Source organism: Amborella trichopoda, chromosome 12, assembly GCF_054954075.1.
Source record: "Amborella trichopoda isolate Santa Cruz 75 chromosome 12, AtrichopodaSantaCruz75HAP2 v2.0, whole genome shotgun sequence".
In the NCBI taxonomy this organism is placed as follows: Eukaryota; Viridiplantae; Streptophyta; class Magnoliopsida; order Amborellales; family Amborellaceae; genus Amborella; species Amborella trichopoda.
This window is the reverse complement of record NC_142347.1, coordinates 9,621,703-9,693,791: the sequence shown is the minus strand read 5'-3', so window position 1 is coordinate 9,693,791 and position 72,089 is coordinate 9,621,703. Positions and strand designations below refer to the sequence as shown.

The 72,089-nt window shown below is 39.6% G+C and overlaps 1 protein-coding gene across 2 annotated transcripts; it reads right to left on the bottom strand.

Annotated features, from left to right (window-relative positions):
* Window positions 1-47,041: 47,041 nt before the first annotated feature.
* On the bottom strand, window positions 47,042-71,254 carry LOC18445562 (fluoride export protein 1). 2 transcript variants are annotated; one of them, XM_011629246.3, is made up of 6 exons: window positions 70,968-71,254; window positions 67,441-67,781; window positions 57,502-57,579; window positions 48,919-49,213; window positions 48,209-48,606; window positions 47,042-47,659 (listed from the first exon to the last, which is right to left on the bottom strand). In XM_011629246.3, exons 2-6 carry the CDS (start codon window positions 67,726-67,728, stop codon window positions 47,426-47,428), a joined length of 1,293 nt encoding a protein of 430 aa, XP_011627548.1. In that variant the 5' UTR covers window positions 67,729-67,781; window positions 70,968-71,254; the 3' UTR covers window positions 47,042-47,425. The 2 variants fall into 2 exon arrangements, with proteins under 2 accessions (XP_011627548.1, XP_020530011.1); XM_020674352.2 differs by lacking the exon at window positions 57,502-57,579.
* Between the last annotated feature and the right edge of the window lie 835 nt (window positions 71,255-72,089).

The window sequence follows — 72,089 nt, the reverse complement described above, 5'->3', positions numbered from 1 at the left end:
TGATTAGGCATAATATGACATAGATTGAGGACCACATGAAATATATCTTGAAACTAAATGCCTTTTTTTTGCTTGAAACTCTTCACAATAAGCTTTGCATTATATATTAGTTGCGAGCTCTTCTTTTCAGTCTTCAACTCAAACATTCACCTGTTTTTCGGTTCTCTCTTACCTTTAGGCAACTTTACGGGTAAAAAATATGGTTATTATTGTAGACACCCAATTTGAAATTGATTTTTTCCCTGAATTTTTAGATCCTGAGTCATAGCAAATGACCCGTAAACCATATGAGATAGCCTTAAAATAACCCATTTCATCACTAGGGACCACAACAACTTAGCACACCATAATCCATAGTGATCCATAGTCATTTTAGGTTATAATCTAGCCAAATATTCCTAACTACTCCCTAAATCTAACAAATCCTAAGTTGGGAAAATTATAAAAAATCCCCCCACTATACATTATCTATGCAACATACCCCCCAATATACACTATCTATACAACATACCCCCATCCAACCTTTTTCTCTCACTTTTTTTCCCCACAAAGGAATAAGAAAAAGGACTAAACGCCTTGTTAATTACATTCACTAAACGCCTTTCTCTCTCATGTTTCTCATTTTTTAATTTACCCAATGCGCTCGAGCAGTACAAAGACGCACTCCGGCAGTACAGTTTCTGGAATCAACGCGCTCCGGTAGTTCCAAAGAATGCTCCGACAATATATGCTCTGGAGCCACAACGCTCTGGCAATGTAATAGGGCACTCCGGCATTGTGTTCAACTCTCCGGCAGTATATGAACGCGTTCCGGTGGTACACCTTCTGGAGACATTTCGCTCCAACAGTCTATAAAGGCACTCGGGGCAATAGAGGCTCTAAAGCCACAGCGCTCCAGCAATGTAATAGCACGCTTCGACAGTGTATTCAACACTCAGACAGTATATGAACGTGCTCCGACAGTGCGTACGGCGAGCCAGCAATCCTTACAAAGCGCTCTGACGCTCGATACATACATGCTCCAGCAATATGTTCTAGACAATTCGCTCCAACAGTTGTATACTGTGCTTCGATAATATGCTATATGGGACTGATAGTCAGTGCCAATTGAGTTTTTTCGTACGGGAAGGGCATTTCCATCCAAAAAATAACAACTTTTTACCTTGGGGGGTTTTTGTGAAGAAAGGTTGTTGTGCAAAAAAAAGTGAGAGAAAAGGTTTGGATGGGGGTAAATTGCATAGATAGGGTATATTGCGGGGTGCTTTATAATTTTCCCTCCATAGTTTAGGAAACCCAATTACTCAGAAAAGGCACGTTTTATAATGAATTGGATGCAAAATATTGTGAAAACTGTCAAACTGCGTGATTTTGATAAAAATAGCAATTAAATATCATTAGAATAAAAAATCCTAAGAAAATCCATGTTAAAACAATGTAACTAGTTGATTGTGCTACAAAGTGCTACACATGAATGAGAAATCCAATGCTGCAAGGTGTAGCGCAGCCAGGTGTCCGCTCAGGATTAGCTTAGACTAGCAACATTCTAATTTTTTAGTACATTTTTCCTATAAATCGATGTCATTTTGACCCTTTTAGGGCCGATGGCGATTAAGAACAATTGCTTATTTGCTTATAAATCGACTTCATATATGTGAACAAAGCTTTCTTTTATTTCAAGGAATCGAATAATTCCAAGGTATTCCTAAACGCCTTGTTAATTACATTCACTAAATCATACAATAGAGATGTCAAACACCCAGTATATATATATTAAAAGCCCTGTTGTTTCCATGATATAAAATATAAGGGCGAATTTGGGCCCGTTTCTATTAGTCCTCTTGTTATTTCTCTCATTTGAAGCATTTTCCCACTAGCACCTTTCGGAGCAACCAAACCTCTAGCGACTCCACTAGAGAGGAGTTCACCCTTCATCTCAAGTAGAGTCTAGGAAAAACATTTTCTCTCTCTTACGATAGTCACTCTCTTGTTCGATCTCTCTCTTTATCTTTCTCTTTACTTTGACAATCAGTCACATGTTTTTACATAGGTCGTCAAAAGGAGCTATCGTAAGGCAGCCGTTGCGCCATCCTTCTTGATTGGCACCATCATGATGCCACGACCATCTCACAATCCAGATACCTCAGTGGAGAAACTGCCTGGGCTAATGCATCAGTCATGGAAACACGAGGGTATATTGATTCGAAGAATCTAGATGGAAGTCTACGTTGCAATGTGCAGCAGTCGCTTTCAAGTCACTCTGACTTACCATGAGAAGCAGTGACAAATTGATGCTCCCATGAGTGTGAGGGATAGGCCCCTGTGTGGCCGCAAATCCTTGAGCTCGTCGGCTAATGATGGAAGCCCTGGGCTGAGTGCGTTAGTGGACAATAATAAGCAACAATTCGAAGTGGTCGTGCGCCAAGTGAATCACGCGAAAACAGGCGCAAGCCTAATCCTGCATTAAGCCTCATGCTGGGGACAACAACTTCCTCATTGGAGATCCCAAGGTTCTAGCCTTTGACTATTCAAATACCTTGTTCGTCATGGAGGACTCAAAGGCCAGCGGTCAAGCCTCTTTCCGAGCCTAACTTGCCTAGACCCATGTCTCACGCTCAAAGGCTGGTGGTCAAGACTCCTACTGAGCCTAACTTGCTTTGACCCATATATCACAAGCAAAGGCCGACAATAAGGACTCCTTCTGAGCTTAACTTGTATGGACCCATATGTCACGGGTAAAGGCCTGGCGGTTAGGACTCTTTTTGTGCCTAACATGCTTAAACCCATTTCCCGTGTTCATAGGTTGGCGGTTAGGACTTCTTTTGTGCCTAACCCTCCTGAACCCATATCTCATGCTCAAAGGCCAACGGTCAGGTCTCTTTCCAAGTGTAACCTTCCTAGACCCATATCTCATGAGCATACATCAGCAGTCATGACTCTTTTTTAGCCTAACCTGTTTGGACCCATATCTCGGGTGCATAGGCCAGCGGTCGGGTCTCTTTTCAAGCCTAACTTGCCTGGACCTATATCATGAGCATAAGCCGACGATCAAGACTCTTTTTTAGCCTAACCTTCTTGAACCCATATCTCGTGTTGAAAGGCTGGTTTTTAAGTCTCATTTTGAGCCTAACCTGTCTAGATCCGTACCTCATACCAATGGGTCAACAGTCAGATCTCATTTTGAGCTAAACCTGCTTGGACCCATATCTTATGTTTAAGGCCGGCGGTCAGGCCTCTTTTTTAGCCTATCCTGCCTGGGCCCATGACTGTCACATGCTCGCAAAGGTCACATATGAGAACTGCCCTCAAGAAAGCACAAAGAACCCCCTCAACGAATATGCCATTTCTAAAGCATGAGAAGTTGTTCAATGCAAAAATGTGGACCGAATTTAGAAATTCATAACCCATAATGGCTCCCAAGGAAGTCAGACACCACATGGGAGATGGTCTCTTTGAAATATACCCATGTAATATGATAGTATCCCGTAGTAAGCACAGTGATAAGAAAGACAAGAAGCCTCAAGAAGACAAAGTCAGGTTGAAATTTGATGACATCTCGTCTCTCTCATCCAATGACGGACCATCGCCTGTCAAGCCTTAAAGAAGAAGGGGGCAACAAATAGTGTCAAGCTAGTACCAACCCTCAATACATCACTTAGAGTGTGACTAAAGCACTGAGGACCTGGTTTGTGCCCATAGATGCTCAAATTGTATCATTGGAATCATTAGAGCTAGTGTCATAAGCTTCAGATAACGAATCATCAAAACCCCCACTGGAGGAACCTGTAGCAAATGTAATGATGTCTGGTGGGGCAAATGATCCCCCAACGTAATTAGAAGTAATGGTGTGCTTAAGGGTCATGCTTGCTCGAAGCGAAACAGAGTTCTAAGTTAAAAACTCTGAACTTGAGGTCTTAAGGATAGTGTGTGTGTCAACTACTTCGGGTAACACCTCAAAGAAACAATCTTCCATCCCAAGTGCGGGAAATCAACAAGTAAATGAACCAGCCCTGTGCTTGCCTCCACAACATATGGGTACCACCTTGATAGCTAAAACAGTCCATGACCTTGTACTAAAAATTTTATGATCATTGCATCTCCTTGGTGTAGGATTGATAGACACCTATCAAAAACCATATCTGGCTTATGTCGACGAGATACCCTTCCTCACAGGAAATCAACGACCAAAGTTCCCAAAGTTTGACTAGCATGGCTCACCTCATCAACTCTTGGAACACTTCATATCATTTCAGTGACTTTGTCTCTAATGACGTAAATCATGAGAGTCCTATGGAAGGATTCGGGCTTGGCCCTAAATTGGTGACTATCAGAAGAGATGCAAAGAAGGGGAAATTCAAAAGTAATCAAACAAAGACCCCCATAGCTACCACAGTGGTTGCTCAAGGCAGGAGAGGAAGGAACTACCTACATCCAAAATATTATGGCAGCCCACACGCCTCAGGCCGAGGACAAGGTGGACCGAGAAGAAGGCAAGAAACATTCCAAGAACGCCTCAAAAGGAAGTATTCTGTTGATAGGGAAGACGCTCTTGAGATATTGAAAAATTTACTGGTGTTTGGAACAATCAAGTTACCTCCACCAAGATACCTAAATCAAATTGGGCAATCATATCGGCCTGACTATTGTATCTACCATTAGATGGTAAACCATTATCTCCTTGTTTTCTGCAAAGCACTAAGATGGTTAATTGTAAGACAAGTGGGCAGAGGGACCCACCCTTGTCTTGGGGTGAACATGTATAGATGTGCACATTCAGATGGCAGAGAAGATGAGAAGTTAGGGTGATGAAGAAGAGGATTTGAATAAGGGGAGAAAATAGAAGAGGACTTGACAAGGGAACGAGACTAGCATGATAGCTGGAAGAGTACAGTGACCAAATCGGAGTGGTAGCAAGACGGGCACAGTAACTCATACATGCGTGAATGCAATACTACTAAAACCCAAGGCCGACATGACTGTCCTAATCTAGTGTGGCAGTAAGACGGGCATGGTACTTTGGACCAGCACGATGGCAATACTGCTCGACAGCCAAACTGCTATGACAGTGCTAGATAGAGTCTGTCCTTTAGTCAAGTGAGAGGAGAAGAAAAGAGAAGAGAACAGAGATAAAACAAGAGACGGAGTAGGAAGGTCCCGACGGCATTAGGCATCACTGCCCACGGTCGGGAAGTAACAATGTTATGGCCCCTAAACGGCGCTAGACACTGTTGCTTACGATGGAAGGGTGAGCAGTGAACTGCAGACGGCGCTGGCCATAGCTGTTGGTGATATGGGAAGGCAGCAATGACCCTTCATGGGCGGCGATAGGTATTGCCATCTGCGATAGGCACGGTGTGCAAAAGCGAGGCTTGCGGATGGCGGTGAGAATCGCCACGACCCTTCACGGGTGGCAATAGGCATCGCCGTCTGAGATGGATGTGAAGCACGTGTGAAACCCCAGTGGGCAGCGATAAGCATCGCTGTTTACGATAGATGTGAAGCACGGGTGAAACCCCCATGGGCGGCGATGCTTATCGCCGTCTACGATAGACGCAAAGCACTGGTGAAACCCCCACGAACAGCGATAAGCATCGCCGTCTGCGATAGGTGTGAGACACAGAAGACATGTCCATGGGTGGCAATAACTATCACCGTTTGCACTTGCGCTGGACTCCAAAGAAACGCTTACAAACGACGGTGAGCAGCGCCGTCTGCGATCGGTGAGACAAAAGAAATATAGTTCACATCGGCAATGCATCGTCGCGCATGACACCAATCCTAGAACTGAAACAGGGGCCCGACCTGCTGCTTGAGTATGGCCCGGCTCACTATGTGCTCCTTCAGACGACGTTACGCACAACAAGGACTAATGTCGTGCGTGAACTTTGTTGAGGAAAGAGACGAAGAAGAGAGAAAGAAAGAGAAAGAAGTTCGCACATGGTGCTTCCCTCACCACGCACGACCTACGAAACCACAAGAGGGTGAAGAAAGAAAGAGGCATGCACGGCACCGCCACTGCCGTGCATGACCTCTGAGAAAGACTCAGCATAGAAGAAGAAGACAAATGAAGAAGAAGAGAAGAAGAGAGAGAAAATACCTCTAAGATAGGAGGGGTACCTCTCTTGGGGCACACTAGAGGCCATCCCCTACTTTGATAGCATTGTGAACGAGTTGGAGGGATGGAGGGTGAAGGCTCTACAGGAGGAAGAGACTGCAACACAACTAGGGGGCTCCCAGCTAGAGTCCTTGGAAGCCTCACTAGCACACAACCACGAACTAGCGGAGGCCTAGCTACAAAAGAGGGAGGCTATTGTCTCTCATAAGTCTGCACTTGCTAAGGAGGCCATAAGACGCCACAACAGGGTAAGGACCCTGAAGATGAAAATAGCCAAGTGGACGTGGAAACTTGGAAAATTGGAGAAGGAGACGGTAGCTTGGTAGGCTGGGGATAAGGAGCTGGGCCAGAAGCAGCTTGACCTGGAGTACTCCTTGGGAGAAAAGTTGGCCTTGGTGGAGCTTGAGGCCGGGCTGGTGGTCGAACTGAGAGGAGACATCCAGCGGGCGAAGGCATCGGCCAAAGAGTGCAGGGGAAAGGTCAATGAGATCAATGACCATTTTTTATAGTGCCTTTTTTCTCTCTTTTTTTTCATTTCTTCTATTGTAAAAAAAAGAACGCTTGTAAGGCGCCCTTGATTTATGAATGAAATAGCCCTTTTCTCTTTCTGTGTGATGCATGTCTTTTATTCTTCCTTCTCTTTCTGCTTAATTGTTTCCACCCTTTCACCGTCTGAGACGAAATATAATATCCCACTCCTTGCTTTGTCTTATGACAGCTTGGGCTTCAATAAGCTCGAATGAGGGAGCAATTGCTTCCTCACCCCTTAGCGTTTGATTGGACAGGGGCTCATAATTCATGGTTCTCATGATTTAGTGAGCATGTTCGCTGTAAATACTCCAACCTGGGGGAGCCTTAGCTTCGTTTTGGGGGCATTACTCTTGAGCTTATCATAGGTCTTAGTCTCAGGGATGAACTCCTTTAAGAACTTTGAAGCGACACGCATAACCTCCAACTGATTCTGAAAGCTACGAACCTCACTTCTAAGCTTTGCCATGGGGTCTCGTTCTTGAGAGCCAGAGGGATGACCCTTGTCTGCCTGTCCTTCTCGAAGAGCATATGAGAAGTGTAAGACCTTATTTTGGTTGCTAGTGATCTCCTTGTTCAAGGAGGATGGGATTTGGAGTACCTTCTTTGGTAGCTGGTACGCCAGTTCTGCTTCTAGGCGAGCAATGGGTTCATGCAAGACTTTTTATTGGTCCGGAGTGTAGGTGACCCTTGGTGCTAGAAGATTTACCTCCAGGGCTTTCTCAGCCTCAGGAGTTGCTTTTAACTCGTTATTTTTTTTCTAGTGAATTAAATGTCGAGCTAGAGGGGGAAGCTTCATCTTCGAGGGATGACACCATGACCTCAGAGATGTGGCAAGGTATACTTGGGTAAATAGGACTCAAGGGGAGGATCTTGCCTTGTCTTTCCTCTTCTTTGAACGTATCCGTAATCATTCGCCTAAGGTCTTCGACATCATCATGAGACGAGGGTTCTGTCTCTCTCATAGGCTTCCAATCATCATCCTTTGACTTTTTTGATGCTGAAAGATCCGTGAAAAAGTACTTAGCATCAGCATAGTGAGTCTTGGCTATAAGAAACAGTCTCTTATCAGCATAGACCGTGTGTTGTCTCCCATCGCGACTGTACTTGAAGAATTGGTGGAGCGTGACGGGAACCACCCCCTGATCGTGAAGCCAAGGGCTGTCGAGCAGGACATTGTAAGATGTATCGGTGTCGATTACATGAAACTGAGCGTAATCATTTAGGTCATCGATCTTGAGGCAAAGACGAACTGCCCCAGCCGATTTTTCTCTTGATTGGTTGAACCCTTACACATTGATGTGGGTAGAAGTGAGGTTGCCATGTCCTAATCTCAATCGAGTGAGGATCCTTTTGGGATCAGGTTGACCCTCCATCCAGCATAATCTAGTTGATAGGGCAGGCATATAATTCACCAGTCACGAAGAGGGGGCGATTGTGAAATTTTCCTCCCAACTGAAGGTCATCTTCAGAAAAGGTGATAGCCAAGCACCCTCCTAAGATGGCTGCGTCGACCTCAATAGGCTTCACTTCGATCTCGTACACCTCTGGGTTAGAAAGGGCTTGAACTAGGGTCACACGGTAGTCTCTGGACAACATAAAGGCCTCATAGATACTTAGAAAAGCTGGAAGCTTTTTCAAATGCCCAACTACGTCATATTTCACTTTATCCTCATTAGCCTTCTGTGTTCCTGATCCTATCACTTGTTTAGGTGGTAGGGTAGGTTTAGGAGCAGGTTTTGGTTTGTGAAACTAGCTGACTTTGTTGTTCGGCCGGTGCAGTCTGTGCTGATGGAGAAGTAATAGGGATTTGTATTTGGGATGTGGAGATTTGAGGTTGAGACTTAGGGAAAAGTGAAGGATCAGGAAACTTGAGGACCTTGAGCTTCTGAGGTGTGGTCTATAGCTTCTTCCCTGATCTTAGGCTCATTTCCGTCATGCTGGATGATACTTCTAAGATCTGCATCATATGGGGGGTATCCTTGAAACAGGAGCTTGAAGAGGGCTTAGGTTGTCAGGGCATCGGCGACAGTTAAGAATCCAACTGCCTGGGCCACCATATTTCTTGGGTGCTTCTGATGCAACCTGCTGATGTTGGTGCCTTCGAGCTCTTTGTCTAGAGCGTCGAAGTCTGGGCACTGCCGAGCTGCACAGTGCACCTATGGAAGAGATAGAGGAAGAGGGAGAAGAAGAAGAAGAAGCGGGGTTAGAGTGTTCTGGGCAGCTTTCTATGTCGTCACCAGAGTTGGACTTGTGCTGGGGGTATTTTAGATCTTGCTCCGACTCTAACCATTGGGAGATGCTTTTAACATCATCACCCGTATTGGACGAAGAGATCAGGCGAGTTGTACCTGGGATGAAGTCCTGTAAAGTTAGCAGTGGAGGAAGGGGCTTGAGGAATTGCTCCTCAATTGGTGGCTGAGGAATATGGTTCCTTCGATGAGCTGACCTGGGTGCTCATCTCATTCTGAATCCCTTAGGAAGTGTTTGGTCTATCCTATCGGGCTGATGAGTAACCCTAGCTTGGCAGGCTGCCTCACGCTTCAGAGATTTGAGCCTGCTTTGTCCATGGTAGACTTCCCAAGGCCGAGAAGTCGAGGGCTCTTAAGGGTTTAGGGTATCCTCATAGGGGACTTGTAGCAGGATTTCCTCTTAGACAAGAGTGATGGCTTGCAAGTATTCTGAGAGAATGGTGCAAACAATGTGGCCTTTTTGTACCTTCTCCTTGACTACAGCTTCGAACCCAGAATATTCCCTCAGCTCATGGCCCCATACCTGGTGATATGGGCACCAGAGATTTTCCGTACCCTGAGCAAGACGCCTAGGTTTCCTGGAAGGCTTGGGAGTGACGAGACCCTGTTGGAGCATCTCCTCAAAGAGGGTCTAGCTCAGCACTTCCTTGGGCTTGTGTCGGGAGGTCTTCTTGCACTAATGTATCAGGGACTTGAGGGTGTCCTTCTGGGTTACCATGAACTTCTTGGTGCTGCTGCATCTTCTTTGTCAAGAGCTTGTGGAAGCCAATGCATTCGCTTAGGTCATGGCCTTGTATCAGATGATACGGACACCAGAGGTTCTTAGCTCCTAGAGGCAGGAACTTGGGCTGCCTTGCCAGCTTCAACGTGATGAGACCTTCTTCGAGCATTACGGAGAATACTGCAGGGAAGATGGTAGGTGCCTCGTCATCCTCTTGGATTGTCACTACGTGGGAAGCCTTAGTTGCCCCGAATGCTTTCTTTAGCTCTTCAAGCTTTATCTGACCCTTGTTAATAAGGGCTTTGATAATGTCTTCCAGCGTATAACACTCTTGAGTGGGGTGGCCTACTCTCCTGTGAAAAGCACAGTACCTCTCGTGTGTCTCTTGTCCAACTTGCTCTGGGGATTTGACCTCCGGTAGTTGGATTATGTTTTGCTCTCGTAGAAACCGAAGTAGCACAGGAACGCACTCCTTCTTGAAGGGGTACACCTTGTTCTGGTCCTGAATCCAATAATCCCTTCGATTTATATTTTTAGGGGGTGGGACCTTGTTATAAGACTGTTGTTGCTTGCCTCCAGCTTGAGCTGATGTCTGTGCCTTGATTGTGACTACCCCTTTGGAGAGGCCAAAGGTTTGAGGGGCAGCTTTCTTAGTGTCAGTCACTGTGACAGCCACACTAATCATCTCTTTTTGCTGGTTGCCCCGATTGTTAGAGCGAGAATTGCCATTGCCCTTGCCGTTTCCCGAGCTAGAGGGCTGTTGACGAGATCCACCATGGTGCTTGGACAGACCTTCTATACGAATAGCTTTAGAGGTGAGCTCCGACATGGAGGCTGGATTGGAGGCCTCAACATGTAGGGCGATCTCGAGCGGCATATTTCGTATGCAGGTCTGAACTGCTTCTCTTTCAGTCATGGGAGTGGCATGATAGGTTGCCAACTTTCTCCATCAGGCGATGAACTTATCCACTGGCTCACCAGGCTCTTGAGTCAGAGTGAGGAGCTCGATGGTTTCTACATTTCTCTGGACCTCATAGATGTGCTGGTAAAATAATTGCTTTATTTCCTGCCATGTGTGTACCCATCTTGGAGGTAGCGGAGCATACCACTGGAAGGCTGGCCTTTCGAGAATCTCGATGAACTGACGGAGGAAGAGTCGGCCATCAGCTGCCATCTCTCGACAAGCCCCTTGGAAGTGAGCGATATGCTGGTGCGGGGATGTAGTACCATTGAACAGGGGGAGGTTCCCTTTTTTATAGTCTAGGGGAAACGACACCTGATCGATATACGAGGGGTACGGCTTTTAGTAAAGCGACACCCCTTGCATGCCCGAGATCTTACTCTTGAGACTGTGGGTCACTATGGTATCTATATCAGCTTGCGAAACTATGCGGGGAGCAGAGCTGTCTTGGGAGGCCAGTGGGGGAGCTTGCCTGGGAGCTGTGGCCTCACCAGGTAGGGAGTTGGCCTCATGGTGAGAAGAAGTAGGGGGTCTGGAGGCCTCCAGGCGATCCATCTTTTCAAGAATGGACTGCATCATCACCTCGAACCTGTTCATCTGGTCTTCTTGGGTGTCACTCGGCTCGTTGATCACCATGACGCTAACCGTTTCTTCTGGAGGGTTAGAGCCAGGTGGAGTAGTGGACTGTCGGGGTTGGTAAGTTGTACGTGGCAAGTTGATTTGTAGGGTTCAGCATGCCCTGACTGGACACGTCTTGTACGCCGAACGTGTGAGGACCGGTTCTTGACGGTCTTGGGACCATGACTTCTTGGCAACTCGGTCTCTTCCTATGACGGTAACCACCGAGCAATATTCTTGGACTTCTTGCTCAGGTTCTGGAATCCGAAGAGGGAAGAAGGGATTGTGAGGCAGGAGGTAATCGAGAGTGGTAACCTCAACTGCCTTAGGGGCCTCGCTAGTCAGGAGCTACAAGCCTCTCTTCTGCTTGATCTTGAGGCTGCAATAGACTTCACTCCATAATTGAGATATTTGGACTGCTCCGTTTTTCTTGAGCATGCGAGGGTTGTGTCCATCAGCAGGATTAGAGAGTGAGGTCCAAGGATAGAGGGCAATATGGGCTGCTGCCTTGGAGGCTGTAGGCTTCTATCTGCCATCAGGCCTATGCCCCGAGTTCCCTTGTGAGGTTCCGGTGCATGGCAGACCTGAGGTGACAGACTCAAGATAGTACTCTTAGGGAAAACCTTTGAGTACCAAGTCTCGAGGTGTTCACGTAGCAAAGGAAGAGTGACAAAAGAAGGAACTAGCTCGCGACTCCACTTGAGTCGGGATCGGGGAGGAACCTATGAAGCTGGTGCGTGTGCACCTTTGGAGGCAGCCCTCCGACTGAAGCATGGGCTCAGTCAGCTGGTTCGACCTTAGGAGGCTAAGACCTGCGAGCTCGTGTCTGTTAGGGACTGGGTAGGGGCTTATCTCTCACAAGGTGAAGCTATGTGTGCTGAGAGGGAGGACGAAGTGGTCAACCCCCGTGTGCTCGAGCTAGCGCAGAACTGGCGCTGCCTCGAGCTGTGGGATGCATATGCATGCCGGGTTCGGCCCGAGAAGGCCTAGCCTTGGATGCGAGCTCAAGGCAGTATGAAATTTGCCCCGAGGTGTGGCTTGAGTGGACGAACCATGAGCCTTTAGGTGTGTACGAAAGGTGGAGGCCCCAGGATCTCCGCCTCGGTGTGTCGAGCCTCCAGGCATAGAGGTTCAGGGTGGCGAAGGAGTGTGGGGGGTGGCCTTGCGGCGACCCTCAGGAGAGATGGCAACCTGCTTGCCTTTCGCGAAGGCGGACAGGGCAGCCTTTCGGCATACCTTAGCAATGTGACTAGCAAGGGACTTGCCAATAGCAAGGTACGTACTGTGGGTAGTAGCAAACGTGCTACCAATGCGAAGGGCCTGGGTAGAGGGTCCACCAAGACTAGAAAGTGGGGAGTTATGGACCTTCAAGTCCCTTCTCGCACCAATCCTGGAAATAACCTAGGAGCCGGACTGTGAGTCCCGACCCAAGAGGAGTGTAGGGAACGAGGCTTGAGAAGCTCGATTCCTTGAGACAGTCACGAACGAGGGGATGAGAAAATCCCCAACTCGGATGAACGGGTTGAATAACCCAGATGCCATGGAATGCAGTGCAAAGATAAAAGGTGATGATGATCAAGCAAGAGCGAACCGACAAAGGGGTAGTAAGTGCCCAATAGAGTCACCAAATTGGTCGTATGTCTCAAACTCACCCCTCGGATCTAGATGATCAGGTGAGATGTGTCTCGGGTTTGAAAGACCCGGGAGTTGAGATCGCTCTCTTGGGAACTTGGTTCACATAACAAAGGTAGGTGCCCAACTAGTGAGAGAGGAATTTTAAATGTGAGGTGGGGACCAACCCCACTTGGGTCCGTGATTTACTCGGGCTGACTCCCGCCGACACCCTCTTAGATCACAACGGAAAGCCCCTCAACTGCTTAAGCTGGTTTGGAATAGCCTCCTATGACCTGGGATCTCCTTTTTTTTCTGTAAAGCACTAACAATGTTAATTTGCAAGACAAGTGAACCAAAGGACCCACCGTTGTCTTGGGGTGAATATGCACAGATGTGCACATTTAGATGGCAAAGAAGATGAGAAGTTAGGGTGATGAAGAAGAGGATTTGAATAAGGGGAGAAAAGAGAAGAGGACTTGACAAGGGAACGAGACTAGCATGATAGCTGGACAAATACAATGATCGACTCAGAGTGGTAGCAAGATGGGCACAGTAACTTTGACCGGCACGACACTAATACTATTTGAAACTAAGGCCGACATGACCGTCCTAATCTGATGTGGCAGCAAGACGGGCATGGCACTCAGGACCAGTACGACTGCAATACTGCTCGACAGCCAGACCTTTATGACAATGTTAGACTGAGTCTGCCCTTTAGTCAAGTGAGAAGAGAAGGAAAAAGAAGAGAATGGAGATAAAATGTGAGACGAACTAGGAAGGTCTTGACAGCATTAGGCATCGCTGCTCATAGCCAGGAAGTAATAGTCTCATGGCCCCTAAATGGCACTAGACATTGCTGCTCGCAGTGAAAGGGTGAGCATTGAACTGGACACAGCACTGGCCATTGCCGTCGGTGACATGGGAAGGCAGCAATGACCCTTCACGGGCGGCGATAGGTATCACCGTCTGCGATAGGCACTGAGCACAAAAGAGAGGCCTACGGACGACAACAAGCATCGCCACGACACTTCATGGGCGACGATAGGCATCGCCGCCTAAACGCGAAGCACGTGTGAAACCCCCGTGGGTGATGATAACCATCATCGTCTACGATAGACGCGAAGCACGGGTGAAACCCCCTCAGGCCGCGATAAGCATCATCGTCTGCGAGAGACACTAAGCACGGGTGAAACCCCCGTGGGTGGCGATAAGCATCGCCGTCTACGATAGATGTGGGACACCGAAGACATGTCCACGGGCGGCAATAACTATCGCCGTCTGAGCTTGCGCGGGAGGCCGAAGACACGTCTGCGGAAGGCAGTGAGCAGCGCTGTCTGCGACCCATGAGACGAAAGAAATATAGCGCACGGTCAGCAATGCATCGCCATTCGTGACACCAATCCTGGAACCGAAACAGGAGCCCAACCTACTTCTTGAGCATGGCCCAGCTCACTGTGTGCTCCTTCATACAGCGTTACGCACAACAACGGCTAACGTCGTGCGTGAACTATGTTGAGGAAAAGAGATGAAGAAGAGAGAAAGAAAGAGAAGGAAGTTTGAGCATGGTGCTGCCCTCGCCATGCACGACCTGCAAAACCACAGGAAGGGGAAGAAAGAAACAGGCATGCACGGCACTACCACTACCGTGCATGGCCTCTGAGAAAGACTCAGCAGAGAAGAAGAAGACAAACGAAGAAGAAGAAAGAGAAGAAGAGAGAAAAAGAAAATCGAAGAGAGAGAAGAAGGGAAGAGAGAGAAAATACCTCGAAGATAGGAGGGGTACCGCTCTAAACTTTCTATCTCCTCTCTCTCTAAGACGTGCTCAAGAGAACTCAAGATGAAAGCCTTAATTTTTATTGATCAAAAGTTGAATCCATGTACAACGATTTTCCCAAAAGTTCTCTCCCTTTCAATGAGAGGTAGCATCTATTTATAAACTAAAGCTAAAACGTGAGTGGATTACCCAAAACTAACCCTAATTAATGATAATTAAGGTTTATTTGGATTTAATGGTGCAAAATAACTGATTTGCCTCTGCTTAACAATTTGGAAAATTTCAAAACAATCCCTACTGAGAACTAGGGACGTTCTTGATTCTACTCGGAAGATTCATTGACGATCTGGCATCCGAATGAACAAACGATGATTGCCATTGCGTAGGGCTCGATGCTACGATCATTTTGATAATAATTTTAAGCCATGATAAAGGCATGATCACATAACTTGAATTTGAATAGATCTTGAAAACTTTTGATTGATGGCATGTCTTCATCTTGATGTTTTTCTTCGATTTTTTCACTGAATTACACTGAGCATGTTACCACGATCGTGTTGTGACAAACAGGACGTGATTTGGTGCCCGAAATGAAGATTTGACAAACTTGAACTTTTGGCCGGAATTTAGAATTTCCGCTGCCAGAATCTGCAATAACTTCAACTAAAACTTATGCGAAATCTGACCGTTCATCATGTGCGGGGTTCGAACCAGTGATAGCCACGGACCTTACACACGCAATGCAACTAATCTCTCGCCAATCGAGTTCCATGGTGTTGAAAAATGTCTTCAAACAGTCGCCTCCAAAAGATATCATGGAATACCAAAGAAGAGGTAGGCAAGAACTCTCGAGGATGAAGACTTGCAATCAACCTTGCCTCCATTCCCAACCCTGAAGGACTTTATGCCCAGGTCACTAGTAGCTGAGGAATTTGATGTAGGGGAGACATTGGATGAAGCCCCGATAGTCGTTACATGCAATAGGACATGGATAGTAGAAGTTGATGCTAAACCTTAGGCCCTGACACTTGAATTAAGATCTGACAGGAGGTCTGCTAAGATCAAACTGCCGAAAGATACTTGCATATTTAAGAGGTTAAGACCAACTGAAACCTCTAATGCCAACATTGAGCATGAAAAATAGCAACCCTCAGCCGATAACTTCGACAAGTAAAATGTGGCCTCCCACTTGCATAATATACCTACTGCCACTAGCATCTATGAATCTCTCATGTTATCTAAGGAGTTATGAACTACGCTTATACAAGCCTTATCATCCTCCAAAGATTTTCAACCTAAGGTTTATCAAATCAAAATAGACTCAGCAGTTTTGGCTGATGTTATTCCCATCACATTCTCTGATGCTGACCTACATTTGGGGACTAGGTCACAGAACCGCCCACTCATGATAGCTGGTACACTCCACGACACCTACGTTAATAAAGTAATGATAGACAGGGGATCAGTAGTCAATCTCGTAGTTGTGAGGTATTTTTGACACGCTTGTATTCCTAGTGTGAATAATAGAAAAGTCAGTGGTGACTTAGACCCATAGGTACCAAAAATTATTGTGGACTACGAAAACCTTGATCAGAATAAGCTTAATTTTGGAGGGATATAAAAAGGTTCTCGATTGACCCCAACAGGCATGAAAGGATGGCATACGGTATTTTAAGAGTGTCCACCAAGCTTCGTTCTAATCCTATCAAGATAAAGCAGATTATGATGAAATTTACTTTTCGTAGAACCATTATCTATCATGTTGAAAAGTATATCATAACTAGATCTATACTGCCAACATCTTAGATGAGTACCAGACCATCGCCATTGGATCCGGAAGGCCCATAACCCCTAGATACCAATTGTTTGCTCATTTGGATGCTTTTGGACCATTCTAGGGCCAATTTACCCAAAATTGGTGGGTTTTGCACTATTCACATGCTGCTTCAATGAACCAATTTCCATTTATGGATACTGATCCATTCAATTTCAAGATTTACTTGCAAAGCTCATAACTCACTCATTCAAAGGCCAATCAAGCACAAATTTTGATGTGGTATATCTCATCAAGCCGCACGTTTTGATATAAGATTCAACTCGAGAGTATGCTCGGATTGAGAGAAATCATAGAGAGAAGTTGGATGTGTTGCATAATTTTTAAAGATAGACATCCACCCATTCGAATAGGCATATCTCGAAGCTCCTACATCGAATAGCTTCAAATATGGATCTATTGCGACCGTGGTTCGAAGAGCTTTGATTTGAGATAAAATTTGCATGAGATTGAGGCCAGGAAGGCACCAGATTTGACTTCGCAAGAAGGCACATTTTCTAGTTGCTAGAATTCCATTTTTCATCAACCGCCAAAATATAACAAGTGATCAAATTATCATCAAAACAAGGAGTTTTCATTGCAAAATGATCACAACGAACTCCCCTTTGCTTTTTTATCAAGAAAGTGACCAAAGACATCAAGAAACAAGCTAGATTGAAGATTCAAAGTTGCAAGTTTATGGGTTTGGCCGGATTTTGAGATCGACCTCAAGACTTCGATTCAAACCCAATAATGGAGATCAAAACAATCATCTTGACACAACGATCATTTTTATGGTGTTGGATCATCTGAAAACTCGCCTAAATGCACACAAAAGAGCCTCGAACTATAAGGAAGGTAAGAGGCCCCTTCTTCTTTCTTCTTCTTCGTCACCTCTCTTTCTTCTCCCTTTCCCTCATGTCTTCTCTCTCTCTAACCCAGGGCAAGTGGCTTAGCTGCTGTTCTAGCTCCCTCTCCCTTCTTCTTCTCTCTCCCCACTCTCTCTCTCTGTTAACCAAGACAAGCGACCTAGCCGCTACTCCAGCTCTCCCCCTCTCTCTTCTCTCTCTCTCCTTGCTAGGGCAAGTGGCCTAGCCGTTGCCCCACTCTCGTCCCCCTCGTATTCTCTCTCTTGTCCCTCTCTCTCACTCTCTTTTCTCTGTCACCCCAAGGGTAAGAGGCCCAACAGGTGCCCCACTCTTTCTTACTCTCATTTCTTCTTCTCCCCCCCCCCCTCTACTCTCTCACTCTCACGTTTTCTCCCCCTCTCACCCTCTCTCATTCTCTTCTCCCCTCTATTCTCTTTTCTCTCATTTTCTTCTCCCTTCTCTCACACAACCCCTCTTCTTCCCTCCTCTTCTTCTTTCTTCTCCCTCTATCTCTCTCTTCTCTCATGCACTCACCCTTTTCATCCTCTCTCACACACACACTTTCTCTCTACACTTTTTCTCACTTTTTTTTATCATCTTTGCACTCTTCCTCTTCTTGTCTCTCCTCTTTCTTCACTCGCCTCATCAACATATCTCGCTTTACCTCCTATCGTTATAAGCCCTCTGAATAATGGCATACATCAGATGGTGGCTTGATGATTCAGAGGTTTTTCTTCTATTGCACTTATCTCCTCATACCTTCCCCTTGAGTGAGGGTCTTCTGAGGCCGCAATCAAGCTCAACCCGATTCCTTGACACTAAGGAACCTTCAGTGTCGGCCTTCTTTTTCTTCTCTCTTCACTTCACTTCATCTTCTTCCGTCTAATTCTAAACCTCCCTTCTCTTGTTCTTATTCTTCTATCTTCATTTTTATCTTTCACTCTTAAAGGGCTTTTCCAAAACACATCCTGGTCATGTTAGTCCCACCAGTATAGTATCTTGTGAATCCTTCAAGGTATCCGGTAAATACCTCCTTAGGGAGGTGACATTAAAAGGCTGCTCAATTTTTAGGTGACACTTCTCTATCTTCTATCTCCTTTTCCCTTTCTATACTCTTACCTCTCTTCAATCCCTTTTTCTCTTTTTATACTCCATCTTTCTATTTTCTTCTCCACCTCTTAAACTCTCAACCCCCAAAAAACCCCTCTGCACTCATTACAGAAAGGCAAACAAAAGAGACGAGATCGTAAGCAATTCCATTAAGTGGGTATCAAAGTTGTACACAGTCGCAAGCAATCCGAAGCCAGACCAAGCCGAAGAGGCTGGGGGCCTTATGAAATGATCTAAGAAGGCTCAGCACCTGGACGTGTCCCGACCTCAAACAAGCGGGGTAAGCCTTACCTCACATATTTCCTTTGTTGGCATGAACTGTACATATGCCGCACTGCCTGACCCTTATCCTAGTGGGTACCGGTGTCACCCTCACATGCGCATGCGCTTGAACCCAAAAGGGGAGGAGCACGGCACACACATGCCTCTTTTCCTCTTCTTCTCCCTGATTAAGAAGAGAGAAGGGATCCTGTGGTTTTAAGAAAGAGGATCATTTGCACGTGCGAGACAGCGAAAATCCAGGGCTGACCACTCCTACCTCTAAAAACATTGAAAACCATGGGAATGGATATCAATAGTCTTCAAATTGGGCACATGGTGATACAAAGCTTCAATCAGGCAACCCAAAAGGCCATAAGGAACATCAGATTAAAACTCAAAATAGGAGAGTTGGAAGCATATGTTGCTTTCCAAGTCATTAAAACTAATGCCTCCTATAATGCATTATAGGGACGCTCTTGGCTTCATGATAATGGTATCGTCTCCTCAACCCTTCATCAATGCTTCAAGTACTTTCATGGGGGGAAACAATGCACGGTCTATGCTGATCGAAAGCATTTCACCAAAGCAAAGGCCCATTATGCTGATGCAAGGTTTTATAACCTTGAAAATTCGATTTCCTAGCCAACGATTGCCAAAGAATGTGAAAGTGACTCAGATGAAGATGATGGAATCAGTCAAGTATTGATTAAGGCCTTCAACGATCTGGATGTCGAAGGTGGAACCAGGCTACTCACCTCCATTGTCCCTATAAAAGTCGAGCCAAGGACATCACATCTCGATGTCACGAATAAAGCCGGGTCTACGTACAAGCTTTAAGAAAGTGCATCAAGAAAAATGAGGCCATACCTTTAAATATGGTAATTTAAATCCTCAATGGTAGTTATACAGCCCCCAGGCTCACAATATCATAAGAAAAATGAATTATGACTCATCGATAAATCAAGGGTTGGATAATGGGAGAGGAATGGTATTTACGATGAAAATTGAACAGATCTTCTGACGAAGATCTCTCGGGTTTTGACACTTTAAACTGATAAAAATGGTGTGGTAGAGAGAGTGGAACAAATCGAATTGAGATCTGAGGCCAGATCGGCCCAGAAACGAGCAGATCCGCTCTCATATCTGTGGCAGAGCCAGCATAATCCAAAACATTAAAACACGAGTTCAAAGCAAAAAACTGACCAAAATTAATTAAAATAAAATCAAGACAATCAGAAGACAAAGAAAGAAAGGATAAGAGAACAATACCAAACCGGCCCGGATGGCCAGGGACCCCGAGCCTTCGAGGGCTCGCCTGTATCAAAACTAACATCCTCTTTGCCTCTCTGATTCAGAAGTTGACCAGAAGATCTTTGATTTTTAAAGGGTTATTGTACCCTAGAGATGATTTAGAACTAGAGTTCCTTAGGTCTAGGTTAATCTCAGGCTTAGGTTTAGGGTTTTCAGGTTAGGGTTTTACGCTTAACTTTCTCTGAGCAAAGGGGGGCTAGGGTCTCAATTTTCCTCTTTTTCTCTCTCCCCTCTATGGCCACGAAAATGAGGTTTTATAAGGGCCAAGGATCTGTTGGGAAGGACATCTTTACATAACTAACAAAACCCCCAACCAAAGATACCATTTTGGGGATTCAGGTTTGGGCAACACCAATGGTGTCACCTGGGTGACATGCCTAATGTCACCCAAACAAATATGGTAAAAACTACACAAAACATAAATAAATCGAGACACAAAATAAATTTCTGATTTGGGCCTGAACAGCGCTGAACGACACCAGTCATGTCGCCCGATCGACACTAGTAGTGTCGCCCTAGTCTGGGCAGCACCACTCATGTCGCCCAGTCTAGGCTGGACGACGCACCTGGTGTCGCCTAAACCAAAGTTGGTCCAAACTAAAAATTTCTACTTCACTTGTGTTCCTCAGTCTCTTGTGAAGCTTTGAGAGAAAATTTGGGTTAAAAAGGATTTTTCCACTATTTTTAATGATTTGTTTGGTAAAACATGGCGTTTGTAAGACTGGATGAAAACAGGGTATGTGCAGGGTTCTAGGTAGGCAGAATAGTCCTGGGTCACAGGGTAGGCTTAGGATAATGCGCTCCTAAAGGTTTAGGAAACCGGATAATTTGCCAGATTTAAAATGGGATGTCTACAAATGGTAGCACCATTCCAAGCCATTGAGGATATGTCTCGTAGAAAGCTCAAGACTCAGGGCTTGGGATACACACTATCATTCGAGTCAGCCTTGAAAATTGTTAAAAAGGAAAATATACAATCTAATGTCTTGTAGCCATGATGATCAACAACAGTGATTAATCCATAGGTGACTTTGCGTTGGAGACTGTTCCTCAGCAATTAGAAGGTGGACGTCTGGCCATGGATGATGAACTGATCAAAATCAACCTAGAATAAAAGGGGATCATAGGTCCATCTTCATAAGCATTGCATTAAACCCAGATGAGGAAGTGCACTAACTTCCTTTGAATTAATTGATATGTCTTTGCTTGGAACAACTAGGAGATGTCACAGCTGGATCCTATTGTCTCCACTCATAAGTTGGAGGTCGATCCCAATATTAAGCCAATAAAGCAACCACCGAGGATGTTTCACCCGGATATTGCTCCCCATATTGAAGCTAAGGTCAGCAAATAGGTAAAGGTTGGATTTATCAGGGAAGTCGCATACCCCAAACGGTTGGAAAAAATCCATGCTTGTATCGATTTTTGTAACCTCAATGTGGTCTGCCCCAAAGAGAACTTTTCCTACCTCTCACAGAAATCATGATTACTTCAAATAATAGCATGTGAGGCCTTCTCCTTCATGGATGGGTACTCGGGATATAAACAAATAATAATGGCGCCTGAAGATGAGGAATTGACCAACTTCAGATCCAGCAAAAAATATATTGCTACAAAGTAATGTCATTCGAGTTGAAAAATATCAGAGCAACTTATCAGCGTGCTATGACGGTCATATTCGAAGATATCCTTCATAATATGGTAGAATGTTATGGGATGATTTGGTGCTTAAATCGAAAGACCAGTCAACCCACATCAAGTATTTGGAAGTTGTATTCAAGAGGGCTAAGGAAACACCAACTAAAGATGAATCCCTTCAAATGCATATTTGGGGTGAAATCTGGAAAATTCTTGGGCTTCATAATAAGTCCTCATGGGATTGAGATCGATCCAACTAAAATCAGAGCTATATAGGATATGCCACCACCTAAAAGCCTGTGTGAGCTAAAGTCCTTGCATAGAAAGTTAGCCTACATCCAAAGGTTCATATCTAACCTCTCTGAAAGGTGTAAGCCCTTCTCTCGATTAATGAAGAAAGATGCCCCCTTTGTGTGGGATGAATCATGTCAAAGGGCTTTCCAAGACATCAAATGTTGCCTGTTGAAACCACCGGTCCTTACCGCTCCTATTCTAGGTGTGTTGATCATCCTTTATGTGACAACCTTAGAGGGGTCTCTAAGTGCTCTTCTCGCCCAGCATAATGATGATAGCAAAGAGGTAGCATTGTATTATTTATGCCACACCACGTTGTCAACTGAGCATAACTATTAGTACATTAAGAAGATGTGTCTAGCACTTGTCTTTACAGAAAAAAAGCTACGACACTATCTCTTGGTACCCCTAATATGTCTTGTATTGTATGCATATTCATTCAAGTATTTGATGACTATATCTGCTTTGTCTAGGTGTTTAGCCAAGTGGGCTATGCTCCTCATGGAGTTTGGCATTACTTATGTCCCACAAAAGGCAGTCAAAGGACAAGCCTTGGCAAACTTTCTAGCCACCCATGTATTACCTGAAGGGTTATCATTGAATGAGGACTTGTCCGATTAGGAAGTTTTGTAAACTGATGAGTTTACAAGATGACAAATGTTCTTTGATGGTGCTTCTCAAGCAAAGGGAGCCGGAGCCGAGTTCTTCTTTGTGACACTCGATAAAGGCCACCTTCCTTATGCTCTCTTTGAAGGAAAGATACTCAAATAACGTGGCAGAATACTAGGCACTGATAATTGGCCTTGACATGGCAATCGAAATGGATATCAGATTTGGACTCCTAGTTGATAGTCTGATAGTTGAAGGGGATATATGAGGGACAAAAAGACAAACTCAAGCCCTATTACAATACCGTGAGATATCTCCTCAAAAAATTGGATGAGGTTACATTGGCACACATACCATGAGGATGTAATGTCCAAGAAGATGCCTTGATAAAGCTTGGAGCCGCCATGATCCCTGAACCCGAGATCCCACTTCATGTTCCTATTCAAGCGTGGCGTGCAATCCTTGTAATAGAATGACCCAATTCTAAACGGACCTCTAGGCTGAATTTCCTCCATATCCTATGGGAGACATAAGGAAGCTAGAGGAAGGGTCCACCCTCGCAAATGTTTTTCTTCCACTGAAGTACCCCGACAAGATTGGTTCCCACCTTTCTTGGATTATATCCTAGATGGGCAATTGCCTTCATGTAGAAGAGAAAGACTAGCCTTCAAGAGGCATGCCACAAGCTTCACAATTTTGAATGACCAACTTTATAGAAGGTCACATGATGGAATGTTATTAAGATTCCTCACAGATGAGGAAGGATACGTAGCCTTGAAAGGGGTATACGCCGGTGTGTGTGGTATGTATCAATCTAATCCTAAGCTTTATCATTAACTTCACCGATGGGCTATTTCTGGCATACAATCTCGAGGGATTCATTCGACTATGCCAAAAGATGTAATGCATGTCAAATACATGCTGACTATATTTATCAGTCTCTTGAATTGTTACATCTGACTCTTATGACATGGTTGTTCTCTCAATGGGGATGGATATCGTGGGACCAATCACCCCAACATCAGTAGGCATACATATTGGTTGCCACAAACTATTTTTTTGAAATTGGCGAAAGTCGTTCCACTTCGAAGGGTAACCAGCAAGATTGTGGCCGACTTTGTACATTGCTATATCGTTTATGGATTTGGAGTACCAAATAATATCATGTCCAATAATGGATCTCAATTTAAGAATGACCACATCACACGATTGGCCAACCAATTCAATATTGATTGGAGATACTCATCCATGTACAACCCAAAAGCCTTTAACAAGAACCTTTACAAGGCTTTGAATAAACCTACTAAGGAGAGCCAATGAGATTGACATGAGAGACTGTCAAAGGCCCTTTGGGCATATCGGACAGGTAGAAAAAATGCAACCATGGCAACCCCATATTCATTAGTTTACGGAGCTGAAGCCGTCATACCCCTAGAAGTCCAGCTAGCCTCTTTTAAGAATCCAGATCCGTGTTATCTAAGAGCCTAGAAACGAGGGTTAACCACCTTTATGTGAATAAATTACATAATCGAACTTAAATTTCCTTGGATTAGGATGGCGTGGTGTCCTTGGTTTGTTTTATGGTAGTTGACTATGATGGGGGCAGAGAATTATAGGAGAGGGGATTTAACTAAGGTAAAGGGAGATATAGTTAAATTTAGGGACTTAACCAAGATTTGAGTATGTGACGTTTGGGGTTCAGGATATGAATTATGGTTAGGGTGAGGGGGTTAGGTGCAAGGACTTAACTAGAGTTTGACTAGGGATGGATTGGATTACCTAATTATGGATAAGAGTAGATGTAAGTTTTTCTCTTATTAAGTTTTCCTCTCTACTCAAGTTAGAGTGATAGAGTTTCTATCTCTTCTCAAGCAAGAAAAAAATTCTCTCAAATGGTGAGTTTGGGGGTTTTTATAGACACCCCCCTTGAACATGGGTAGATAATCACTTATTGAAACTGTTGATGTGTGCGTGATCAAAAATAGGGGGCCTTCATTCTTCATGTTTCAGCATCGAAATGGGTGATCTATCACCAGAAAAATGTAGATTGGGCCACATCAATCGTTTTGAGATGAATTTTCATAGAAACTCCGTGGATCAATGAGCTTTCTACCCTTTTTCAATGTAGGGGTTTCATGCGATTTCCGTAAGCATGCTTTGATTGATATCTCCATAATGTCGCATTATTGGTTATTCCATGATCATTTTTCACCAAGAAATCAAGGAAAAATACCTCGATCGATCAAGTTACGGCCCTTTGAAACTATCGGAGCCACAAAATTCTAATTTTAAGCCAAAACGACATCTCAGACCCCTTCGCCATTTGAGAGATATCGAGGCAAGAATTTTGCCCAAAATCTAGGCCATGTTGTAGGCCATGTTGGGGGTATATCATGAACCTTAAAGCTTTAATAGTGTACATCCCCCTATTTTTGGAAACTGACGTCTATGGGTATACATTTGGCTTGAAATTCGGGGAATAGGGGTTTTAAGATTCTCAAAGTCTATCCATTAGGAAAAGGGGCTGAGGTCGTGCTGGTAGTACCCCCATACCTTAGTCACCTCATTGTGGTTTTCATTCCCACTGACACCCCATTAACACTTTCAAAACAACTAATTCCTAAACTATTTGAAAAACCAGTGATACCACCCCACTAACACCTTAAAAAAACTAATTCATAAACTACTTGAAAAAATGGGTAGGGGCTTGCCTTCCCCTCTAAATTACCCAAAAAAAAAAAAAAGTCTATCTATTAGGGTCCCGAGGTCAATTTCTTAGGGTATTTTACAATTTGTCTCCCTATAGTCGTACACAATAAGCATGGGACATTGTATCTTGATTTCTTCTCTGTATCTTCTTGCCCCGATGTTATATTTTAATGAAATTTGGGTATGACTTTGAGATGCTAGGGGCTATCTATGTGATGTCTTTGGGGCCAATTTGAGTCCATTTCCAGGGCTTTTAATCATGGTATGTTATTATGTGGTTCATAGCGGGCCGAGACCGCAATAGATCCCTTGAGCCATGGTTTTTATTAGAGAGACCCTTTGTGGGTCTTGTATGTTTACGCCGAATTTGATCTTGTTGAGGGGCCCAATGGTGATCTTAGTGTCCCTGGCAGTTTTCCTACATATTTGGCACCAGAATTCTGTTGGTGCTTCCAATTTTTTATTTCATGGTTCTCTATGGGGGTGTTGCTTCAAAAATCTATGCAAACAACCTGAGTCTGATGTTCCAGACATCAGATTGTTTTTTTGTTTTATTTTTCTGAAATTTAGGGATTGGTCTAAAGTTCCAAACCTCCGACTGCTTGGCTTGCACGAACTTTGTCTAAACCAAACGCTTTGATGTTCCAGACCTTGAATAGGTACCTGGACTACGAATTTCACTGCTCAGGGACCGGTCTAAGATTCCATCTGTCTAAGGTCTAGAACTTCGAACCGATCCCTTAGCATTCTTAGGGAGTCTGCCTAATGTTGGCTTCTTTAAGCATGCTTTTTGGGCAATCAAAATCCCGGTCCCTTACATCCTCTAAAAGTAGCAAAAGTAAAGATGAAGTTTGCGATGCTTTATCCTTGTTAACGTAGAAATCCAATGTTCAGATTTTCGTCCAAGGATTTGCGGAAATCAATTACCCTTTGTGGAAGATAGAATGTCTACATAAGTGGTTTCCCATCTTGGGTTGACTTTGGAAGTTCACTCATGTGACCCATTTACTCTACATTGGCCATGTAAAGCTTTTGACTTGAACTCCATTTGGATTGCGAATATAATGATTTGTAATATAGTTATAGAAAAGTATGCAAAGAGATCATTTACTTTCGGTACAAAGAGGTTATAATCATTTATGTCAATCGGATTTCAAATTGGGTAGTTGTAAAAGTATTATTATCTAGACTCAAAGTTCAAAAAAACATTATCGAACTTTGTGACACTGCCCCAAGCCGTCCAATTTGATATTGAATGATTAAAATTAATTTTGACCTCCTTCTAATAAAGATAAAGAAAATTTATTTATGTACCACTTTATTTTATATTTTCTACATTTTTGTTCAATTTTATGTGAAATTTATATGGAAGGAGGGTGCGTTTTTTCCTCCCAAGGTTGTCTCTCAGTCCGATATTAGCAATATTGGACTTGTTTATATTTTTTTTTTTTTCTTTTTCTCCAAACCGTAGGGCTCTCAAGTACATGACGAAGGCATATCTAGGGATGTCTGATGTTCCAAATATCAGACAACCCTAAATATTGATCAATTGACCAAACCTGCGTCATGGTAAGTGCGTAAGGTTTCGGTCAGAGGATTAAAATCTCGAACTGCTTATTATCACATTAAGATAGGGAGGACAAGCAGTCGGTGGTTCAACACGTCGGAACGCTTGCTGTGAAATAATATGACTATATTTCGTTTCTTCGAAACAAAAATAGTTTATGAAGATATTTGAAAATCACTCGTTTAAATCTTTTCTTAAATAATGGAGTCTTTCGGGGAAAAAAAAATCGTATTTTAAACTAAATGCTTCCCATTAACATTATCTTTCCCTTGTGGTATAATAGCCATTATTTGCATGCCCGTCGACCAAAGCCACTGCAGCATGTCGACCTCATGAATAGTTTGCATGGACTAGTTTGCTACCCTGATACGTAGCACAACTTTTTTAAAAACATTTTTTTTTTCAAAAAAAATTATTTCTTAAAAAATTTCAAATTGCAAATTTTCTAGTAACTTTAAAGACACAAGAACAATTGAAGAAAATGAAATATTACCACATCATATCATTTTCAAAAATATACAATTTAATTTATCTCCTTTTGAGAAGCATCATTCAAAGGGGCGTCGATGTTGGCTTATTAGTTGACTATTTATGTTGCAATGTTAAGTTCTTCACTATCCATTCAAAGTCAATGAAATGAACCATCTTCCCTGCATATGCCATATACATACACATAGGCCGTTTATTTTTTTATCCAATTTATTTAAGCCGAATCTGAACTAATCTCATCTCTTAACAATTTTCTGGTACTCTATTTCGTTTGACTGTTTTTTTAACTCTTTTTTCCTATAACTCTTTTTTCCTAAGATTAATATACCGATGTTTTGTATTATCGATATATTGTATTCTCAATGTTTTAAAAATGGCGATCTATATCGGGAATCAGTGGGGCCAGTCCGGCTCCCAACATATATCTGGAACTGGCCAGTTCCTGTTGGGAAAAGTGTCTGACCAGCTGTGCCGGATTGCAAGATATCCCTCAGTTCGGCAAAAAAATTGTGTTGGACCATGGACTCTAGTTTACTAGAATGGGTCTGGCAGTAGCATGTGTTGGACTAGTAGGAAAATGTGTCAGACCGGTTGGAAAATGTGCTGAACTAGTGTGAAATGTGACGGATGAGTTGGAAAATGTGCCATATCGGTGGGTTGCCGGTGGAAATGCCTCGGTATGGCAGTCAATTGTGTTGTATCAGATCCCAAGCTTATGGAAATGCCTTGGTCTGACAGGAATTGTGCTGGAACGGATCTCAGAGCCTCTGGAAATGAGTCATTCTGATAGGAATCATTGAACTGGTGCAAGGCTTCTAGAAATAAATCGGTCCATTAGAAAATTGTTTCGGATCGGTGCGAGGCTTTTGGAAATGCCTCGATCAAACAAAAAAAGGGGTGCCAGGCCGCCTTTTGAAAATCCAGAAGCCTCTGTAAGGCAGCATACTTGCCTGATCAACATCTAGAAAACCAGAGGCCTGTCTGGGACACATTATAACAATTCTTTTACATCCATTGGCTATGATCTATTCTTTATTTTGAGATTCAAAATAAAAATTATCCATGACAGTAGGACCCGAACAAGTCTGAATCGTCATCTATCACATAATAGAGGCAAAAGAAAAGTTAAGCATAGCTTCAACTTTGTCTACAATAGTAAGCTACTTCAGATTCACTTCTCCATGATCACATTACAATGACCTCTCTAAATTTAGCCAATAACAATGAAAAAATGCTGATACTGCCGCAACTTTCATGTTCTCAAAAAAAATAACGCAGCATTGAATTCCTACCTAAAACATTGTTTTATACTTGGTTCTCAAAATAAAGTTTTTTCGAATCAATAAGAAAATCGTTGTCTTTCAACAAATAGAACAACCACAATTGCATATTATTTTAGATTGAAGAATTGGCGTATGATTTTACATGAGAGTACAATAGCTCGGAGAGAGAGAGATGCCCAAATCTAATATCAAACTACAACAAAGCACATGTCATTTGCAGTGTGTAATTTTTACATAGCCACAATGCTTCAAGGTACATATCAACATACATAAACATATCAAAATATATGAATGTATAATACCCAAGCAGATGTTCATCAGTGTCTCCGCCTTATAAATTCTAGATCTAACATTTATATCATCAATGTTATGTATATGTAACATGCACAACTTGTACTTTTGATTATAGAATCTTTTATAAATCAACATATGTAGTTACAAAATTTCCCACTAGCTTTGAGAGAAGGCGTGCCACTAGTAGGTGCTCCAATACAAAGTAAACACTAAAAAAAGACCAACAAAGTGAAAAGGGCCCAAAAATGATATGCCTTCAAATATTAACTTAACATGTTGCCTTATTGTGACTAGGTGCACTACACTTACTACAATGGATAGGCCGCACTTCAAACTCTTGTAACTTGATGTGCTTCTTTCTAAGACATACAAGAGGGCATCTTGAGTGAGGTGGAAGCATCTTTACTTCACGTTGATAAGTATGGAAGATCTGTGTACTTCATTCATCTCAAGAGGGTGATATATCTATGAATATAGTATCATAATCCCTTGATATTTGGGGATTGTACAACAAGTATTACCAAATACGATTTATCCATATCTTTACAACAAGAAAACCATGGCAGATATGATGTATACAAATCTATACAATAAGGAAACTTCTAAAAAGAACAGTCATGAGCTGAAAAACCAGAAAACCAGCTAACACTCCCCCCTCAAGTTTGAGTGTGAATGTCGAAAACAACCAACATGTTAATTAGGGAGAGAAATTTTGCTATGCCCAAAGCTCTGGTGAAAATATAAGCAAGATGATGGTTGGTTCAAACATAGGATGTTCACATGATGCCAAATTGAATCTTGTCTTTGATGAAATGACTATGTATTTCGATTTGTTTTATGCGCTCATGGAATATGGGATTCGCGACTACGTAAAGAGCAGCTTAATTATCACAAAATAAGATGGCTAGTCTTGGATGATGGACACCTAAGTCACGAAAAAGGAAACAGAGCCATGTAATTTCACAACTTGCAGATGCCATGGCACGATACTCTACCTCAGCAAAAGAACAAGAGATTGTGTGTTGTTTTTCATCTTCCAGGATAATAGAGAGTTGCCTAACATGGAAAGATATCCAGTGGTGGAGCAATGTGTATCTTGATAGCTTGCTCAGTCAGAGTCGTAGAAGACTCGTGGTTGGAAGGCTCTAGCAGAGGATATGAGTAAACGTTGACCTGAAGAGACTTGCAAATAGCGAACTAGGCGCAGAGCTGCGGTAAGATGTGGTTTGGGAGGTTGGCTCATATACTAGTTAAGGATGTGAATAGGATAGACAATGTCTGCCCTGGTGATGGTCAAGTATATGAGCCGACCAATGAGTCTCTAATAGATAGTAGGATCAAATAGAGGGGCACCATCAGTGGCATTGAGTTTGTGGTGTTGTTTCACGGGTAGATGAACAGGGTGTGCCCTAAAAGTCCTAATTCCTCAATAATCTCCAAGGTGTATTTGCGTTGGGAGATGTAGTTGCTCTTCTTGGAGCAGGCAACCTCAATTCTAAGGAAATACTAAAAGAGCTCGAGATCTTTTAAGTTGAAATGTCGACGAAAGAATTTCTTGAGGGACGTGATGGCACGTTGTTGCTGGTAACAATGATGTCATCCTGATACACGAGAACGATGGTAAACTCATAATGTTTTCGATGTGTGGAGAGGGAATGGTCGGCTTTAGAGTGGAAAAAACCAGTATCGATGAGGCCAGAAGAGAATTTCGCAAACCACTGTCGAGAAGCATGTTTAGGACCATAAAGAGATTTGTGTAAGCGATAGACTCGTTTCTCAACCTATCGACAAAATTCTGGTGGAAGAGCCATATACACTTCTTCGTTCAAGTCCTTACGTAGGAAACCATTTTGGACATCAAGTTGATGTATGGGCCAATTTCGAACAGAAGAAATGGCAAGCAAGCATCATACTGTCACTAGCTTGGCAACTGGGGAGAAGGTCTCATGGTAATCCAAGCCATCTCGTTGGGTGTAACCCTTGGCAATGAGACGTGCTTTATATCGCTCAACAATGTCATCTGACTGATATTTAACTTTGTAGACCCATTTGCAACCAATGGGATTTTTGTTAGGAGGCAAGGTGGTGATTGTCTAAGTTTTATTTTTCTCAAGGGCTTGGAATTCATTTTGCATTGCTTCCTGCTATTTCGGGTCTTGCACAGCTTGGAAAAAGAAGTGGGTTCTGGAATCGACGAGACAGCTAAAACAAAATTGTAGTAGGACAAAGATAAATGCTCATCAGAGACAAATTGAGAGAGTGGATATCGAGTACCTTTTGTGGGTCAAGTTGTAGAACTCGTCGTTGGAGAAGTAGGCAACATGGCATGAGAACAATAGAAATCCTGAAGGTAAGATGGTGGACGATGAGAGTGTTGTGATTTGCGAACATTTGTGGAAGGTAGTAGAGAAGGGGTGTTATGAAGTGTTTGTTCTTGAATGACTTGGGATGGAGCAGAAAGGTTATCAATTGTTCCCAAAGAATCATTAGAAATGGTTAGTAGTGGTTCCTGAACTGGTTGTGGGGATTCCAGAGGTCGAGGTGGAGATGGCAGAGATGATGAAGTAGTAGGGTGTAGGTTATTTGAAGGATGGGGGTAATCAAAGGCTGGTGGTAGATCAAGTATAGGTACAGGTAGAAAGGACATGGATTGTGTGGAGAGCTGATTGACAGGAGTAAAAACAAAAATGTTCTCCTAAAAAACATCACGGCTAGTAAAAAGTTTCAAAAACACGATATCATTTTTTGCCATGAGGATATCCAACAAACACACATTTTTGGGTCCGTGCATTAAATTTATCTCGATTTAAAGCTAGAGTGGTGGCGTCGCAGAGACATCCAAAAACCCGCAAATGATTATAGGTTCAAGGTTTATGGAAAAGAGCCTCATAAGGGGACTTGTTTGATAATAAGGATGTGAGAATGTGATTTATTAAATATGTGGTTTTAAGAATGCATTCACCCCAAAAACTAAGGCGTAGGTGTCCTTGGAAACGCAAGGCTCATGTCATTTCAAGGATGTGACGGTGTTTACACTCAGCAACGCTATTTTGTTGCGGAGTCACAAGACAACTGTGTTGCTGAAAGGCCCCGTGTTCTTAAAAAAATTGGCATTTGTTAGTTGAAAAAAATTCAAAGCCATTATCTGTTCGAATTTGTTTAATTTTGCAATTGAATTGGGTATAGACAAGAGCAAAAAAATATTTTAATAAAGATTGTGTTTCATATTTTGTCTGCATAAGCAATGTCCAAGTACATCGTGAAAATCATCCACAATTGTCAAAAAATAACAAGCTCCACAGTGAGAAGTTGTGGAGTAGCCACCCCAAATATTACAATGTATAAGATCAAAAGGCGCATGTGAGGAGATAGAACTAGAAGTAAAAGGTAAAACGAGTTTGCTTGGCTCAAGGACAAATGTCACAGTGCGAAGAATTAAAACTAGAAATACTATTAACATTCTTGGCTAATAATTTTAAACGCGCAGAAGAAACATGGCTCAAGCGCCATTGCCAGAGCTCAAAAATTTGTAAGTTGGATGAGAGGGCCATGGAGGAATCATTAGGTGCGTGGAAGTAATAAAGGCCGCCATGTTTCTTAACTACTCCAATCGTCGTCGTCTGGGACTGGTCATGAAAAATACAAGAATCACGAGAGAATATCACTGAACAGGCATAAGAGGTAGCGAGTTTACTGATGGATAATAAATTAATATAAGGAGTTAAGTAAAGAGATCCAATATAAGTAACTGCAGTATGTGAGCCACTTGGGAGTTTAACAGGTGCAGTAATAGAAGTTGGTTTGTATCTGTGAAAAAGTGAGGGATCAAATATCATGTAATCTGAAGCTCATGTGTCAACTATCCAAGTGTTATGAGAAATTGGAATTGGAGTTGAAAAGGAGTTACTTATGCACTACCTTCATCGAGCATGGACATCAATCGGTGATATTGGTCTGGGGTAAAAGTTTGATCAGAGGCTGCCACCTGGTTGGAAGTGAAAGATGGTTTTTCAATTACAACGGCTTTGGGTGGTGCTTTGCCGTGTTGGTAGAGCTGGTGCCTTGGTGGAAAACCATGGAGTATGTAGCACTTCTCTATGGTGTGACCCAATCAGCCACAATTATCACATTTGGGTCTGGATCGACGAGGCCCATTTTGCTTGTTGAAGGTGTTATTGGGGTGATCAGTTGCTCGGCCATTTACTACAACAGTAGTGGAAGTTGTAAAAGCAGCAGAGTCACCCCCATTAGATGGTGTAACAACAACTTGTCGTTGCTTTTCATCTTGAAGGACCATGGAATAGGTTCAGCTCACATTAGGGAGATGATCCATAAGAAGGTTCTATCGTCTAATGTGGTTGTATGATTCATGAAGCCCCATCAAGAATTGGGTCAAACTTTCTTGTTGTTGTTAGATGAACCACAAGAACAAGGAGGTACAGCAAGGTGTGATGCAAGTTCATCCCAGAGTGATTTAAGTTTGGTGTAGTATGCAGAAACAGTGGTGGATTCCTACAAATGAAAGGCAATGTTTTTGCAAAGCGGGAAGATTTGAGTATCATTGCTTTGAGCAAATCGATCTTTCAAATCATCCCAGATTCCTTGGGTGGTGGTCTCATACGTGACACTCTCATAAATGTCTTTGGAAACAAAATTTTGAAGCCAGTATTTAACCATATCATTATATCTCTTCCATAGTGAATAAATGGGAGAGAAAGAGGGAGGAGTGATCATAGTTCCATCAATGAAACAAAACTTGTTTTTTGCACTCAAGGCCGTGAGGATGGCTCTGCTCCATGTTTTTCTTCGGTTAAGACATGGGAAACTAAAATGTTTATGGGGTTATTTGAATGGTGTAAGTAAAAAGGACTATTGAAATCAACAACAAGAAGTACCATGTTATTATTGGTGTTATCTGATGAAATATTTGAATCGATGGAGTTGTGTGCTTCAATGGTCATGGCAGATGAATTTGCACGAGGCTGCGGCGATCAAGTTTGAGGAGAATGCATCAATGGTTGGCAGCAGTGTGGAGGCAAAGGGTTACTATCAATAGAGGCATGTTGCAACTAAGAAGGCAGCAAGACACGTGAAGAAAACGAGAGCATTAGCCGTGGGGCTATGGGATCTCCCTTAATGGCATTGTACTGCAATAATTGATAGAATCAAAGAGCCAGGAAACACTTGTAAATGGAGGGCTGCTACAAGGAAGACGACAACAAGACTCATGAAGTGGAGGAGCAGTAGTAGCGTGTGGATCTTAGGCACGCTCTGATACCATGACAAGTTTGGAAGATCTGTGTATTTCATTCATCCCAAGAGGGTGATATATACATGAACATAGTATCATAATCCCTTAATATTTAGAGATTGTACAGCAAGTATTACCATATATGATTTATCCATATCTTTACAACAAGAAAACCATGGCAGATATGATGTATACAAATCTAGACAATAAGGAAACTTCTAAAAAGAACAGTCATAAGTTGCAAAACCAAAAAACTAGCTAAGGCACCAGGAGGAAGTTGTCCTCACACCCACTGCCCCGAAAGATCTATAAAGGTAACTGGTATGATAGCTTCATAATATATTTCATGATATTTTGCAACTATGAAATAATCTTTACAAAAGTCAACTGGATCCCTATCGAGTGCTTGAAGAGCTTTATAAGCATGCTTCAAAGGCAAACCCATTATTTGCCAACCTTGGCATTCACATTCCCCTGCAATAATATTTACCATGTAATTCATGTGATCATCACCCCTTGCTTCAAATACCACTGCATTTGCCATGGTGACCCTGACAAAAAGTGAGTTCTTTATAATCGATCTCAATTTGTCCTGAGTCGCTAGGGTAAGCATTGTAGTCCAAGTTTCAATGCCAGGTTACGAGTGACCATTAATTTCATGATTTGCCTCCTACTTAAGTCAATAAATTGGAGAATTGGCATATCTTGAGCTTTCATAATCTATTTATCAAATAAAGTAGCCACATTCCTTGTCACTTGGCCATACCGCTTACCCAAAACAGTGATGTAGCCCAATAGTCTAATAATGCATCCATGAACAAGTTAGAGGTATCTTCATAATATGATCTAATGTCACTCATTTTATTTATAAAATCTTCCTACCTATATGCCAGTGTGCCTTCTCGAAAAGCATTGAGAATCGCCTTCTTTACATCATTATGTGCAAGTTTTACATCCCTTTTAAAATTCTTGGCAAAATGACGCTCACAAAAGGCGTACTGGGCTTTATCAAAACCTGATAGACAATATCAACTAGACCACGGCATCTATTTGACACAAAAGTAACCAAACGATCTGTTCCAATAGCAACCTTTTGAGATTCTCAAAATGATAACCAATTCAACATATACAGTAGCAAATGCAATAGGAAACATTTTTCATTTCCCATCAAGTGAGTTCGCAGCAAGTAAAGCCTAACTAGCGCGCCTTCAATGATGTCCTGACGATAAAGAAAAGTGGATGATATTCATTTTTTGAACCCATGTATTGAGACATAAAAGCTTAAGAACAGACAATGAATCTACCATCTAGGAAATACTTGTCCTAATGCATTCGTCTCCAACACATGCTTTATGTATGTAAGTAACTAGTTTTATGCCTTTCTTGCGAACATATTTTTGTGATGGATGCTTCTTTCCCTTGCCAAACATTATGATAGAATAGCTCTAACCCATAGTCTCAAGCTAGATAATTTATGATTTTTTTAGGCTTGTAATGCACAGTGTCACTTAATTTATGCCTAATTAGAGAAGCAATAAATTTTGTGACGCTCTTTTCTGTACATTATTCTTTGTTGCAATATTATGGGAGTGCTCTTTTTTTCATGAATTGATTCTTATGATATTTATTATGCCAACCTTGGAAGCATATATCTCTCATTTGCATAGCCATCTCCCTTGTATTCCATGCTTACACGATAGCCCTCATTTTTAATGAGACAGTATAGAAAATGGTGTGCTATGACAAACTTATGAAGAGTTTCTTAAAAGGCATCAACTATTTGAAACTCCTGCCGTATCCTAGTTAGTACATCCTCATGAACTAAGTAGCCTTGGTGTATTACTTTCTTTGGTGCCAAAGTCCAAGACATTAGAGGATTGCGGGAGTCTGGCCTCTTCAATTAACCTACTATATTTATAAATGTGCAAGTGAGAAATTGAATGTAACTAAAGCATATATATGTTATTCAAGAAAGTGAATAAAACAAATGCATATTTGTACCTCATGCTAGGATTATGTGAAGTACCTCCACCCCTACATTCGCTTCCACCACATACATAAACTATTAAATCATTGTCTCCTTCATATGAATTCAGCATCCTCTCAATATCATCGTCAATGAATAGGTTCACAATAAATCTCATATTCCCTATGAGAAAATACCTGAATGATATCTTGTGCGCATCAATTGAGAAACACTCTGTTATGTACCTTCACATCTTATCTAACCTTGTTCTACTGTTAGCAACAAAGGTACAAGCATCACCATTAATATAAGCTAAAATACATGTGATACTTGATTGGAGTTCTCCACCTTAAATACAATAAATCCATCGGTTATCACCCATTCTCTTGCGTCCTAAACAAAATTCATATTAACTTTCACTCCACATAATGCATGTATAACATCTTAGCACGGACCTTGAATTTTCCCAAGCTTGGTGGGCTCAAGCTAAATTTCTATCAATAGAAGCCAAGCTTGAAAGTGCCAAGGCTTGATGGGCTTGGCTTGTGCTTAAGTCAAACTCAAGCTCGAACTCTACCACTTTTTTATCAAATTTATAAGAAAAATTTAAAAATGGGAATTAAGCAAACATTTTTCACATTCTTTGATTAAGAAAGTATGACTAATTTCATGAACTCTGTTATATTCTCCGATTCAACAAATATGATTAATTTATTAGAGCTTTTACTCCTTTTCCACAACTACCTATTAAATCAAGAGGGAGCTTTCTATGTGACCCCATCCAAATATGTATTATATGTAACCCCTGTTCTCCGCCATCAGATCTGAGTAAATGGCTGATATGAACTGAGTCACAATGTCACAAGCTAGCTCTTAACCGTCAGATCTCGATCAAATAGCACGTAGTTTTTTATTTTTTATTTTTATTTTACAAATAATTTTAAAGCAAAATTTGGGCCATATATAGATCTAACAGAGGCACACATGATAAAAATAATAAAAAAAAATATTATCAGTCATAACAATTACCATAATATCTCTGAAAATTATAAGGGCATTTTGGTCATTTATTTTTTAAAAAAATTGTATTTTATTTTTCAGGTTAGCCCTACTTTATTATGGAACGACCAAAATTTCATCAAAATGTGTTTCGTAAAAAAATTTGAAAAATAAAGAAGTGTTTGGCGTGAAATTGTGGTATGAACAACTTAGATGTTCAATTCAGATCAAAAGGCTAAAAAGTGGGGTCACATATATGTTGTTGGGGTTAATGATGCAGCCATGCCCCAACTGATGGTTTGTGGTTGAGTCAAGAATAGTCGTAGAACCCAAGATGGAAATAAAAGGGTAATGATGTAATAAGGGGGATTATTAAGGTTGTTTTAATTTTTATTTCTTTTGATAAGAATAGGGGATGCACAGGGACAATTAGGAGGGCATGAGTTTATGTTGTGTTTATCTTGTATCGATTGGGTTAGTTAGTTTGGGATGTAAATAGGATAAGGTTAAAATTATAGGAGTTTTATCTTTATCATAATAGGGAGTCTTTTGGAAAAACGTGAGAGAGAAACTAGATGGCTTTGGATAAATCGCGAGGGAGAAAATAGGTACGTGATGTTAAGAGATGGGGATAGGTTAAGAGAAAGAAAATAGGAAAGTGTTTATCTGTTTTTTTAGTCTATTTAAGAGAGATTTCCTCAATTGAATAAAAATTGGTCTCGTAAAAGAGATCATTTTGGGGGTGAATTCCCTTGCAGACTTTTGAGAGAGGGTATTTTTTCTCAACTTTCTTTCTTCTTATTGTCAATTTTCTGGTTTTATTCTCTCCCTGTATTAATTGGTATCAGAGCAGGTTACGATGGCTTCAATGGAAGCATCTCTCGAAAGATTAGAGGTGTGGTTGTTGACTCATAAAGCTCAAGCCCTAGTAGAGAAAGTAGAAAACGCATGCCTTGAGCTGATAGAGTAGAAGAGCTCACGCAGATGGTCTCTCAGCTTCAGTGTAAAAGGAATTTGGAGAGTAGCATTGGAGATCAAGGCAATAAAACTAAAGGAGGTGAGGTACCAATTCTTACTCGTTGTTTAATCTATTTTTCCATTTGTACTAATTATAAAGATAAAACGTGGTGTGATGTAGCACCTATAGATGCATGTCACATATTACTTGGTAGACTATAGCTTTATGATAATAATATGCTGCATAAAATTCGACCAAACACTTATTCTTTTGTTAAGGATGGTATTAATATCATACTCCACCCTATGAAGCAACTTCCTACACCCAAATCCACTAAAGATGAGAATTCAAAGTTGCTTAATGTGCAAAAATTAAAAGGGGATAGCAAGGATATGGATATGATATATATGTTGGTTGCAAAAGAAATTTTGCGCCTACTGCAATTCCTAGGTCTCTTGAACCTCTACTTGAGATATATAAAGATTTGATGCCTGACGAATTACCTAATGGTCTTCCTCCAATGAGAAATATTCAACATCACATTGATTTGGTGTCTGGTTCTAGCTTACTGAATTTGACCCATTATCGAATGAGCCCAATGGAACATGAAGAGTTGCACAGACAAGTTGTTGATTTGCTTAACAAAGGATTGATTCAATAAAGCATGCCACCATGTGCCGTCCCTGCATTATTGACTCTAAAAAAAGATGGGTCATGGAGGATGTATGTGGACAGTCAGGCAATCAACAAAATCACAATCAAGTGCCGAATTCTCATACCCAGGCTCAATGATATGTTAGATATGCTTAATAGAGCCAAGGTTTTATCAAAGATTGATTTAAGGAGTGGATATTATCAAATTCGGATTCGTCTTAAGGATGAATAGAATGCCACATTTAAAACTCGACATGGACTATATGAGTGGCTTGTGATGTCATTCGGGCTTTCTAATGCACCAAGCACATTCATGCACCTCATGACCGAGGTACTTTGTCCTTTTATTGGTAAATTTGTTGTGGTTTATTTTGATGATATCTTGGTTTTTAGTGCTAACTCACAAGAACATCTTAACCACTTCGAACAAATTTTTGACATGCTCAGGAAGGTATCACTTATTGTGAATTTGAACAAATGCTCATTTATGACGAACAATGTCGTCTTTCTGGTGTATGTTGTTTCATCTGAGAGAATTAAAGTGGATCAAAAAAAGGTAAATGCCATAGCTGATTGGTCAATTCCAAAGTCACTCACTGAGGTGCATTCTTTTTATGGCCTAGCGACCTTTTATCGTCGATTTATCAGAAATTTCAGCACTTTAATAGCATCAGTGACTGATTGTATGAGGGCTGGAAAGTTTTCATAGAGTCCCGCTGCTAAAAAGAACTTCACTCTAATTAAACAAAAGATGATGTAAGCACAAATACTTACCTTACCAGATTTTTCTAAAAGTGTTTGAGGTTGAAACTGATGCGAGCATTTTAAGTCAAGAGGGGGGACCAATGGCCTTCTTTAGTGGGAAATTGAATGAGGCACGTAAGAAGTATTCGGTCTATGATCTCGAGTTTTATGCAGTGGTGCAAGCCATGTGCTACATCTGATTCATAAGGAGATTGTTCTATACTCAAATCATGAAGCACTCCGGTATTTGAGTTCCTAGAAAAAGTTGAATGTGCAATATGATAAGTGGATGGCCTTCCTTGAAGAATACACATTTCTATTAAAGTACAAGGTTGAAACCCAAAATAAGGCAGCTGATGCTTTAAGTAGAAGGGTAGTGTTACTTAGAACTTTGTCCATGGAAGTGTTAGGGTAAGAAGTGATAAAAGATCAATATAAAGTTGATCCAATTTTCAGTAAGGTCCTTGAAAGGTGTGTTGATAGGCGAGACCCTATGGGTGAGTATCTCATGCAAGATGGTTGTTTATTTAAAGGTGTGCAGTTATGTATACCTGATTGCTCCCTAAGGGAGAAAATAATCATGGAGCGTCATGGTGGAGGATTAGGTGGACACTTTGGGAAAGACAAAATTATGGCTATGGTTAGAGAAAAACATTTTTGGCCACGTATGAGGAGAGATGTTGATCGATTTATGGCCCGATGTCGAACTTGCCAAGTATCTAAAGGTCACACACAAAATACAGGTCTTTATACCCCTCTTCCTGTTCCATGTGCCTCATGGGTTGATATTTCTATGAACTTTGTACTTAAACTTCCACATACCACACGAGGTATGGACTCTATTTTTTTTTTTTTTGATCGATTTTCTAAAATGGCAAATTTTTTTCCTTGTAAGAGAACTATGGATGCTACACATATTGCCAATCTCTTTTTTAAAAATATTGTAAGGCTACATGATGTTCCTAAGTCTACTACATCTGATCAGTACACAAAATTCTTAAGTCATTTTTGGCGCAATTGTGGAAGTGCATGGGAACTAAGCTTCAATTTTCAAGCGCTTATCATCCTCAAACAAATGGGCAGACCGAAGTAGTGAATAGGAGCCTTGGTAACCTCTTGAGGAGTATTGTTGGTGATAACACATCTCAGTGGGACCTCGCTTTGCCCCAGGCTGAGTTTGCTTATAACAGTTCAGTAAATCGATCTACAGGAAAATCACCATTTGTGATTTTTAATGGGCGGATGCCTAATCATGTACTGGACCTAGTGTCATTACCTATGTCAGGCAAGATCAGTGATAATGTCAATGCTTTTGCTGAGCATATTGGAGATTTGCAAGCTCAAATCAAGAAGAACATTGAAGAAAGCAATGCAAAGTATCGAAAAGCTTCAAATGAGCATAGAAGAGAAAACGTTTTCAATGAGGGGGACTTAGTAATGGCGTATTTGCGAAAGGAAATGTTTGCTTTGGGAACTTATAATAAACTCAAGTCCAAGAAGGTGGGCCCTTGCCGCATTTTGAAGCAATATGGGAACAATGCATATAAGGTAGAATTACCAAAGGCATTGGATATTTCCCCGATATTTAATGTTGTTGACTTATTTGAGTTTCATGGAGACCCTCTAGAAATCGAAGAAAAAGTGGTTGATATGATGAAGCAATTATCAAGAAAGAAAGAGGACGAAATTGAACAAGTTTTGAAGACTAAAATCTTTCAAACTCGAAAGAATTCCTATCATCAATTTCTAGTCAAATAGAAGGGCAGACCATACTCTGATAGCACGTGGATTTTTTAGCAAGAGTTCAAAAGAGTGGTTTCAAACTTATACCGCATCTACACTGAAACCAACTCACCGGAGTCAAGTTCTTTTCAACTGAGGGGGAATGATGCAGCCTTGCCTCAGCCGATGGTTCGTGGCTAGGCCAAGAAGAGTCATAGAACCCAAGATAGAAATAAAGGGGTAATGATGTAATAAGGGGGGATTATTGTGGTTGTTTTAATTTTTATTCTTTTGATAAAAATAAGGAGTGCACAGGGATAATTAGGAAGACATGAGTTTACATTATGTTTATCTTATATCGATTGGGTTAGTTAGTTTGGGATGTAAATAGGATAAGGTTAAAATTATGGGAGTTTTATCTTTATCATAATAAGGAGTCTTTTGGATAAAAAGTGAGAGGAAAAATAGGTGGCTTTAGATAAATTTTAAGGGGGAAAATAGGTACGTGAGGTTAAGAGATGGGGGTAGGTTAAGAGAGAGAAAATAGGAAAGTGTTTATTGGTTTTTTTAGTCTATTTAAGGGAGATTTCCCTTCATTGTAAAGCATTCTATGAATTGAATAAAAATTGGTCTCGTGAAAGAGATTGTTTTGGGGGTGGATTCTCTTGCAGACCTTTGAGAGAGGGTATTTTCTCTCAACCTTCTTTCTTTTAATTGTTAATTTTCTAGTTTTATTCTCTCCTTACATCAATAGAAACATTCCCCTTAAATCAAGCTACAATCAAATCTGATAAAGTGATTTTACACCACATATTTATACAAAGAAATGAAATAAGGTTAGATAGAAAGAGGTTATGAATCTTGCTACACATTTATACAAAGAAATTGAGATTCTTGAGAGGGAAATGCCTAGAAACAGCAAAATGTCTGAGTTGCTTCAGCTGTTGCAAAATGTTAAACTGCGTAGAATTTGAGCATGGCGAGTTCCAATTAAAGTCAAGGTATTTCTTTGGGTGTTGTCTCAAGGAAAATGTTTGACTGTTGACAAGCTTATTAAGAGAGGTGGGATCATTACAAATGTATGCATTTTGTGTAAACAAAGTGATGAGAATGGTGATCACCTCTTCTTACATTGTCCGTTCACTTATGATATATAGTGTTGCTTTTTTATAAGCTCTGTGTTGTTGGCCCTCTACCTTGGCTTCATACTAACATTGTAGATCAGATGTCTTTTAACGGACTTCTTAAGGTGGGTTTGTTGATTTCTCAGATATGAAGGGCTGCGGTGCTGTGGGATATTTGGTTGGAGAGAAATATACGAGTTTTTGAGGGCTCGGTTTTGGTGGGTGATTGGGCCAAGAAGATAATACAGCATATATTATGGAGTTGGTTCTCGGTTACCAATTAAGGATTTGGCGTGTGTAAGGTGGATATGGAGATTAATGTTAGAGGCTTGATGTCACAAACGGTGGTTAAGGTGTGACATAAAGGGCGGTGTATTGTGCCTAGTTTGGGTGGCCTTAAAGTAAACTGATTTGTAGATTTTATAGGCCATGAAAGAAATAAGTTCAAATTAACTCATATAGAGTTAACCGAACTCCAAATTTTGCATGAAAACAACACCCAAACAAAAGCATAAGAGAACAAAAAAAAACGTAACAACAACAAACACCAAACATAAAACAAAAATAAATATTTAGGAATAGGAAGAAATAGAGGCCAAAATACATCTCAACTGTTTGGATAGCTCAAGGATGTATAATATTCGCATGGAATTTTTTTTTACCTTTTTTGTTAAACATTTTTTATTGTATAATTCATTATAATGTCATTTTTTTTTTCATCAAATTTGAGATATTTTCTCTCTAAAAATTTTGAGATAATTTCTCTCTAAAAATTTTCAAATAGTTTCTCTCTCTAAAATTTGATATAGTTTGTCTCTCTAACATTTAAAGATACTTTTCTCTTTAAAACTTAAAATATGATATAGTTCTCTCTCTAAACATTTTGAGATAGTTTTTCTCTTTAAAAAATTTTACATAGTTTCTCTCTCTAAAATTTGATATAGTTTCTCTCTCTAAAATTTGATATAGTTTCTCTCTCTCTCAAATTTTAAGATACTTTCTCTCTATAAAACTTTAAACTTGATATAGTTTCTCTCTCTAAAATTTAGAGACAATTTCTCTTTAAAAAGTTTCCAATACAGTCTCTTTCTTAAACTTAAAATTTGATATAGTTTCCTTTTCTAAAATTTTAATACACTTTCTCTCTCTAGAACTTAAAATTTGAGATAGTTTGTCTCTCTAATTCATAGGGGTGCTTTTATGGAATTAATTGCATTTTATAAAGTGGATGTCTCTGTAGTGGGGAAATCTGGAACGAATCAATTTGGAATGGTAAAGACAATGGTACATATTTTTTAATTTTTGCTTGAAATGAGGAAAAGAATTACATGCATAAATATTTTTAAATCCCAAACTTTCGATCCAAACGTCAAAAATGTGTCATCTCAAACATTTATGAAAATATATTTCCAAGTATCCAAATATCCCAATAGTGCTTGAGATCGCAGCTACTAAAGCTTCCGTTTTCTTTTTTTTTAATGATACAAGTTTTCTCTTCTAACAGGCTATATCTCTCTTTTAAAAGTGGCAATGGTACAGGCTTGGGCCAGGCCAGCCTTGGCCCTACTGCGGCCTATGTCCCCATATGGCTAGCCCAAGCACGGTTGCAGCCTAGTTAGGGCTGGGCAACAACAAAAAAAGAAAAAAAAACAAAAAAGAGCCCAGGTCTGGCTGGGCTGTCCAGCCCATTGCCAGTCCTACTCTCTTTATTGGCTTTGCAGATACTTTCTAACTCCAAAAAGTCGTCTCTCGTTATAGGGGTCATTTGAATCCATAGAAAAAGTTTACCTCAAGAAATCAATTTCCTTTGAAATATATTTTGAGAAAAGTATTTCTTATAAAAATAGATTACGCCTGTTTGGATGGTATGTGGATGCATAAGATTTTCTTTCTTTTTTTTTTACATTTTTCACTAAATGTTTTTATTGTATTATTTATTATGATGTTATTTTTTATTAAATTTGAGATAGTTTCTCTCTCTCTAAAAATTTCGAGAGAATTTCTATCTAAAAATTTTCAAGCAGTTTCTCTCTCTAAAATTTGAATAATTTCTCTCTCTAAAATTTGTTATAGTTTCTCTCTCTAAAATTTTAAGATATTTTCTCTCCTTAAATTTAAAATTTGAGATAGTTTCTCGTTCTAAAAACTTTGAGATAGTTTCTCTCTATTTTAGGTTGTTTTCTCTCTAAAACTTTAAGATACTTTCTCTTTATAAAACTTAAAATTTGATATAATTTCTCTCTCTAAAATTTAGATACAGTTTCTCTCTCTAAAAATTTTCAAATACTTCACTATTTAAAACTTAAAAATTGATAAAGTTTCTTTTTAAAAAAATTTAGATACTTGCAATCTCTAAAACTTAAAATTTGAGATAACTTATCTCTCTAAAATTTTAAGATTCTTTCTCAAAAACTTAATATTTGAGATAGTTTCTCCCTTTAAAAATTTTGAGATATTTTCTCTCTTTAAAAAATTTTCAGTACTTTTCTCTCTAAAACTTAAAATTTAAGATAATTTCTCTCTCTAAATATTTTGAGATAGTTTCCCTCTAAAAACTTTAAGGTAGTTTCTCTCTCTAAGACTTGAAATTTAAGGTAGTTTCTCTCTTTAAAAATTTTACAATAATTTCTCTCTAAATATTTTCAAGTACTTTCTTTTTCTAAAATTTAAAATTTGAGATAGTTCTTCTCTCTAAACTTTTTGAGATAATTTCCCTCTCTAAAATTTAAAATTTAAGATGGTTCCTCTTTAAAAATTTTGAAAATTTTGGGTCCCATTCTCTCTCTAAAAATTGATAAAAATTTTCAAATACTTCTCATTATAAACTTTAAATTTGAGATAGTTTCTCTTTATATAATTTTTCAGATACTTTTTCTTTATTAAACTTAAACTTTTGATATAATTTATCTATCTAAACATTTTGGAAAATTTTGAAATAGTTTCTCTCTCTAAAAATTTTCAAGTACTTTCTCTCACTAAAACTTAAAATTTAAGATAGTTTCTCTCTCTAAGATAGTTTCTCTCTCTAAAATTTTGGAGATAGCTTCTCGCTCTATAATTTTTTAAATACTTCTCTCTCTCAAATTTGATATAATTTATTTCTTTAAAATTTTATGATATTTTCTTTCTTTAAAACTTGTAATTTGAAATAGTTTCTCTCTATAAAAACTTTGAGATAATTGCTCTATCTAAAAAAACTCTATAGTTTCTCTCTAAAATTAGAAATAGTTACTCTCTAAAATTTTAAAATATTTTCTCTCTAAAACATAAAATTTGAGATAGTTTCTCTCTCTAATATGTGGGAGTGTTTTTTGTGGAATTAATTATATTTTATAAAGTGGATGTCTCCATAACGGCAAAATATAGCTGGAAATTAATTTCGGAAGTAAAGACAATGATACAGATTTCGTTTTCATTTTTTTTTGCTTGAAATGAAGAAAATAATTACTGGCCAAAGTACTTTTCAGTCCCAAATGTTCGATCCAAACACCAAATGTGTCATCTCCACTAAAAAATATTTCTGAAAATGTATTTCCAGGTATCCAAACGGCCCCGTGGTGTTTTGAGATCCCCGTAACTCTAGCTCACATAGAAAGGATCATTAATAAAGGAAGAATTTAAAAGGAGTTTAGGGCATAAGCAAAGCATGATAAATGGAGAAAGTAACAAATTAAATGGTTGCAGTAAATTCAATTCCATAAATTTACAGAGCAATATTTTTAGTAGTAAATTAGATAGTATTCTAAGACAAAAGCGGATAATGGATCGGTGCTTTGGAAGAAGTCCTAGAGCTGAAGGGTGGAAGTCCTTCACTCTCGTCAACTAATGTTCGAGTTGTATGAAGCTTGATCTTGAAGCTGCAGGATGATGAGTGTTGTTGGGAGTGGGTTTCAAAAATACCAGCAAAGAGAGAATTGGGTAAATGGCATACAAAAAGAATGCACTACAAGTCTATAATATTTAAAATACACATGATAATTTCCCTTACCGCAATATCTGACATACGTATGGACATGTTGAAGCTTAAAATACACATGATTATTCCCCTACGGCAATATCTGACATATGTATGGACAACATGTTGAGACTATGTCATCACCTGTTCTACAGGTCAAATATCAACGCATGTCGCACGATACCATAAGAATGTTGAATTACTCATGTAACTCTACCAACTAGGTAAGTCTTACAACAAAACAAATATTGCCAAGATTTATGTTGTTAACCTCATCAATGCAGTTAATACCAGTTCGCACATTCATATTTGTATGCCTTCCTATAATTCAATGGACTCTTGAAAACCCGTGGTGGCAACTTCTAAAGACAAATTGGACTGTGGTTGAGCAATATAGTGGGCTGTGCCTACGAGAGTCGACTCCACGCTCTTCATCATCGCCCATCATTTCAATGGGCTGCGATGACCCAATGGACCAGAGTTTTGCATTGTTTACAGTTAAATTGCAGTCCCATGCATGAGGGAAAAAGGCAGTTACACTCAGTTAGGGGAGAGGCAAAGTTCGGATGGTCAGTAACATCGTCGTTGCTGATTGAAGTAATGCACAAATGGTGCTAATGGTGGATAGCTGTCTCCATGACTAGTTCATCAAATGTACTATGTTTTTCATTGTAAAAGCTCCCATTCTTCTAAGAGTCTCTAATGGTAGGAGCATGTTGGGTGTGGCACCCCTTGTTGATGGTAAAATTGATGATGGTCAAATTGGTAAGACATTATTCTCACTGAGGTCTCAAAAACCGGACATATTTCAATTGAAACTGGTGGTAGATAGCAGAGAGAGTTTTTAATGTTAACATTTGTATTGCTGAGAAAGGGAAGTACAAAGTATTGTTTCTCCAGGCGAATCCACTAGACGGGAACCCCGGTTAAAGAAGATCGAAAACCCCTATACAGTAAAAAGATATCCCCATGGAAAACGATATACAAAAAGAGGCTTGGAAAGGCCGCATAAAATTGCCCCCCTTCAGGTGTACAACAACGAGGAAAACAAAAAAAAAGGCCCAAAAAATAAAAAGTGGTTCACTGGTAAAAAAGAATGTGGATCCAGTTTGAGCTGCCTCGCCGTGTCTTCTAGCACCCTCCTTCGCCAGCAGGTCCGCGAAGTCGTTGGACATCCGCCAGGTAGCAGAGAGAGTTCTTATTGGTTTTGTGATAATCCTATGGCTCACCTTCCATCTGTAAAAGAGTAACACTTGGTCCAAACAGGTACAGAATAGACCAAAGTCCCCAAAGCAAATGACAATCCTATACTCAGAATCGAATACCAGAACGCTCTCCAAACATGGCCGTTCTCAGCCAAGGAATAAACCTCTGCAACAAATGTCGAGACTGTGCTCATACAGCCCAAGAACCCAAGCTGTATAGCCTCTATAACAGTCTGATAATGTTCAGTTTTTTCCTGCAAAATACATGCATAATTTACCAACCCCGAAAATAAATTGCACATTTATAAGATTCAAAAACGTCAAGCTCTAGCACATTTCAGCCAAAGAAAGAGAGGTGGACTGAAACTTCTCATGCAAAACCCAGTTGAATAAAACAGGAAGTATACCATAAATCAACAGGCCCTGAAAGAAAGAGGCATAGCCCATTGGGTAATCACCATCCTTCAAAATGACGGATGGTGATAGAGAGAGTGAGACGCCTAGAATAAGGTACGCCCCATCTACTGGGTACCACTCTCTCACTTACCATTTCAATGGGCAGTTATAACACAGGATACATTTTTTTTTCACGATCCATTGAGTTATAGCATACTTCCCCGGAAGGAGAAAATGGCTACTGCTTGGCCATAAGAAACAGGTCTCAGTATCAAGAAAATCAATGACTTTCAAAACATAGCATGTTTTGGTAGGAACTTTTCTCACAATCCCAATTATTCTGGAAACCTCATAATTTAGGCAAAGAATGACTGATGAACAATGAGTGGACAACCTAAAAGACTTACAGCTATGTTCAATGTGGATAAAGACGCCATAATCCCCGAAGCAAGTACATTAGCAAGTAAAGTCCCCCATGGAATCCACATTAGGCGCTGATTAGACCCAAAGCCTCTACCATTAAACCGAGTAAGAAACCATCGAGTCCATACACCAAGTGGGCCAAACAAACAAGCCAGCCCTAGTTTCTTGGACCTTTGGCAAGTAAGGAAAATGCTTAGCCCCAATACCAAGGCCAACATGACCAGGACAATGCCAAAGGAGACCATCTTATCCCTACAGCTCTTAACCCGACATTTCCCATCAAAGCAAGAAGTTTCGTAATGGCCTTCATGGTCCATGAATTGCCTTAATTTCTTTCCAGTCTCTATGCCAGACCTTATTGCACCAATCGTGATCCACAAGCCTGTTAGTCAATCATAAAACAAATATCACAATAAGTTTTATCATCAAAATTCACTGGGAGGCAAAATAATTCTACTTTGTTCTAAGTTTCATCCTTGATCAGTTAAGCATGTGATGGTAGTTTCCAATCTTAACCTAAACGGACTATAAAATATGTACCTCCCCATCTACTGCAGATAAAAGCACTCTTCATCCACCACAATATTATAGAGAGAAAATGTATATCTAGATGGTTTCAAGTGGATATCTCTTTTAACTTTGCATCAGTCGCAGAAAATAAATATGAATTTCTTTCTCGTTTTCAACTGGTTACCTATTGGAAGGCCCAAAAGGCCAAACACCCATCGCCCCTGGGTTGTTAAAGTGAGCATTTTCTGGATCCAACTGCTGAAGGTGGTGAGGCTTCCCAGGAACCCCGTAGTAAGCCCGAGGGCTAACTCCTCCGAGAATTCCAAGATGGTGGGTTTAAACACAAACCCAAACCATCCCATAAGGAAAGATCCAAGTATATTAGCTGGGAAGTCACTATAAAATAGAGGAGAATGATCATCTGTAAACCCTGCAACATCGGGCCCAAATACCACTTGCAAACCATACCTCAATAGTACCTGAAAATTGAAAAACATTAATAAATTCTATCATGGTTCCTTAGAGGGACACAATTGAATAGAACTTCAGGATAGCAGAATGTGAAATTCCTTGCATACATGCTTCACACTTTCTAGGTGCAGGAGCGCACATCGTATTAGTTCAAACTTATAAGACACAAGACGGAACTCGGAAACATCTCCCTTTACTCTAGATTAAGCCAGAGAAAAAGAGAGAGCCCTCAACAGGAATCATTGCAACCTTTCTAGAAGCAAGGAGAAGGACAGATAAAACCAAAAGGGATGCTACTGACCCACGACCTTGAAAACTAAACAAAAGTCTCTCTTTCTCATCCTAGATTCACGCCTTGAATAAAGTCATGTTAGAACAATGCAGAAAACATATGCTAATATATAATCTTATAACTAATAAAATCTCCTGAGATCTAATAAATACGCCATTTTTTCTTACTATTGATGATAGCAATGATCATTGAATAGAAAGCAAACATTTGTTTTTACAGGTTCTGAACTAATTGTACAATTATGGTTGGTAAAGTGTTATATGCGTCGGGGGATGCATTCTTACCTTTGCATCCCCCAAGGCATAAACCATCCATCTCAAAGATGGATGTAAATGGTGGTTCATCAAAAAAAGGTTTATAACCAATGTTCCAAATATTTCCATCAAAATTTATTATTTTTATTTTTCAAAATTTATTTATTTTTACATATTAATGATCTCCATTTTAGAGATTATAAACCCCTTTAAAATCAAGGCCAAAATCCGATTGGGCGCATTTCTACATGAGTCCGGGGACCCATAGAAACCATGCCCATTATGGTTTACAATCTGTACAAATACAAGCTACATACAGGAAAAGAACATTCAACACTATGTTTCGATATTAACGTTAAATGTATCTAGATGCAAGGTTAGACAAAACGGATCAGTGAACCAGATCAGCCACCCCAAAAACCATGCCGAATCGATGGAACAGCAACGTTGATCGAAAAATAGGCCGGATCGGCAAAAGCCAGCATTGAAAAAAACTCAAAAAATCACTATAATTGCTTAAAAATCTAGGTTTTTAGGTTTCCATGAAAATAATGGTATTGCATTCTAATTTTTCAGTATTTTACACAATATATAAATACTAAGAGGTTGTCTCATGTCTGAGTGTTTGTTATCCATTATATTCATTTTATGGTCAAAATAAGATTTAAATACAGCTCATTGCAATAAAATTGATATCTCTAACTCAAATATTTATTAAAAAAAAAAAAGAATTCTAGAATAGTTTTGAACCTTTTTTATTTGATAGAGAGAAGAAAAAAAAACTATGACCTCACAATGAGCTATTGTGTTTTTATTAAAACAAAATAGAAATCAAGGAAAAAGCTATGGCCCTCCATTCTACTTTCTTATCCACATGCTTTCGCTACTCTAAAGTTTTTCCTTTTTTTTTTTCTTTTGACAGTTTTTTTTTAATTTAAGAGTGATTCTTCTAGCTAATAAATCTGACCCCCAAAAAAACTGAGTCAATAAATAAAGATAAAATAAGAAAAAAGAATCTAACATGAAGGTATTTCCAACAAAAATCAAATACATAAAAGAATCTAGCATTAAGGTAGTCCCAACAAGTAAAAATCACCAAGCCAAAAATATTTATTATAAGTATTAGGAAAAAGTGTATTAAGGTATTCCTTCTCAAAACATTCTTTGAACATGAATTGTTTGGACTTTTAGGGATCATATGAGATTTCTATTTTAACATGTGATCATATGAGATTTCTATTTTAACATGTAACATGTGGCTCACATATGCCTTTTTTTTCCTAAATCAAGAAATACAAGGGTTAAAGAGCGTGGTTTAAAAAGGGGCGACAGAAAAGAGGCGTGGCGTGGAGTAAAAAAGCGGGAGCAATCGTCCCACATTAAAGAGTTAAAGGCGTAAGACTCTCCATAAAGAGCTCGAGGCTCGCACAAGCTCCTAGCTTTCCCACTTGCACAACACACTTACTAAGGCATGCATGAGATGTAGCCAGCTAATGGTTGTGGCCCACTTTACAAATAAAAAATATGGTGTGGGCCACCACCCCTCTTTTTAAACAAAAATTCAAAGATGCACATACAAAAATCCCCTCTTTCAAACCGTATTCAATGCACATACAAAAATTCCTCCCACCCTAAACCGGTGCAGGATAGAACAGGCTAGTTCTAATCTGAAAGAACTGGCCTATTCTTGACAAAACAAGCAAGAGGCAGCCGGTTCAAGGAGGGACCTGACTGGCTCCCAATATATGACAAGAACTGGACCGGCTTCAACGATTTACGATCTGGTTGTTAAAACCTTGTCCATATGTGAAAGAGATGACCGACCATTTTACATTCCACCTTTGCTTTGAGAGGAAGATCTAGGTTTCCTTCCAAAAAAATTTTAATGTTGCTGGTAGTATTGGCCTCAGTGACCAGTGACCATACTTTTGGGTAGATGGTCATTTGTTCCATCCACAGAGAATGATGAATAGATTTGAAAGACGTCCAAGGAAATGGGCTTCTGTTGCCTAATTAGCACCTGCAGAGTTGGCAAACTTGGACTCTGCTCCTAAACTTTTCATGGGCCCCATAGCAAGTTAGCTCAGTCAGTCTTGAGTGGACTCATTGTTTTTTGCAAGTTAGGAGTGTTCCCCTAAAAAATACTACAAAAATGGGGGAAAACCAAAACATAAAAAGAAAACAAAATGACACTCCCATTGACTAAATTTGAAAAAGCGAGTGAGATGAGAAAGGAAAAACAAAACAAAGTTAAATTTCAAACCACCCTATTCAGTCAAAAGGTTCAATGAGTGACACGTGACACACTTATAAAGCATGTATCAACAACACAATAAGCTATACGCCCACATAAGATGCAAAGGTGGAGTATACTACACAACTTGAAGCATTACAAGAGCGTACCTACCAATGTTTTAACTATCGAACAGGTAGTTTGAACCGGTCACCCACCAATCCAAGCAAAATAGCCCGAGTCACTAAGTTGGATCGGCAGACTTTGACAAAATTGAGAGAAAAAAAAAAGGAAAAAAGAAAAATATACAAAATAAGGATTGAAACCCAAATATTTGATTACATATAATAAGAAGTATAAATCAAAATCCATTCAAAAAATTAAAATTAATAAAAAAAAACACTTTGGGAAGAAAATGGTGGAAAAATTTCTTCTCTCTTGCTGTGTTTAGTCCAACAAATTAATAAGAAATGTTAGAAGACTCCAATACCAACATTTTGTATCAATTGTAGGTTATTTGGTTGAGAAATGAGAGAGAGATTGTAAGAAAGGCGGATTAAGTTTTAAGGCTAACAAATGGTACGATGTTTTTGAAGAAATTTTGCCCAAATGTAAATTTTGATTAATTTTGATTAAATTTTGATTTTTTAAGGCTGAGGGATTGATTTGTGTGCAAATCTATCAAAATGGGGTTAGATATGGATTATTAGTTGGAAAAAAATCTGAAAAATAAAACATTCTTTTTACCAGATTTTTCACACCATAAGAGGGTACCAAGAGACTTGCCCAAGCGGTGCTCCTCCTATTCCAAGTCAACTCAAGTGATTTTGAGTTCACTTAGCGATTTTTGTATCACTGGTATCTATAACACCAAAATATGAGCTAAAGGAAAATCTAAAGAAACTCGATGAATATGTTGAACTAGACACATGGGGTATTGTAAATGAGAAAATTGGAGGAGGATAATAGCACAACTGCATTCAAGCATAAAAGGTCATCTGAACTCAAAAAAGGAAACAAAAACAGAATGTAGTTTCTCTTCCTAAGGGTATGTAACGGGGATGGGAGTGCTTGATTTAGATTTACTATCCTTGTAATTCATGTGCTCTACTGTATCTAATTCTCTTTCTTATGAATAGAATAGGGAGGGACCTAGTAAAACCCCTCGCTAGCACAGTGATAGAAAAGGGTAATTAATAAGTTTAAGTTATAAAAAGCAAACGTTGATATGGGGAGGGGCACACGACTCAGCATTTTCCAATATCTAGCACATAGATGCACATAGGAATATCCTCAACACACACACACACACACACACGCACACACAAACACACACACACGCACACACAAACACACACACGCACACACACACACACACACACACACACACACACACACACACACATCATATAGTAACAAATATGTCTTTAACTTTGTTATATTAGTATTCCATCATATAGTTCAATCATATTATATTACATGTTCAAGATTTAAATCTTAAATTATTCACATTATACGATACCACGTAATTACTTAAGATTTTCGTTAATTTTCAATAGACCATATTATCGCGAATAACTTCATATACCATGCATACATTTATAAAATATGCACTATTCATAATTTGTTCTTTAGGAGTATTTTATACCAAAAGTATCAATATGGCATCTTTGTATCAATTGTTGAAATTATGTCCTTTCAAGGACTTAAATTCCTTCATTTTTAATGGAAATTAATTTGAGTGGGAGTATAAGAGCGACATGACTCTAGGATCTTGGCACACTGGGACCAAGAGTCATGGAACCCCGATTAGATCACGACGAGGATTGATATATGGAAGGTATCAAAAGGGTTGAGGGCTACCTCTAAATATTCCAATGCGCCAAGATCCATTGATAAAACATGCACCATTCATAATTTGTTCTTTTAATATTATTTTGTATTAGAAGCATCAGTATGGCATCTTTGTATCAATTGTTGGAATTATGTCCTTTCAAGGCCTTAAATTCTTTCATTTTCAATGGCTCTTAACTTGAGAGGGAGTATAAAGCGACATGACTCTAGGATCTTGCGCATTGGGACCAAGACTCATGGAACCCCGATTAGGTCATGAGGAGGATTGGTATATGGAAGGTACCAAGAGGGTTGAGGGTAAGTCACGGTTTGTTGTAAAGTTTGTTTTGTCCCTTATGACTGAGTGACAGGCGGTCAGTTGTTATGTTAGTTTTGCTCGCATGAGGTTGATGACTGAAAGTTGTGTACGCGAAGGTTGGGGCCAATAGAGGACATTGACCTAAATCCCCGACTCTTAGAACCTTCTCGTGGCATGTGCATAAACAGTCGCAATGCATGGGATCTTGCTCTTCCACGGATCCACTAGATAGAGCTATGCACATGTGCCAAGGGAGAAACCTCGCACCTCGTGTGCATGTCCTCTAAGGGGTGCACCTGAAATCCACTTAACCTTGGGGATTCAGAGTCGCACATCGACTTCACTTGATAGAATAATATCTTGAGCCCTTGATTTAAAATCGTGGGTCATAAGTTTGTTAGGTCATTCCGAGAAGGTGGCTTTGGATTCTGAGTCCAGCCGAGTGGAATGCTCTATTTTGTAATACGACTCCAAAGATGCTAATTTCCGTCGTAAATGTTTTTAATCATTGACAAAATCATTTGTTCTGATGAAAAATCATTAAAATGATTTTTGTGGATTTATGAGAATTTTTCTAGATTGTTTTGGACAACAAAAACCGCTTTTAAGAATTTGAATGTAATGACAATTAAGGAGAGTCTCCGGGGACCCCCACATGGAGATGACGTGGGGGTGACGTCAACCCCATGGGGGACCCCCTTGTCATTTCATTGAAGAAAAAAATTTATATAGAGCCAAGGTTCTAAACAACAAATTAGAGCCCACCTCAAAAATTTCACTAGAAGAGGTTGTTTTGATGCCCAAATATCCTCAAATTGATCATCTCGACATCAAGATGCATGGACATGAGAAAAAAATGGATTTCAAGTTTTGGAAATAGTCGCATCTTGTAACGTATTTTTGGACCGTCAATTTTCAAGATTTTCAAGTGTTCATAGATCTGCTCGATCTTTACTATTTTAGAAGCTTTAAATTTTTTTAATTAAAGATGAAAATATATTTTAAGACTGTCACAAAGTTTTCCAGTATTAAAATCACATTTCTCGACACAATTTGAAGGTGGGCTCTAATTTGATTGCTTGGAGCCTCAGTTCTATACAACCGAACCCTTCATTTAAAGGTGTTATATGTTGAATAGTCATGTATTTTGATTTTCCATAACATGTTGAATTCTGAAAAATTGATTTGGCACATGTTAAATGCCTAAAGCAAGTGGATTTGTGCACATGTGTGGGATATTCTAGAAGAAGTATAGGGTTTGTAATACTAATCCTAACCCTAAGGGCATATAGTAATTGTACACTTAACCACTTACCTTATGTGGCATGTTCTCATTGATCCAACATGCTCTTTAATAGAGAAGGAATTTTGAAAGCCTTTTTTCTGCTAAAATTTTGGTTTAATGACCATAAGGACATACCCTCCATCATGGTTTTATCATTTATTAAAAATGTAGAGCATGGGCATTTTGATAACAAAAGAAATTGGAGTGAATTAAAGGGAGGATAAGGGTGTTTAACTCCATACCACTCATCTTGATGGCTGATGGTGGATGGTGGGCTAGGATCATGCCTCTCTTTGTAGCCTTTGGTAAATGACATGAAGGGTCATGATTCATCATCTAGAAGCATCTCATCCTTTGAGCTTTGGAAACGCTATAAACACCCCCCTTGAGTTCATTTTTACACATGAGTTTCTCTCACTAGAATTTCCCCCCAAAAGTGGCTCACCCCAATCTTTGTCCTCTCTCTTTGGCACACATAAGTCTCTCTTTCTCTCTCTAATCTCTCTTTCTCTCTCTAAACTCCATCTTCTTGTAATGAAAGAGAGCAGCCCCTTCAAGGTGAAATCGACCTCCATAAAAGGTGGTCTAAGGAGCAAAGCTCATACCATGGATGAAGTAGTCATGCAGCCTTCATTATTTGAGTAAGGTTTTCAATTCTCCATTAATTTGATTGTCAATTCTCTATTGTATGTCTGCAATTACAGCAGTATCTCTTTCCTTTTTGTTGATCATTCTTTGGTCCTTTGATTCTCCATTTGATCTTTCATGATCCATGTTGTTCTTATAACTTCAGCGATGCACAAATTGAAGTAGCTTTCCATGAGTTTTCATCCATGCACAAATTGAAGTAGCTTTCCATGAGTTTTGGTCATTTGATTTTCCAATTATTTTGGACTGATTTTCTCTGAGTTTTTCAACTCATATCAATCACTTAGAACACCTTCTAGCTTCCTTGAATTGTCCATTTTTCAAAGAGAGATTGTGTCGATTTGCTATAAGCCACTATGTGAAGAAACTTGAACCAATTTTGTGATCTAAAGTGTCACCTCTCTCCCACGGTTTTTCCCACTTGCAAGGTCTTTGAATATCTTCAAAAACCTTCCATAATTGATGTATGTATCAATAGATTCTTGGCTTCCCATTTATTACATGATGAATTGGCCCGGATTTATGAGATGTCATCGTATATCACCCATTGGCACATAGGTAAGACCCAAGGAGGTAAACTGGGCACCGAGAGCTCCGAATGCCTTCCCATGGACTTGATGCACATTACACTTGAGCAATCATATGTTAATGTAATTGAGATATTGATTTTGACGTATTTTCAAATGTTCAATTGATGTATAATTTTGCATTATAAGATTGAGCGTTGCTGAATTTTCAAGAGCACACTATTCATGATCTCTCTTTATGGATAGCCTTGTTTATGTGTAAGGGACCTAAATAGAATTGAATCCTCTTTTTAAGTGCATTTTGAAGTCATTAAGTCACTGTGGTAGCAGTGACCTTGTTGTAATTTCATTTCAAGGGTTGTAATTCAAGTGTATTGTTGAAATTTTAGAGTTGTATTGTCTAGTCCTTGTGTACATTGTACTCCCTTGCATGAGATTTGGTTTCTTATACACTACCATCAATGTTGACACTGGAATTCTGCACGAAGTATCTGGGTCTCCTAGTTTACCACAACAAAAAAAGTAACATTTAGATGAGAATGTTTCTTGAAAGCATTCCAATATGAAGTACTACTTCATTAGTTATTATTGGAGAATAGAAATAAAAGATTTGGTTAGCTCTTCATGACTCTAAAGCTGTTAATAATTTGGAAACAATTGGCACAATGCAATTCTCTTTTGTATAGATGGATTCCCGCACATAGCACACACAGTGAAGGCATGTATTTGTACAAATAACAAATGACAAGCAATACGTGATAAACAGATTAAAAAACCTCAAGAACTTGCAAAACTTTTTGCTGCCTCAAAAGATTACCAAAGGTACTATGAAAACATAGCATTTCAATAAAATTGAAAATGGAGTTTGTACTCAAACTTCATCTATGCGAAAGAAAGTGCCATACCCCAAAAATACCAAAAAGAGCCAAATGGATCAATACTGACGAAAGCTTAAACATTCGAGGAACATGTTCCTGTTTTGCCTGCCACATAATAAATGTATGAATTTAAGTTGAATATTCTCTTATTCAAAAAATTGAAATCAAATTGGAAGTAGGTTTTTCATACCAGCATACCAACATATGTCAAACTTAGTAGGTATTTAAAATGATACATATACAAATTGAATAGTGCTACCTATATTAAATAGGTATTTGAACTGATACATATACAAATTGCAGTATACAGCATTCCATGAATGAAATTGGAGAGAGCATTCATGAAAGAAGCAGCGCTCAGTCTCGGAAAATCACTAAACAGCCAAAATGGAACACAAAAAAATGATGGCGCTTAAGGGTGGATCGAGCACTAGGGATGTGTTAGGAGCCCCTCGTTTAGCCAAGCCATCTGCTATGCTCAATGTTCCAAGAAATAGAGGCCTAGGACAGTGCCTGCCCAGGGGCAAAAATGCCCCCAATAGAGAGGCATTTTTGTACTTTTCCTCCTAAATAAGGGGGGAAAAGAAGGGTCCATATGTCCTAAACCCTTTTTTTTTTTACATGAGTGAAAAAACACAAGAAAAATATACATTTTTGCTTTCCAGTTTGATTGATCAGTTAATTCAGAGTTTTGAAAAATTGATGCAAACATCATCCTTTTGGTTTGGATTTGATTTTATAGATTTTTAAAGTTTATTAGAGGGCTTTTAGGAAGCATTTGAGATCAGGAAACATCTCAAATGTTGAAGATTGAAGCTCAAGAAATCTAGGCCGCCCACCCTTGTCTGGGCGGCCAGCCCCACCCCACAGGTGCATAGGCACCACCCGGCCTTTTTTGGAACTTTGGCGATGCTACTGGCCTCTTGCCAAATACAATGAAAAAGTGAGGCACTTACCAATAAAATCCTTCAACATCTCATCGAATCTTCATAAGCAAGTAGAGACCCTATTGTCCCAATTGATGGTATTTTTTGAATGCCCTTGAAAGACTAACAAGGTGCTCAATATCGAAGAGCTTGAAGCCTTGTAAGAGGGCACATAGCCATTGATTAGTTGTAATGCTGACGGGCCCCAAAAAGGATAAGATTGTGGTTCCCTTACTATCCCTGAACATTCCTCCCACACCTATGCTGCCTGGTTTCCGAATGAATGCCCATCAAAGTTTAATTTGATGGTGCCCAGTTTCTGCGGTCACCAGCACAAGGTTCAATGTTGAGAGTTCTACCACATCAGGCTATTACGTCCCTATTAGTAGGAAATACGAGGTCATGTAAGATTTGAAACCTTTAAGCTCTCTCATCCATTCAATCACCATTGTTTTGATTTCTGCTTAACATATAGGATGGTTCTCTATTTGCCTTAGAAGGTCCTGTTACATTCGATCCACACATTCCAATAAAAGCAAGGGTTGAGGCCCTTCAACATCTTACTCCTGCCTTTGGTAGTGGGGGCCAGAAATAGGTCAAAAAGAGTTGTTCGATAGTTTCCGGCGCTACCCATTCTGCCCCAAACATTTCTAAACATTGGCTCCAATGGTTCCCTACAGCAGGGGACCAGAGGAAAAGGTAGGCCACCGTCTCCTCACTATATTTGCAAAGGATGCGTAAATTGGGTATGCTAAAGCTAGGGCTTTGTTACTGGTTCAGTTTTTAGGATCTTTTTTGTACGTCCAGCCACCCAAACAGCTGGATCCTATAGGAGTCAGGAGGGAATCAAGAATGTTTGACCTCTGAGTTGGTGGAGGCCTTCATTTCTAAGAATGTGATAGAAGGATGACAAACTAGAAAAGACCAGGGACTGCAAATGAAAATGTCCCGACCAAACCAAGGCAGGATAAATCTTTGAACAGTAGAGAACGAACTCTCTAGTTTAAGCAGTTCCATGTCATTGAGATCACGTCTGAATCTTAGGGTCCACATTGGTGCCACCCAATAATTCTATAACCTCGGCAATGCCCTGCAACACCCCTATTAACTGTCTAGAACCCCATGTTGTACAACTCAAACTGAGCAGCAAACGATGCATCTCGTGTCGCATGATGACAATGAATGACTCAGATTTAGACACCACTTGAATTTATAAATTAACTTTCTAGGTCATTTTAGGGTCCAGATTTTACTTTTTTAAGCCCTACCACTAGTTTTACAAATTTTGCAATTTTACCCTCAAACCCTAGAACAATGGAGTGCTTACTAGTGTACAAACAACTAGTGGAGAGTCAAGTGAATTTTTAGTAACAATAGGTCTATATCAAGGGTCAGCATTGAGCACGTACCTCTTTGTCTTAGTTATGGACGACTTAACTAGGCACCTACAGGATGAGGTATCATGGTGCATGTTGTTCGCAAATGGCATAATTTTATCGATGAGACTCGAAACGGCGTCAACACAAAGTTAGAACTTTGGAGGGATGCTCAGAATCTAAAGGCTTTAAAATTGGCCGGACTAAGACATAGTATATGACATATAAGTTTAGTAATAATAAGTGTCGAGACGAGAAAGTAGTTAAAATTGACAACCAAGAAGTACCAAAGAGACCACACTTTCATATCTAGGGTCGATAATACAAGAAAATGGAGAGATTGAAGAAGATGTCGCACAGAGAATTAAAAATGGGTTAAGTGGAGACGTGCAACCGGAATTTTATGTGATCACCGGATACCAATGAAGTTGAAGGGCAAGTTCTATTGGACAGCTGTTAGACTAGCTTTTCTCTATGGAGAGGAATGTTGGGTGGACGAAAAACAATATACCCATAAAATGAGTGAAGTGGAGATGAGGATGTCGAGATAGATGAGTGGAAAGACAAAAAGAGATAGAATTCAAAATTAATCCATTCAAGAAAATTTAAGTGTGGCACCAATAGGCAATAAGATGAGAGAGAGTAAAGTTAGGTGAGCAGGCCATGTGTGACACAAACCTAGTGCAACATCTATTAGGAGGTACGAATTAGTTCAAGTAGAAAGCTCAAAAAGGGCAACGGGTAGACTCAAATGGTCGTGGTTGGAAGTAGTCTGAAAAGATATGGTATCTTATAGCCTCACTAAGGGTATGGCCCTTAATAGAGCAGAATGGCAAACCAAGATTCGTATAGCCAACCTCAATAATTTGGGAAAGGGCTATAATGATGATGATGATGACCCTCAAACCCTAGAAAGTCTAAGACTCGGAATTCTAACTCTACTCTAAGACTCGAAATTCTAACTCTAGATCTCTTAAACCCTAAGAAACCTCTAGATCTCTGAAATCCTGAGACATTCCTGAAACTCTAGCAAGTTCTAACCTAACATTTCAAGACCACAAACTACCCTAGTGTTTATTCTAAACCATGGTGTACCCTTAAGATGGACCATGCACTCTCATAGGCACTTTTGCTTCTAAGACCCTCTCAAATCATTGGGAAGACACTAAAATGAGGGTCTCCGGCTCAAGCAACCTTCAAAGACTAAGGGAATGGTCGCCACGCACTGAAATTGTCTTATCCAAGCCCAAACCCAGGTATCAGGTATGGGAGCCCAGCTACCACCAAGTCGGTGACTTTTTCGCATTTTCTTTGGCATTGTTTTTATTTGCATGTTGAGGATATCTCTTCTTTACTTCTAAGCTGTTTTCAAACTTTCATTTTAGTTTTCTAAGTTTATTTTAACTTCTTTATGGTTTAGGCTAGCCAAGATGGTCAGTGGCCCATAGGAAAGGACCCTTGTTGATCAACTTCTCTCGGACCTTGATTTGACCAAACCTAAATTTTACCGTTTCTTTAGTTTGATTTAGTTTAGGTGCAAATCAAGGTAGAGGAAATTTCATCTTGACTTTGCATGTAAATAGTCTAGTACCCACCATGGGGCCTATCAAGTTACTCAACCGCCAAAACATCTAAACACAACCCTTGGAATCACATTCTGAAAAGGCAAATTTCATCCTCATAAGCCCAAAACCAGAGGCCCCAAGAAAGTCCTAGCTCAAGAAGAGCCCAAAGGCATATTGCAAGTTTGCAACATGAGTTGCATCAGTCACATCACTGTTATATTTTGGTACTTAGTCTTACATGAAGTCAAAAACTAGCAACCTGGTCTAGTCACATGCGATGCAAGTAGTGTCACAGTTTCTCCTCTTCCTGGAATACTCCTCAAGAATCTTTTTTTTTCCTCCGACTCTCCTCAAGTTGCATACGACTCAAGATGTGTCACAGTGCTCCTCTTGCATACGACTCTCTAGGAGCACATCGTTGCTAGTATGACCACATAGTGGCTCATAGGGGTTATAGCTCGGTCCAAAGACGGTATGGGCATAACAAAAACGTCAATCACCTTTCAATCGTTTGCCATGCAAGGATACCCCCATCTTTGACCCTGCCCTTAGAGACTTAAGTCAATTTTCAATAATTTTATTGTTGTTTATTCCTAAATAGCACCTAATGCCTTCCAACCAAGCCAGGGCATTGTTCGGTTTGATGCCAAACCCACAACCACGTCTTGGCCAAGGTCAAGGAATCTAACCACCAATCCAGAAGGCACTACAGCAATTCCCTTTTAAGCTATGAGACCATAGCCAGTAAGTTAAATCCTGGCCAAGTTAGAAAAATAGTTAGACACCCCAGCAGCCCAACCTATATGTAGGTAGCCTCTTCAACTACTGCCTTCAGCTAAGGCCACCCTGGATGATAAGGGTACTAGACAACAGCCAATTTCCACAACTTGGGAATTGCACCCTAACCTTGCCCACATGGTAAGGCAAGGTAGAGATCTAAGCCCTTTATGACCATGAGCTAGTCAACTCAAATTAGGTTGACGTTGAACACCAAACACAACCAACCATCCAAACATAGAACCACCAATTAGGAATAAGGCCTCCAATAGAGCCTCTAGTTGTAGGTTTAGTCAACCATCAAGTCATAGGGCTTTACCACTTCCAACAAAATAACCCCATTGCAGGAGGTCGCCTCACGACGGATTTGGTCAATTCCCTCATCGAGGACTGAGGTAAACGGCCGGACCTAGGTTTGACATCTAGCTCATCCACATTCAGCACTCACGGTCACCCAGTGGTGAACCAAGTTAACCCCCAAGCCCAAACCAACTGACCTAACCAACCTCCCTATGAGCTTGCACTACCATACCAATCACCACAAATGATCCATGAACCTCCAGCCTCCCGAACTCAACCTGCATCGCACTACCATATCTCCAGTGTGTCATATTCCACTTCAAACATCACACTCCTACCACTCATTCCAAGAACCAAACATCACACTCCTACCATTCATTCCAAGAAACAACAGTAGACCAACCCAGCTTACTAGTCGATCCTAATTCATCCAGCCCATTTTAGCAAGCATGGAGAGACCCTTAAGGCACTCCAAACAATAGTAACAAGGTCACAACTTTGGACCCCCAAAATTCTACATACAAGAAGTCCTCGAGATAGGATTCGTTATGCCCAACTTTGGAGAAAAGTTATTGGTGAAGGGTTGCTCCAGCCTCCATGTCACAAGCTACCTACTAACCCTGCCCACTTTGCACAAGAAACCGAACCACCACAATGCTATTTTCATGCATCAAGGAGAAACCCTGGCTTGGCAACATGAGTTTATGAGAGATAAACCATAGTTTACCGTGAATGGGAATGGGATACCAGAGCGAGTCTAGCTTGAAGTTCCATGGGCGGCGGAGCGAGCTCCGTGCATGGCTTGGGGATGGGAGCGAGTTCCACGACTTCTAGGGAGAGCATTGCTATCTAGACAAGAGCGGGTTCCCTACCAAAAGGGATCGCATTGTGCCATTCTTAGAACGGGGTTTTCGAAGTTCACTATTTCTGTATATTGTAAACTGGGAGCGATTTCCATTAGATAGCATGTTTCCAGATCCACAATTCCAAGGAATCAATGTAATAAAAATCTTGGCATTGAGATTTCCTTCGAATTTTTGATGTCATTGGAGCATGATTTCATATCGAATTCAGCAAACAACAGCATTGGGTTGGAGCCTGATTTCATATTGAATTCACTGAAAAACCTTATTGTGAGGCATTGGAGCATGATTTCACACCAAATTCAGTAAACAAAATTATTGTGGTATACAGTGCACCACTACACCTTAATTATAATATACCCTTCTCTAAACTGGCATCAATGCTGGGCAAGATTTACCCTTCTCACGTCTATATGACACTCAAGGATGGGCTAGATTTCCCATTTCGACTAAGTATGGAATCGACGATTGAGCACATGTATTGTGCTCATGCACGAGCATATTGTGCATTACTCCCTTAGTCAAAAGACTCAATACACCACACTAGGTTGATTGTTTTAGGTTAAAATTTTGGGAACCATATAGTAATTGCTAGATGATATTTTTTTAAGAAAAATTTGAAATTTGAGTTTTATGACACAGAGATCAAGCCCTTCAAAAATTAGATGGTGTCTATACAAATCATTCTACAATCACAATTCTCAGGTTGCATTAAATGTTTTAGATGGTAGTTATGACTTGTTGGGTTCATTCTTGAGAGAGAGAGAGAGAGGGAGGGAGAAAAAAGGGTAAGCTATGACCACATTTTATTTTATTTTATACAAATAAAATAAACTTTGTAGGTGTAGCTCGCTCCCATGATATAGGATACTCGATTCCTAGTACGATAGAATCGTGTTTCCAACTGAAATTGCAGCCATGATCTTGGGCATGTGGATCTGGATCCCACTTGCTAGGGAACGAGTTCCCAAATAATAGGAATCGAGTTCCCATAACTCTGGGTATGAGATCCAAATATGCAAGGAAGCGTCTAGAATCGAGATCCGGTCACTCGGAGAGCGGGATCGAGATTCCAAAGCGGAAGCGGACCCCTACATGGGCATTCCCGGTAACTATGGGATAAACCTCAAGCATCATGTGATTAAATGTTCCACAAGTTCGTTACCCATTATAACAAGAGTAAGCCATGACCTATCTCACTAGGGGAATTCACTACCAAACGGAAGAAAATCAGTGAGTTATTCCTTGACTTTGTCAAAAGATTTAAGAATGTCGCTTTGCAAGTCACTGAGTTCCCACTCATCGATCAAGTGAAGATTGCCTTAATATTAGAGAATGCCACCCCAGATATGAACTTTTCTTCAGTCACATCCATTGACTTGATAATAGAAAGAGTCTTACTCTATGAAAGGCATTCGACTAGCGATCGGCCCTTGGAAAGTCAAGCACAAGCTAACCCACACATAAACACAAGAACACATCTTTGCCTAGTGGTTAAATCAATGAAATAAGGATCAACAAGCCAAGTTTACAATCCAAATCGGAGTCTCATACAAAATGACCTTAGGACATGGGCAATGAATCATCATATTCAAGGCGCATGGATACGGCTCACCCAACAAATTTACACCTTTAGAGGAGCCACATCAAGTATAAGGTTCTCCAACCACCTGCAACTAGGGACCCTCCATTTGAAATCAAAGATAAGCCCAATTACTAGTGACTAGGGACCCTCCATTTGAAATTTACACCTACAAAGGAGCCAATGGGCAAGACCCCACAACTATTATTCAAGTATAGTCTTGTCCAACTCCAACCACCTGTGAATAGGGACACTCCACCACCCTGAAATGCCCCCATTCACTATCAAGAATCCCCATGTCCTATGACTCGACCATTTATTGACCAAAGCAATCTCCCCGAGCTTGATTTGAGAGGCTTAACAATCAGTAACAGTACCCCGACTGTATGTGTGGAAGACTATAGATAGCTGCCCAAAGAAATTCAGCAACTCAAGAGCTTTCTAACAAGGGAATTTGAAATTAAAGATCTAGGTCCATTGAAGTATTTTTGTGGGATTATCTTTCAAAGGAATTATGTGATAAATTTTCTAAAGGAAATGAGAAAGCTTAGGTCTACTTAGGTCTACTGATACTCCTATGGAACAAAACTACAACTTGGATAACCAGAGGATGAAGCTCTTAACAATGTGGGTATGTTTCAAAGATTAGTGGACAAGTTCATATATCTTTCACTTACACATCTAGACATTTCATATGCTATGGGTGTCATTAGAAGGTTCATGCATGCTCCATGAACTACTCATCTTGAAGCTGCTTAGAGAGTTATTCAATATTTAAAATCATCACTTAGTAGAGGACTGCTGTTTGCTTGCTAATCATGGAAACTTACAAGTTGATCCTATATAAATGCAAATTAGGTTGGTTACATTGTGTGTTGGATATTTACATCTGGTTATTGTACTCTGGTTGAGGTAACCTTGTGACTTGGAGGAGACTTGGAGGAGTAAAAAACAATCAGTTGTAGTTCATTCAAGTCCAAAGCAAAGTACCAATCCATCGATCATGCTGTGTGCGATTGCTTTGGTTAGAAATCATATTACGAGAACTTGGTTTTCTTGTAAAGGGGTCAATGTCCATGTACTATGAAAACAAGGCAGCCACTAGTATAGCTCACAACCTGGTCAGCATTAAAGAACCAAGCATATAGACAAATATTTCAGTTAAGAAAGAGTTACTGCCAAGAAATTTGCTTTCCATATGTGAAAACCAAAAACTAGCTAACAAATATTCTTACCAAGGTGAAACCTCGACTACGGGGGATCATAAGCAAGCTGGGCATGAGGGATATCTATGATCCAACTTGAGAGGAAGTGTTGTGGATATTGAAGTTTATATTCTTTTCTATTGTATTTAAGTCCCTAAGGACTTATGTGTTCCGTCACTTAAAGGACATCATTGTATACAAGTAAAAAGTAATAATATACACACATACATACATACATATATATATATATATATATATATATATATATATATATATATATAACGAGTGCGGTGCATGGGTGATTTTAGAACCCAAAGTGACTCTCTCTATCTTTAAAATTCTCCCTTTCTCACTCTTTAGATCTTCTTCTCTCGTTCTTCTTCTTCTATTATGTCATATATTTTCGTCGACCTTGACCCGGAGCCGACCTGACAAGGTCCAAAAATGGACCTAGACCAAGACCCAACTCGAATCGGATGCATGTCAATGGGTGTCCAATATTTGGGTCCAAACCAGGACCAATGTCAATCTTCCCGTCGAGTCGGCAGGTCGATCCAACCCAATTGCCATCCTTGCAAGCAACCAAGAAAATCCATAACGAGATTGGTAAAATAGATCAACATTTCCCTTATAAAGATCTCCAAATCTTAAAAGGTAATGAGATATTTCAATGATTAAAGTTAGGCAATGATCCTCAAGAAAGTTCTTGAAAAAATTAAAATATAGTGGTCATATTCAATTCCATCTGAATATATATTGGTCTACTCAAGATAAAACTGAAGAATGTGTTGTTTAGATGATTAAGCCAAACTAAATGATCACGGCTTAACTTGCCGTCGTGGTAAAGTGTTTTTTCAATTACCCAAAAAAAAGCCAAACTAAATGAGCGAAAAATTTTCTTTTTTTTTTCTTTTTACTATTAGATGATCGTAGCAAGAGATCAGCAATTTCATCATACTACAAATACAATACAGAGCACATGTCATTGACTTTTATTATTTATTAAGGATATCATAAATCTTTTCATCCAAAAAAAAAAGGATATCATAATTCTTACACCCAATGTCCTTTTATTATTTATTAAGGATATCATAATTCTTTTCACCTAAAAAAAAAGGATATCATAATTCTTACACCCCACATCAAACATGACAAAATATTTTATCTGGTCTAGCAACCTAAGTAAATTTGTAAAGAAAAATAACTTTTCCATTATGGTTTTGACTGTCCAAGAATCTGAAGTTCCTGATCTCAAGCATGCATGAAAAATAGAAACATGATACCCAACAAAACCACCTTAAACTAGTTATTCAATGCGAATATCCATTCAGAATTATTCTGGAAGTTAATTAATAACTAAAAAACAATTTACCTCCAATTGCTCACTGGATGCTTGTTCCTTTGGCCTTGTATCTAACATAGCATCAATTGAAAGAGGAGACATAATCTCTGATGCCAAAGGTGATAATGGGGATGACATGTTTGAAATCACACCTTCTTGTAAGCAAAAAGCATCTGAATACATAAGAGCGTCATTGGGTATGGGCATCGCCTTGAACTCAAAAGAACCCTTCCTGTATTCACTCAATGAAAGGTAACTTTCTATTGTACTTCTATCAGTGCCTGGTGCTTGACCATTAATATTCTCTTGCCCATCCATGATTCCGAGTGAATATTTCACAACACAATCTCCACTGAAAGAGTATTTGCTTCCTATAGCGGACGCAATAATATAGTTATTTATAAGAAAAGATCAAAATGGTGAATGAGAAACCCATTAACCAGGACAAGAAACCTAGCTAATCAGTTGTAACTCACATCAGGCAATAGACCAGTTTACTAAGGACGTTGCAACTTACAAAACTGCATTGGACTCATTTAATATATTCGACAATAACAAACCTATCTAATTGCATAATGAAAATTAGCATTCCACAATATTAAAATGTTGAAGCACAACTTGGCCGTATTAGTGATTGTGAATGCCTACGCTCATAAAGCAACATACAGAGAGGGATAGGAAATCAGATATGGAAGATTTCATTGAAATTCAACCAGCAATCTTTGATGAGAGTTAAATTTTCCAACTAGGTCATGGCACAAACAATACATTTCTCATATTGCATTATTTGAACGAACGCACGAGCGCACGCCCGCACGGGAAAAAATACTACATTTGCCCCCACGCTAATTCTGTAGTAGTTCAACTCCCCCTCCTTAAAGAAATGATGTTAGGGGTATTTGTTTAACCTCATTTTTCAAACACACTTCCTCTTGACCTCAGCAAACATTGCAATTAAAAACATAAGGAGGAAACAAAAAGTAAGAACCCTAAAAAGTTGATGAGAGAGAAAAATGGATTGGCACTAGCTGTCTGATTTGTTGTACTGGAAAATGTAGGGTTAGATGCGCTCAAAATCCTTTTTCTTTCTTTTGTAAGTGTTCATTTGATGTTTTCAAGACCACTCCAAATTTTGGGGTCAAACAAATGCCTTTTTTACTTTTCAATATAGGGGGGACCGTATAAAAAAAATAGTGTATAATGCAGATGACTGAAAGTTGTCCAAGAAAAATTCCTTTATTGTCTATCTCAAGGAGAACACTCTTTCAAATATAATCAGCACCCATGATGCACCAACCACTTAGAGGAGATCTTATAATATAGGCCAAGCCAAGAAACACGATATTGCCTATCGCTTAAGTTTTCATTGGTTATATAGGAGACAATAGCTGCAAGAAACAGGAAGTCTAACGATACCAATATTCTACATTCTTTCACGGACAATAGCGTCCTACACCAGCTCATTTCACAATTTGTTTGCCAATATCAACCAAGAAACTACAGTTCGCATGCCATTTGGTTTTTGAGCTGGCACATTTCAATGATCTAAGTTGTTCCTGCTAGATTGAGTAACAAGGAAGAGCTATCACTGCCAAAAGTAACTTCCTATATTTAAAGCTCAAAAGTCACATGAAATAAGTATAAATAAAGGCAGTTTGGCAGCTTCTGATTCATGTTTGAGCAAATAAACCAGCAAAAATAGAGATATATATTGATACAAGAAAACGTTAGTAAAATTCAATGATGTGGCAGCAAGCATAGGTGTTGAGTGCCATTTCAAAAAAAGGATCAAGTTATAAAGGAGACATCAAATTAATATGTAAAAATCATAACAGTGGATTTTGATGGAGACTGTGAATACATGCTTATTGTAGATCTAAGGTTTTTAAAATTGAAAGCATAGAAAGAATCAATGCAGATCAGAACAGGTTTCAAAATTAATTTCAGCGGTAATCCATTTCAAATCCAAGCTAGATTTTTTTTTTATTTTCTTCATTTGATGTGCTGCTAGCATAGTACTCAAAGACCAGTTTTTCAAGCTTAACATGCAAAGTAATAGTAGTATAAACTGAGTAAAGGAAACACCAATTCCTCAGCAAGGAACAGAACATTATCAAATAGAAAATGAGAAAGACATTTAAGCAAACTAATAAACTCATCAAATAACTTAAATTATGCGCTCATTTTTCATTTTACTAAAATAATTTCAATTAAACAACCTCTAAGAAGAAAGAATATAAAAAGCATGTTGCATAATAACCATCACTTAAAACAAGAAAATTAAAATTGTAAATAAAAACAGAGTTTATTAGTGTATGAAGCAATAAAAAACAGATATAGAAAATTCTACAATTGATGATAATACAAAATTCATAAAAATAGTATTACTAAGAAAAGTAAGCCAAACATAACTAGAAATGGAAATAAGAAACATAAAAGAAGCAACCAAATGAAAATTGATATAAGCAAATTAATAAGAAAGACTAAAGCCAGTACAACATAAACAATGGGAACATAAAAAAGAAATGAGAAATTTTTCACAAATAGTTCTCTGAACTCTGAGGAAGTGAATAATTATAAGAAAAGAAATCAAGCATAAAAGTTAAAAAAACTTAGGAATTTAGAAGCAAGAAAATTTTGAAAATAATAACCAACAACAAAATTCAGGAAGACTCAAACTATTAGATGAAATTCACACCAAAGAAGTTTTTATGTCCTAATAATATAGACAGATTACACGAACATTGATGCAGATAAAGATTTCAAAGCATACAAATTTGTGTATGTTCCTATCTGTACCATTGTAGATTACAAAAATCGTAATCCAATTTTATTTCTCTTCAAGAACTTTCGTATACTTGGAATTAACTCATTCTCCGTTTTCTTTTTCTAATTGAAAAGAAAATGAGAACACATGAAATTTAGAAAGGAAAATGGCGTTTTAGTTGATTTTAGCCAAAGCAGTATCAAATAGAACGAAATTGACAATTAGGTTTATTTCAGAATGAATGAGACAGAGGATTCCCCAAAAACGACTTCCCTCAAATAAGCATTACCAAAACACATTTAAAACAAATAAGAAGGAAATAATGGAAGAAAAATGAAAGAGAGGAAATAGGGGGCATAAAAAAAGTGACAAAAACATAAAAGCAAGGGAAATATCACCAAATAATAAAATGACACTATAGACATAAATCAAGAAAAAATCACATTTAAAACTAGAGAGAGAGAAAAAAAGCTGAAAAAAAGAAAAGAAAGGGCAATTAAGGACCACTCAATACAACTAATGAAATGCTTTACATTTCATCCCCTTTTAACTATTGAATTAATGAACATTTCATCTCCTTTAACTATTGAATTAATAAAACAATGCATGAATATTTCATCTCCTTTAACTATTGAATTAATAAAACAATGCAGTGTCAACAAAAAGCAGAGAAAAAGAATCACCACGCAAAATCGAAAAAATCTAAATTTAAGAAAGACAACAAATACGAAACGCCCCAAAACATACCAACTCGATAAGAACAAAAAAAAAAAAAGGATAAGGAAACCACCTTTAATGAACTCTTCTCATCAATTCTAAGTAGAATTCCTTTGAATGCAGGTCGAATGAAGCCAGTCGATTTTTCTCAATATGTAAGGAAAAAGCAAGCGTTCTACGAAAGCTTCTATTCCTTCAGAAAATTTTTATTGACTTGGTATCCAAAAAGAATGGCAGGTTTAGGGTGGAGTGGTTAGGAATGTGAAATGGGGTGCCGAATGGATGATAGAGCAGATAAGGATGCCTAACAAGAAATATGCTCTAAGAGAGGGAAGAAATGCAGAGGACGAAAGAGAAAGGAAAGAAATTTAGAAGGAAGAGATGGAAAAACAATGAGAGAGAGTGGGGGACAAAACTATGACAGCGATCTTAGAGAGAGAAAGGGGAAGAAATACAGAGGAATTGAAAAAGAAAGGGAAGAAATACAGAGGAAGAGAGAGAAAGCCAATGAGAGAGAGGGAAAAAGTAGGGTTACAAAACTTAGAGAGAGAGGAGGTACAAAATGGTGAGGCTAGAGAGAGATGGAGAGGAGAGAGAGGAAGCATGTGAAGCTAGGGAGAGAGATCGGGAGGAGAGAGAAAGATGAGAGAGAGAGGATGCAGAGATGCGGTACGCGGTAATCAATGCAATTTACGAATAGAAAGAAAGTACTAAACTACCCCTGTATGTTGCATCGAATGACGTACGGAGGTAATTTCGTCATTTGGCGACCATGCGCGTTGATGGGGATTGAGACGTCAGAGTTTAACAACCACCGATTGAGGGGAGCGATCCCTTTGGTCTGTTAGATGATATCACTGTCTCAATGATTCACGGGAAGATAACATGGATCATTGACCATCGCAGATGTATGTTTATCGCCGTCCAAGCAACCCCTTTACAGATATGGAAAAAGTGGAGCATACCACTTCTGTCTATTCTTTATCACGTAGTTTTGTTATAAAAAAAATCTATTTTTGATATTTAATTAGAAAATTTTAAACTTCAAAAACAGTCAAAATCGAGAATGGGTTGAGGTCGTGGAGGTACCATCATTTGAGTCTCGACAATCGGTCTAGATTTTTATTTTCACATACACATTTGAAACCTGCTTATTATTTATAAAAATAGGTAGAGGCATGTATTCCCCACTGAT

What these genes read in the sequence shown, in the direction of transcription:
- LOC18445562 (XM_011629246.3), bottom strand. Translation starts at nt 67,728, where the DNA reads ATGGATGGGCAAGAGAATATTAATGGTCAAGCACCAGGCACTGATAGA. An exon ending in CTCTTTTTGGTATTTTTGGG is followed by an intron (nt 49,214 to 57,501) that starts GTATGGCACTTT and finishes TTCAATTTTCAG; the next exon opens with GTACTATTGAGGTATGGTTT. An exon ending in CCTTTTGGGCCTTCCAATAG is followed by an intron (nt 48,607 to 48,918) that starts GTAACCAGTTGA and finishes ATTGACTAACAG; the next exon opens with GCTTGTGGATCACGATTGGT.